At 45.8% G+C, this 72,089-nt stretch overlaps 1 long non-coding RNA gene across 1 annotated transcript; it reads right to left on the bottom strand.

Moving 5' to 3' along the window:
- Positions 1–31,471: 31,471 nt before the first annotated feature.
- Positions 31,472–64,716, bottom strand: LOC146056002 (uncharacterized). The gene is made up of 4 exons (XR_014469046.1): positions 64,621–64,716; positions 63,128–63,261; positions 54,185–54,212; positions 31,472–32,327 (listed from the first exon to the last, which is right to left on the bottom strand). It is a non-coding gene; the product is annotated as an uncharacterized LOC146056002 (long non-coding RNA).
- Between the last annotated feature and the right edge of the window lie 7,373 nt (positions 64,717–72,089).

Raw genomic sequence — 72,089 nt, 5'->3', positions numbered from 1 at the left:
AATGGCTTTAAGATCCTGATCTTCCAGGACTTTTCGGCCGCAGTAACGCAAAAAAGGCGGGATTTTGCGGAGGTCTGCCGTTGGCTACACAACCACAATGTAAAATTTGCACTATTATATCCTGCAAAATTAAGGGTTGAGGATGGGGGACAGGCACGCTACTTTATTGACCCCCAACAAGCCAAAACCCACTTTGCCATACAAGCTGACGAAGCCCACCCTCCAAATAGATGACGCAAGAATGTTACCGTCTTACAAATTGGAGAGAATCTGCCCTACAATAGTTGGTGAGAGCCACACACAAATGATAAACACAAAAAAAAAGAATATACATGACAAGGGAGATTTTATGGAAATAAGCAGATATATGATCTCACATGGGAGTAGAATCCCATTGTACATCTTAGTTAAGTTAATTTAATTACATGTTACATTTCTGAATATATTAGGCACGCACCTCAAAGAAGAGGATGCCTGTCATTGGTTGGTTTCCAGTAGGAAAAGTTAGAAATTGGTGGTTACAGCACTGTTTGTTTATCAAAATGTTTAGTTTGAATTATGTTATGTTTTGCTCTCTCTCTCGGACTCTCCCTCCTCGCCCAGGCGGAACACCCCTCTTACTCTTCGCACCCACCCCGCTTGCTGGGACGGGGACTGGTGCACAGATACAGGATCAACTTCCAACACATAACCACGCCCGGACGGGCATAGGCTAACACAATGACAAATCCCAACAACACCAACACCACAACAAATACGCCCAATACATTAAAATTCTTATCATGGAACGTGGGGGGGCTGAATTCAGTGGTTAAGCGCAAGCGTGTCACCACACACCTAAAAAGATTTAAACCCGATGTCGTCCTCCTGCAGGAGACGCATTGGAAAGAGGGGGAAACCGCCACATTACGAGCCCCGTGGATAGACCAATGCATCACGGCTAACTTTAATAGGAAGGTCAGAGGAGTGGCTATAATATTCCGCAAAAACGTAAACTACACTGTTCTGTCGACCACGACTGATCCAAACGGTAGGTATATCATTATGGACGTGGAAATCTGGGGCAACAAATACACACTAGTGAATATCTACGCTCCAAACACGAACCAACAAGACTTTATAGGAAAGATAATTGGCCTACTATCACAGCGTTCAAACCACTCCATAATATTAGCTGGGGATTTTAACTCAGTAGAAGACCCGACCAGAGATAGACAGCCTGCCCAGCGAATCAACCAGACACTATGGACCCAATACCAGTCTCTTAAAACAACACTACAGCTCACAGACATATGGCGTCTACTTAACCCCACAGACAACACATATACTTTTTATTCAGCGGCCCATAGCACATGGTCACGCATAGATACATTCTATTTAGCAGATCATTTAACTCCTAAAGTGGTTAAAGCGGATATTCATCCCATACTAATATCGGACCATGCCCCTATCACACTCCAAATAACGCCATCATTCAACTACGGAGGCAGTAGACAATGGCGCTTCCCGGCGTACTTATACAACTCAGACAAATTTAGGGAGTTTCTGTTGGCCTCCTGGATGAACTACCAGGATGACAACATTGACTCCTGGGACACTCCTACTATCTTCTGGGGCGCTTCCAAAGCAGTTTTAAGAGGTCAAATCATAGACTATGTATCAAGACAACGCAAAATAGCTACAGCCTCTTACAAACACCTATCAAGTTCAATGAACTCCGCCCTGCAAAACTATAAAAACAACCCCACACCAACCTTACTACTTAAATATCAGGAAGCGAAACAACTCCTAGATACCCATCTGCTAGAACAGGCCAAGAAGGACGTACTTTACACAAAACAAAAATTCTTTAGATGGGGTAATAAGGCTGGCAAACTGTTGGCCAACATGTCCAAACCCAAACACAAACGTACATACGTGACTGCAATTCGCAACCCACAATCCGGGCAACTATCCACTAATACTCCCGACATACTCACAGAATTCGAAAAATATTTCACAACATTGTATAGAGACCACACGACAAACCCTGCAAATCAAACAGACCTATTTCATAATCTGCACCTTCCAAAACTAACCCCATCACAAAGCGACCTACTGACAGAACCCATAAATTTAGAAGAGGTTTTAAAGGCAATCACCTCTTCCCATCTGGGGAAATCCCCTGGCCCGGATGGCCTATCCAATGAATATTTTAAACTTCTCCAACACCAACTAGCCCCGGCACTCACAGACCTATTTAATGACCTCCTCACACATCATACTCCTTTCCCACATCTAACAAACACGACCACCATACTATTACCCAAACCACAAAAAGACCCTCAACTAGTGGAATCCTACAGACCTATTAGCCTAATAAACACAGACATCAAATTATTAGCCAAAATCATAGCAGACAGGATGCAAACAGTACTCCCTGACCTCCTCACACCAACCCAACTAGGATTTATCCGCGGAAGGCACTCGGTGAAAGGTATCAGAACAGCCATAGCGGCGGTGGCATCGTCCACCCTAACCAACACTAATATTCTACTAAGCCTTGACACCATAAAAGCCTTCGACACGGTCCTGCGGCCCCACCTCTTTCAAACACTAGAACAAAGAGGTTTCAACACAGCGCTGATCGATTTTATTAAATACCTATATAACTCCCCCACAACCAGGATCATGGTAAATGGTTCCCTTGGTGACCCGATAGAGATGCACAGGGGCACCCGCCAGGGTTGCCCTTTATCACCCCTATTATTCAATCTGGCATTAGACCCATTCTTACGCCTTCTGGAAGCCGACCCCATCTTCAAGGGCATATCAATCGGATCCAAGGTTGTAAAGCTCACCGCTTTTGCGGATGATATCTTACTATATATTTCTAACCCGACGGAGTCCCTCCATCATATTATACAACTTTTTAAACACTTCAAAGAAATATCGGGCTTCGCAATAAACATGCAAAAATCCAAAGCACTTTCCCTGACATCGCGCCCTTTACCCACTGATTTCATCAAAAGTGTACCATTTGTTTGGGCAACCAACTCATTTACTTATCTAGGTACGCAAATCCCCCGACATCTAGGAAAGCTTTATAAATTAAATTACGCCCCCACATTCCAACAGGCCTATGAGGAACTAAAAAATTGGAAAAACCTACCCATCTCCTATATTGGAAGAATTAACTTAATCAAGATGGTAACCTTTCCACGAATAATGTACCTTTTGCAAGGACTGCCCTTATACATCTCCCCAAAGGACATCAAAACTTTTAATAAAAATATCAGAGAGTTCATATGGAACAATGGCAGACCTAAAATAGGCCTAATAAAACTACAACAGCCCAAATGGAACGGTGGCTTGGGCCTACCAGACATTAGGCAATACAATAAAGCCACAATGTTCCGCTACCTTTCAGACTGGTTAGCTGGGACTGAACATTACACATGCACCTCCCTGGAAAGGGAGATGGTTCCGGGGAGATGCCTGCTGTCATTCCTACACCTTCATGACCAAGAGGTCCCTAAACAGTTACAGGAAAACCCTTTAATATGGAACACAAAAAAAACATGGCACTGGGTGAGAGGCCAAGCAGGTCTAAATTCACACAAATCAATACATCTTCCATTCATAAACAACGCAGATTTCCAGGAAGGGTCCGCTGCATACCCGTTCAATATATGGAGAGTGGGGGGCGTCACAGGCATTGGATCATTGGTCGACAGAGCAGCACGTAGAACCCTAACCTTTTCAGAGGCGAGAGAAAAATTTCCCTGCTTAACGGGACACCCTCTGGCCTTCTTACAAGCCCAGCATTATACCTCCACGGTAGTTCGCCATTTTTCAAATAAAGATTGGAACAACACCATTGATACCCTCCTACTACAACCACCCCTTGAGAAAAAAGCTATATCCTGCTACTATCAACACTTCCGAACCATATTAGACTATGCATCTAGTAAGCAAGGCATAGCTCAATGGACATTGAAATTCCCACAATACGACACGAATGACCTAATAAAATTCTTATTAAAATCCTGCAAAACACTACCCTCCTCCTCATATGTTGAGATGTTCCTTAACATATACCACAGGGCCTACCTATCACCCCATCGGAGCCACTTAATGGGCAGAACAAATTCGAGCGCTTGCTATAGATGTGGGGAACTGGAGGCGGATCTATACCACTGCTTCTGGGCATGCCCAATGGTCAGAAGCTTTTGGCTCCAAATAAAGAGGTATGCAGAAACTCACCTAGTAAACTATGTCCCTTTTGTAGATGACTGGGCAGTGTTAGGCGTAATCCCCTCAGACCTAAGAGTAACAAAAGGATGTAGAGACCTGTTACTCGCCATTAGCGCAGCCGCAAGGAAAACCATATTACAGGAATGGACATCAACATCTCCCCCAACTTTTCCCTTATTTAAACACAAACTTTTTCATCTTTTTAGAATGGATTGGGTCGAGACCACTTTAAGTAAGGAATCCAAGGTAAAAAATTTTTTCTCAATGTGGGAAAGCTATATAGCCACATTGTCTTTAGAAGTGAGGCAACAAATACACAAAAGCCTAAAAGACACATCCTGGTATCTATTACGAGTGATAGCCGAAGACCATCCTGCGGCTGTGACATAGTCTTCTCAACTCAGCAATTTATAATTACTTGCTTTGTTTCCCTTTATCTTTTGGGGATTGTCGGGGGTGGGGTGGGGGGGGCGAGAGAGAGGAGCACACCTTTTTGATATTATGGGTCCATTTCTGGACTTAGTTTGATTTTTGTTTTTCTTTTTTTCTAAGACAACACTCTGTACACATAATTAACTTGCAATGTTGCTAACATCGGCAAATTACTAGAACATCGCTCTGTGAAGAAATATTGATTGTCATAATATACTCACCTGTAAGATCTGAACAAAACAACTATAAGTATGTCATGACTATAACGGATACAGAAAACCAAATATTGTAAAATCAACAGTCAATGTCATAATGTGATGTAAAACCTTCTTTTATTGAAATGATGTTCAACCATTATAACAAAACATTTCATATTGTACATGAAAGTGCTTAATAAAAATACTTTTCAAAAAAAAAAAGATTGGGAACCCCTGAAGTAGGCTGATATAGTTACACACAATGCTTCAGTAAGCTAGTGCTATACAAAGTAGGATACTATAGTTACACATAATGCGTCAGTAAGCCAGTGCTATACAAGGTGAGCTGCTATAGATACACACTGTGTCAGTAAGCCAGGGCTATACAGGGTGAGCTGCTATAGATACACACACTGTGTCAGTAAGCCAGGGCTATACAGGGTGAGCTGCTATAGATACACACACTGGGCGGGATGTACTAAAGGGAAAATGCGGTAAAACCCCTGTTTTACCGCATTTTCCTATGTACCATTACCCGGCCGCACGGATTTCGCTGGGCAGGGTAGCTACATATAGAAGCCTATGGGCTTCTTTTCGCCACCCGCCGCAACCCCACCACCTCACCGACCCCCCCTTTCCCCCTCCCTTGGGCCTACCCTTCTTGCAGGTCCTCCTGGACCACGGAAGGTAAGCCCTTCCTCCCCCTATCAACGCAGCCGGACGTCCTTCCAGCTGCAGGGGGGAGGAGGAGGCGTCGGGGACAGCCTGCTTAGCTGTCCCCAGCGTGTAGGCATCAGGAGGCGGCAGGCAGGGTCTCCGTCACTGCATCGCGATGCCAGCCGCATATGTTAGTACATATGCGCTGGCATCGCGGCGGACAGCGGCGAAGGGCGGCGATGTATATTAATACAACCCGCCCACTGTGTCAGTAAGCCAGTTGTTATACAGGGTGAGCTGCTATAGTTACACACAATGCGTCAGTAAGCCAATGCTATACAGGGTAGGCTACTATAATTAAATGCAATGTGTCAGTAAGTCAGTGCTATTACAGGGTGAGCTGCTAAATTTACATTAAATGTGTCAGTAAACCAGTGCTATACAGAGTAGGCTACTATAGTTACACACAATGCGTCAGCAAGCCAGTGCTATACAGGGTGAACTGCCATAGCAGTGGCAAACGCAGGATTTTCAGAAGGGGGTTTCCAGAGGGGCGGAGCAAAGCACGGAGATGGACACTTAGGTGACCCAGTATATGCCGGGTCAGTTAAAGTATTATAGATAGACCAAATGTATATAAATAATAATAATTATATATATGTATATATATATAAATATATATATATATATATATATATATATATATATACACACACACAAACACACACACACACACACATATATATATATATATATATATATATATATATATATATATATATATACAGGGGCGTCAACAGCAGTGTAGACCCCTGGGCATAGCAATGTATTGGGGCACCTACCGATCCTCCAGCGGTAAGGGTGGGGGAAGCTTTGATGTCCCCCAGGTGGTAGGGGGTATTATATCAACCGCTCAGCATGTAGGGCCTGGATCAGTAATTTCCACTAATTACACCTTTACTGCACAGATGGTGGGAGATTGGGTGGGAGAAGGGGGCATTGGGCTGAATGAAGGGGCCCTGATACATAACTTCCAGGGTGGTAGAGGATGTTTAATATGCAGAGGAGGGGTGTATAGTGGACTGGGCTTATTATTCATAATTTTCTGGTGGGAGGACAGCTTGCTTGACTGCAGATATCTCCAGTTTCCAGGAATTGAAAACTAGAGAATCCCACCTACCAAACGATATTGGTGACTAGGGGATCAGAGTTCAGTAGGCAGAGCAATCTGCCAACGAGTATATAAAACTACATACCAGGTGTGTGGAGCTGGAGCAGTAACCAGCTGCTGGAAGGCTGATATCTCTGGTTTTGGGAACAGTAGAGACAAGCTACTAGTGTCCATCAAAGGGGGAGAATCCCAGCTTTTGAAATATACCCTCATAAAAACTCTTAATCAGACAGAACCTGAAATATCTGACTGGGAAGAGCAATTAACAGGCTTGGATGGGGACCACTGCTTTGAAGTCAGATATCTCCGGTTCCCAAGGGCCGATTTTTTTAATTCTTGAACCCATGGAAAGAGGGGACCCTCAGCTTTCAGTCTATGGCCCTTAGACTCCTGGGGGGAGGGGTTTCTGGGTACTCAGAAACAGGGCAGCCGAGAGGAATGCCGGGCCCCGGTAAAATGTTGGGGGCGTGGCTTAAGTGTGTGTGTTGTGGGATCCTCCCACACTTAGGCCACGCCCCCAAAATGTTTAGAGGAGGGTGAAAGAAAACTCTAAAAACTGTAATCTCAGAAGCATCACACACCTACAGCATGTGCTGTGCTGACTGCAGGCTCAGCATGACCTCTCACGCTGTCAGTGAGACACTCATGCTGAGCCTGCTGTCAGCACAACACATGCTGTAGAAGTGTGTGCTACTGTTGCTACCCGGGAGGGATGGAGGGGAAAGGGAGGGGTCAGACCTGGGCCCCTGCGGGGCCCCTTCAGCAAGCCTGGGCCCGGGTAATTAGTACCCACTCCCCCCCTCTCTCGGCTCCCCTGCTCAGAAACCCCCCCCCCCCCCCCTGCGTGCGCTACTGCATAGTTACTCACAAAGAGTCAGTAAGCCAGTGCCATACAGATAGGCTGCCATAGATACACACAATGGGCCTTATTCTGCTTGGAGCGTCCGGGCCGTACGCGTACGTCCCGGGGTTTTTTACGATCTGCGCATGTGCAGATACGCTAATGCGCCGGCGCGAACACTCCACAACGCTTACGGCCGGGGTCTCAACGTGCGAAAAAACCTGTACGCGAGCGTACGGGTAATGGGGCGGCATAGGGGCGTGTTGATGGGAGCGGCCGAAATAATGAGGGAAAATGGGCGTAAATATGGGCGTACACGGGGGTGTGCACCAAAAATGAGCGGTGCTACTACCGCACGATCGACTAAGGCACCGTTCGTTTCGGACACCAAACAGACGGCCGCCAACCGCCAGCTCAAACCACCCCTACAGATACCGCATGCCAGCGTGCGCCTGAGTTGGCTAATTAACGCTGATTACTACTCAAACACATACACCTGAATGTAATAAGCAATGCTGCAGTCTATTAACTACAAACCATGATTTCACTGCCTGCAAGCCACACATGCAGCACGCAAACACATTGGAAGCTTATGTTTCTATACTTCTCCACATTTAAAGGTTTGTTTAATTTAAGGTAAGAATCTTTTTATACGCTAAGGTAGGTATTTGCTAAACAGACACATTCACTACCTGCTTTCATAGACTTTACGCAGTAGCACACTCAATCTACACAAGTCGACATGTGTCAACGTGTTCACTCTAATACTAACATAGGTTTTGTATTTAGGATACAATAACATAAACCACATCTAACACCTACAAAGGATGTTTCAGCAATGTTTGAAGCCCATGACCACTATTTTCCACACAATCTTTGTATAGTACCCAAAATTATGACCTGTACCACTATCTCATCTGCTATCATTTGGATTTCACTACACTCTGGATGTAAGATGCCACCAATCACATTATTGCACTCTCATCTCTCTAACAAAGGATTCCTACATCTGATTATGACACTGTCAAATCATATATATTTTAAAAGTTATGCATGTTTGTTCACAAGCTAATTTATCATGTTTGGCCCATTCACACATCTTTTTTTAGGGAGGACACATATGCATTCCTACACAAATGTACCTTTTCACCCTTGTTTGTCTGCCTCACCCACTCCATGAGGAAAGCATTGTTCTGGACCTGCTTTTACCTACTACTGTAGGAGCTACCTCACCTGCACACAAACTGCTTTCTCACCTATTAAGTTGCTCTGCACATGTGCTGACACAAACTAATTAGCAGGGAAAAGTTGGATAGGAACATGGGAATGGCCATGGAGAGGGTTACACATGGGAAACTTCCACCACACTTCAACAAATGTTCAAAAATACCCTGGTCAGTAAGTACACATAAATCTAGTATTTGTTTCACACAAGAAATTACACATACCACAATTTTGATTTAATTTGTAAAATAAATTTATTTGCTGTTCAGCATCACAGCTTGACACTTTAATGTGAGAAATCAAAAAAACAAATAAAATAGACACACAAATAATAAAACAGCCAGAACAAGAGGTTGCATATCTCCAAACATGTGTTACCCTGCAAATGCAATGGTGAAAGAAATGGGGACACCAGAATACGTACTGCAACAACCAGGGTGAATACTAAGCAAGATACACACCACCAAAAAAAAATATCCTGCATTTGTAGAGGTCAAAATACGAACTTTCATGCCCATGGCACGCAAATGGATCGATGGGCAACTCAGGAAGCGGATGTCCAGTGCAATTTAAACCTTTGGCCTCCAACCACAGAGGAAGTGAACCAGGTCTCATTTGGGCCCTTTTTTGCCCCTTTTAGATGGGGCCTTGGGGACAGGGGCCTTTGGGTCAGCTGGCTTTCGGCGTCTTCCCCTAGTCGCCACAGGAGGGTCAGCCGAGGTGGAAGGTTGGGGAGCAGCTTGGGGTGGGGCAGCAGATGGGGGATTGTCCCTTAGGGACCTGGCGGTGGACAGCTGCTCCGCAATAAGTTCATTCTGGCGGCTGAGGTGTTGGCCAATGCTTAGCATGCCAGCCGCCAGAGTTTCATTAATGCGGTTCAACGCCTCAACCTGCAGCTGGTTTGTGGCCTTCCACTCCGCCAGAAAATCCGCCACCTGCTGCTGACGGATCGCAGCATCCACCCCTTGCTGCTCGATCCTGTCCAGCGTCACCAACAGGCTCTCACTCAATGTCTCCTGTGGCTGGGGCTGGGGGCGACGTCTTGCTGGAGGCTGGACCACCTGCTCCACCTGTGGCTCTGCAGAGGAAGATGCTGCCGGTACATCCTGACTTTCTGCTTCTGCTAGGATAAGAATTGAAAACAATGTCACCATCACATACACAATAAAAAATATCTTTCTAAATACAATGCATTACTGTGACTTACCATCAAAAGCAGCAGCAAAGACCTCCACCGGGAGCTCACTGTCCATATTGGAGATCCCCCTGATCTCCCCCACATCGATGACGTCACAGGAGTCCAGCTCCAGGGGGGTATACTCCAAATGGTCAGGCATAGGACCGCTCCCGGTGGACATGCTGTGGTTGTACCGGTCAGTCATCTTCCTCTTCAGGGCACTTTTGAAGTCAGTCCACCTACAAGTTTAAAAATACAAATATCACCATGAGATATGTGCACCACTGTGCTACGTGTAGGGTTACCACCTAGTCCCTTTAATTCCGGACACATGTTACTTACACAGGTTCTGTGGCAGTTTAAAATTAGGTGAAGTGGAGTCTTGAAGTCAGCCAGCCACAGAACCTGTGTAATTAATATGTGTCCGGAATTAAAGGGACTAGGTGGTACCCCTAGCTACGTGACATTTCCTAGTGTGGGTGATCTTTTGTGCCATGTGTGGCCAAATATTTCTTTGATGGACAAAACCATGTGCACTGCAGGTGAGGCAGGTGTAAAACCCCACCCAAATCTGATTATCTCTGCACAAGTAACACCTGCCTCACCTGCAGTGCACATGGTTTTGTCCATCTAAGAAATATTTGGCCAGAAAGAGTGAACTAGAATAAGGGCCTCAGTTCCTGCTGGAGACTGCTGAAAAATTGACCTGACAAACACACTAACCTTTTCTTCACCGCGTCCCAAGTTCTGACCACTGGTGACACCTGGTTCACTTCCTCTGTTATCTTGTCCCAAAGGTTTCTCCTTTCTCACACCTGTTTGGAGAGATGCAACCTCTTGTTCTGGCTGGTTGCTTGGCCCTTGTGGAGCTGGTGGAGGTTCACCAGGGCCTGTTACTGAGGGGCCCGCTTGATCTTGCAGGCGACTCCTCTCTTGGGCCCTCCTTCTCCGCTCCTCTTCCCTCTTCTGTAATGCTTCAAGCAGGGATTCTGCTTGTGCTCTCTGCAGAGCGTCCTCTGCTGCTGAATCGTCAGAGTCAGACATGTTTGCAGCAATTGTGGGCTGCATCGGACTGAATATTTATATGTTAATCTCCCGCCACGAACAAGGGGGCGTATATATTTCCCCGCAAGGTAGATGCAAATTTACGCCGATATTTCCCGCCGATAATTGCCGCTTAAATTACGCAGGTCTCAATGCACCTGATCAATCACCCGTATATGTATATACACAGGTTGTGGAGCATTGTGGGCTACATCGTGAAATGTGTGCACCTGTCATTCCAATGATGAGTGTTGTCAGCTGGTATCTGTTGGAGTTCGTGTATGCTTTGTGAGTCACATTTCAAAACATCACGTTATCATGCTTGCCTTGCATATGTAATGTGTATGAAATTGTCATACAGCAACATGTTGCATTGTGGCCCTTTAGGCAGCGTAGTTATAAGTAGAGGGTTGCGTGTATTATTTTCCGCCTACTGTATATACAGTACTCCTCTCCATGCATATCGGTGTATCGTGCCCCCTTTAAGCAGCGTAGTTATAAGTAGAGGGTTGTGTGTATTATTTTCCGCACACTGTAAATACAGTACTTCTCTCTTCATTGAATGCATGCTGTTGGTTGTGGTGTGTGTATATCGGAACGGTCCGCGTAAGTTTCTATTCGCATCCAGTATGTTAATGTAAGAAGGATTAATAAAGTTAATACCAAACAAACAATTTTTTACACCAATCAGCAAGCACCAAAAGTGATATATGTACCTGCAATTAATAACTGCGCCATTGCCACCATGACTTCAACCAGGGCTAGGGCGTTTTCTACCCAGGAGCTATTGGCCTTGGTTGAGGTCATGGAACGCCGCCTGGGGCCCAGGGGCCCTTATGTATCTAATCGCGAAAAGCGGCGGGCATACAATGCTGCCCGCCGGCTAATTTTCGCCAGGACCGGCGTGGATAGGAGCCTGGCTCAACTGGAGCGGCGCTGGTCGGACCTGCGCCGGCGGCAGCCAGTGTTGCTCAGCACACTTCGCCGCCATATTGCCCGATGTAAGTTTTTATTTACTAGTATGCCTGCGTTATTTTGCAAATGTTTTCTGTACTTTTTATAAATGTGTCCCTGAGTATGTGGGTGTATATGGGTGTATATGGGGGTGTATATGGGTGTATATGGGGGTGTATATGGGTGTATAGGGGGTGTATATGGGTGTATATGGGGGTGTATATGGGTGTATATGGGGGTGTATAGGGGGTGTATATGGGTGTATAGGGGGTGTATATGGGTGTATATGGGGGGTATATGGGTGTATATGGGGGTGTATATTGGTGTATATGGGGGTATATGGGGGTGTATATGGGTGTATATGGGGGTGTATATGGGTGTATATGGGGGTGTATATGGGTGTATATGGGGGTGTATATGGGTGTATAGGGGGTGTATAGGGGGGGGTTTAAGTAGTTGATCAGTTTTTGGGTGTAGGATATCAAATAGTTTGCATGATAAATGTCTGAAATTTCACAGCAATGATCATTTTTAAGGTTATGAGCATGACTAATGTGAATTTTTCTTTCCCCCTTTTTTATGAAACCCAATCTTCGATTTCTATGCCATCAACATGAACATTTCAGCACGGGCAAGGGCACGCATTGAAGCCCGGGAGCAGGCAGCCCGGGACCAGGCAGCCGAGGAGGAGGAGGAAGAGGAGGAGGAAGAGGAGGAGGAGGAGGAGGAGGAGGAGAAGAAAGAGGAGGAGGAAGAGGAGGAGGAGGAAGAGGAGGAGGAGGAAGAAGAGGAGGAGGAAGAAGAGGAGGAGGAAGAAGAGGAGACCCAGGGTGCAGTTTGCACCCACACAATTTCCCCATCCCCCACCCCCTCCACAACCCCCACCCCCTCCACAACCCCCCCCCTCCCCAACCCCCACCCCCTCCACAACCCCCCCCCCTCCACAACCCCCACCCCCCCCCCTCCCCACCCCATTTCCAACCCCCCTACACCTCTCCACCACCCACCCCCAAACCTCTCCACTCCCCAGTCACACCCACTACCTCGGTCCAAACACCAGGACCATCCTCCTTGCTCCTGCCCCCCCCAACCACTCCACAGCCAACCAGCGGCGCCCAGGATGGCTCAAGTAGCCGTAAGTAAATAATGTGTCTAATGTTGACCTACACATTTCTACACATAAACAATCACAACAACCACATATGTGTATCCAACATCAACATTAGTTGCAACATATCACTGTAGGCCGACCATGAGGTGTGTCCTGTCCTTCTCCAGGAACAAGGCTCCCCTTGGTGGTTTTTTTGAGTGTGGCCATGCCTCACCCCTTGAATAATTGACATAACAGTACATCCAATGAGATATCCGACATTAGTGGTGTGGTAGTTATGTGGCTCCAGGTGTTGGGTAACTCCAGTTCCCAGCATGATGTGCAACACAGGGCCAGATTATAATGGAGGCGCAAGGGGTCAGTGCCCCTGGGACCCCCTCTAGCTAGGGGCCCCCTGTGGTTGTCATTTTTTTTTTTTAAAAGAAAATGTTTAAGTTATGTTTTTTTTTTTTAGCTAAATGTTTTGTGCATGGGTGGGGTAGTGCTGCAGCTTCACCTATCTGCCAATGTGACAATGATTTATGGTGCTGAGCATCGGGAGGCAAGGCACACTGATTGCACAAGTGTGCAGTGCATTTCTGGGAGTTGACTAAGTCCCATGACACTTTGCACCAGAGGACAGAGGCTGAGAAGTTTGTGCTGAGCTCTGATTGGTGGAGCTCATTACATGCTTCTCAGGTCCATGGAGAACAGCAGCAGCAGCTTAGTCATAGGAGGGTTTTTAATCAGAGGCAGCACTAGGACTGTGAGGTCTCCTCCAGAGTAAGGGGCAGAGGGACAAACACAGGCTTTTCATGTGGTGTGTGTATATATATATATATATATATATATGGTGTCTATTATTATTCCGAGTGCCGCCAACCCCCTGTCTATATATATATATATATATATATATATATATATATATCTATATCCCCTGCAGGTAACCATTGACCAAGTTTATTCTGCCTTTACTCTATGTTTTGACAGTATAATATTCGCCCATGCAGTGTGCGGCCAGTAATGACAAGTGCAAGGGGGCCCCCCGCTCTAAAGTACCCCGGGCCCCCCAAAGGCTTAATCTGCCACTGGTGCAACTTAAATGTAGAGATTGTTTTGGTAATAGTGTGTGAGGCCATGCGGATGCATGCTTTACAAACATAGCTGTAGGCCTATAATTTGTACAGCAATGTCCTAAATTTAAAATAGTAAGGAGTGCTTAAGCCACAACAATGTCATAACCCTTAAATAGCACAGGCTAATTGTGAGGTTAGAGGAGAGTCCCCCAAAACCAAAGTACCAATTGGGATACAGCATACATTCATTGATGAAGGAGTAATTGAATTAATGTTATTTACTATGTACAGTATGTGTGTGTTAACATATTATTTTTTAGTACTGTGTTTACAGCAGACCCATCTTCAATGTAGTTTCTAAATGTATGTGGCCTTCACACATAACTCTGAACTTTTTATTATGTACAAATACAACAAACATTTGTGTATATTAATTTTTTGTTTTATCCCTTCATTACAGACACTGAACAGCAGCAGGAGGAGGTGGCCGCAATAATGCGGGAAATAATGGTCACCCTGGTGTACCTGCAGCTACTTTTTGGGCTTCTGGAGGCCCGCCTTTAATTTTTTATTTATCCCCCCCCCTTTTTATTTTTGTATCCAATAAAAGTTTTATTACAGTTCGAAATTGCCTGTGTTTTTAATAATAAATATGTTAGAGGGCGTGTAAGGGTAGGTACATACAGATGTGTACTGTAAGTTATACTTGTAATTTGAGGTGAGGGGTAATGATTGATGTGTGAATGTGTGTGTTTTTGAGTAAAATAACACATAGTGAAAATGCATGAATGTTTAATGTTGTTCGATTAAAACATCACACATAACATCAGGGTAGGTATACATGTTACACATTTTGGACAAAGTAATTACGTACATAATTTAGTACATATACAGAAACACCAACATAACTTGATTTAAAAGTAACAGCAATATGGGGACACATAGATAGTGATTAAAATGCCACATTAGAACATAACAAATATACATGTAATGTGGGTTAAAATGTAGTTTTATTAGGTCTTTATTAAGGTAGACAATTGAGTTAATAGAAAACAATAAGTGAATAACAAATAGATTAATTAATCAATTGTCAGATTAGTAGTTGAGAGGCAAGATTTGCAGGTCCATATATGTGAAGGGTATGCCAGCGTGCACGGACGTACGCTCACTCTCACGAGCGGTGACATAAGCTGAGTTTTCCATTGAAAACAATAGGGACCCGTCCGTGCAAACTGGCGTACGCTCAGATCTCCGCAAGAAGGCGGTGGGGAGACGGAGGAAAGACGGCCGTAGACGGCGCCGTACGCTCAGTTGTACGCCTGTTGTCGGAGTGCAAGGGCTGGCCCGTCCGCGTACGTTGCCGTACGCTCATTTGTACGGCACTCCCCTTCTACGGTATTTCTGGCCGTACGTAAGCGGCTGATTTGTGGGTGGAATTAACCCTAACGGCCGTGTACGGCTAGCGTGCGGTAATTGTGAACGTACGCACGTTTGGCCGCTCTGATCAGAATAAGGCCCAATGTGTCAGTAAGCCAGTTCTATACAGGGTAGGCTGCTATAGATACATGTAATGTGTCAGCAAGTCAGTGCTATACAGGGTAGTAGTGTTCCCGCTAGGCTTATTTCACAGGGCGCTGCGCCCTGCCCCTTTTATAGCTGCCGATTTCCGCCCTGCCTGTTTCTGCCCGCCCTGCATAGTTAATAGCCGCTGCCGCACTAGAAGTCTCCTCCCACTGACAGTGTAAGCTGCTAGCGCGGCAGCGTGTGGACACTCCCCCCTCAGCCCTGACATGCCGCAGAAGCGGGGGGGACAGTGAGCACCAGGAGATCACGGGGCAGAGGCTGCTCTGTGCGTGACAGTGCGTCCCCTTGAAGGCACCGGCCCAGAAGCCTGCTGGTGGTGACACCTGCTGGCTGGAGTCAGTGCTTGGCCCCCGGGGCCGGTGATGGACAGCTGGGCACCCTGGGATATGCAGCCCTCCCGCTCCCCGCCGCCGCGCACTTGTTAATGCGCCCGAGTGCAGCGTGTAGGGGGGTCCCGGCTCATCTGCCCCCTCTCCGCAGGCCACACGGACTCCTCAGCGCTGCCTCTGGGGGACTTTATGGGGGATATAACCCGCTCCGGAGAGTTACCCCTGCCAGAGGGCTGGGAGCAGGCCAGGGACATGGATGGCAAAGTTGATTATATTGATCACAGATAAGTGTCAAAGGTCTGTTTCATATGTGCAAGTTTATTTACATGTGCAATGCTAATAACCACCATTGTTGGCCATATAATATTGTCCAGTATACATAGGGAAGTTGCAGGAACCCAACTTTAACGTTTCAATTCCGGGCGCATTGTTTGCATTATATTGATCCACTCACATTTTCTGTAATCACAGTATGCATATTGCCAATCAAAACATTGTCCATAATAAATACAGGATGTGGCCAGGGGGTCTCAGGTGGTCAGAAGTAATGTACTCAAAGCTCAAAGCAGTATTCATAAATTTATCAGGTTTACATGGCTAAACTCAAGGAATTTGTGCTTGAAATAGGCAATACTTAATGGGTGCCAACAACACTATTGCCCATTCTCCATCACTGACATTATGATGTCAAAGTATGACCGATGTCACAGACCCATACTATTCATTCGCAGTACGAGTGCAGTGCACATGCAAATTGATGGTGTGACGCTCAGGTGTCACAAGATGGTTATATAGCATAAATGTGCCGATGGTGTGATGCTCAGGTGTCACAAGATGGATTATATACAGTAGCATAAATGTGCTGTTGGTGTGACGCTCACATACCTCCCAACTTTTGACGTTAACAAATAGGGACACGAAAAGGGGGCGGGCGTATGCAAATGAGGGTGCGGCTTATGCTAATTAGCCGCAACCTCATTTTCATAAGAGAACAGACGCTGCACAGCGTCTATTCTACTAGATTGGGGGGTCTCCCAACTGCCACCCCCCGCAGCGGGACAATGCCTGCCGCGGGTGGGACAGCGGGACAGGACCCGAAAATCGTGACTGTCCCTCTAAAATCGTGACAGTTGGGAGGTATGCGCTCAGGTGTCACAAGATGGTTATATAGCATAAATGTGCTGATGGTGTGACACTCAGGTGTCACAGGATGGGTTATATAGCATAAATGTGCTGATGGTGTGACGCTCCGGTGTCACAAGATGGGTTATATAGCATAAATGTGCCGATGGTGTGACACTCAGGTGTCACAAGATGGTTATATAGCTATAGCATAAATGTGCCGATGGTGTGACGCTCCGATGTCACAAGACGGTTATATAGCATAAATGTGCCGATGGTGTGACGCTCCGATGTCACAAGACGGTTATATAGCATAAATGTGCCGATGGTGTGACGCTCCGATGTCACAAGACGGTTATATAGCATAAATGTGCCGATGGTATGACGCTCGGGTGTCACAAGGTGGATTATATACTGTAGCAATAACGTGCTGATGGTTTGAAGATCAGGTGTCACCATTTTGACCTTTTAAATTAAAATATGCCCTCGCGAATGAAAAATGTGCCCTCGCGAATGAAAAATGTGCCCTTCCCGTGATCAGCACCCTGCCCTAAAAAACTTCTAGAGTGAACACTAGGTAGGCTACTATAGTTGGAAGCGGTACATCTGTCAGAACAGATTTAGGTCTACAGTCATTAGGTCGACCCCGGAAGGTCGACTGTCCCCAAGGTCGACAGGGTTAAAGGTCGACATGGCTCAAGGTCGACATGACTTAAGGTCGACATGGGCCAAGGTCGACATAGTTTTAGGTCGATAGTCATTAGGTCGACATGAGTTTTTCACTTTTTTTTTACCCGAATGTCGACACAGTTGGAGTCGAACCGCAGCCCCTCGCATCGCTCGCTGCGCTCGGCACACTATTTTATTCTCCCACCACGCCCAAGTGGATGGTAGGGCATGAAATAACGCCTGTCGGCACATGTCGGCTCAAAGAACAGTGAAAAACTCATGTCGACCTAATGACTGTCGACCTAAAAACATGTCGACATTGGTCGATGTCGACCTTAAGTCATGTCGACCTTGAGCCATGTCGACCTTTAACCCTGAAACCCGACCTAATGACTGTCGACCTAAAAACATGTCGACATTGGCCCATGTCGACCTTAAGTCATGTCGACCTTGAGCCATGTCGACCTTTAACCCTGTCGACCTTGGGGACAGTCGACCTTCCGGGGTGGACCTAATGACTGTCGACCTAAGTCTGGTCTGACAGATGACCGTTTCCCCTATAGTTACACACAATTTGTCAGTAAAACGTTATATACTGTACAGTTACACAATGTGTCAGTAAGCCAGTGATATACAGGGTAGGTAGATGTTACACTGACGGTCAGAGAGCAGTGATTCACTCCTAACATTCCGCTTATAAATCGTTAATGGTATCATTCAGTGTTTAAGACCTAGATCGTTTGCCCACCAGGTGAAGCGATATCTTTATCAATATCTCGTTTGCTAACAATATTGCATAGAGGTGATTCAGTATATCCAATCAGCCTTCCGCAGCTATCTATCCTATGGCTTACAGGTAACTCCACTATTGAGCCCTTCTGTCTAGGCCACACACAGTAACCTATCACTGTTACCATAACAACACAGGTGTTCCGCCAATGCGCATTTCACTTTAATGGCTTTATCTGGGTCGCACATGACCAGTAGCGGTGCCCGAACAGACCCCCACAGAGGCTGAAGCAGCACTGACAGACCCCTACCCAAACTTTAGTATGGTACTTGGCAAGGCCTGATACACTTGACAGCATTAAGACATGTTATATTGGTATAAAAAACCCTGCCCCAATCTGCAAAGCGCCTCCCACTTTGGTAATATATTTGCCCCTTTCAGGGTTGTAAATTGAGGCAGGTAGGAGATATGCTATTCTGCCCTTGCTTATACATACACATAGTCTAAATGTGGCCATACACACGCAGATTTATCTTCAGATCTGGCTGCTTGAAACAAAAAAATGGTTATGGATGAGAGCAAATGACAGTTGATCCTTTGCTTGGAAATGTTGGAAAACAGACAAACTGTCACTCATCCATAACCATGTTTTTGTTCCAACCAGCCAGATCTGAAGATAACTCTTACTAGTGTATGGGCACCACTTTATTTGTATACATATATTTGCCTGTATGGCTGCTGCTAATACCTGTGTGATGACATCACAATGGCCCTGTGATGACATAACAGTGATTCTATGATGTCACAATGCCTGGTGAGCCAGGACGGAACACTAGGAGTCATTCTGTTGCCTGGTCCCGACTTGTGCAGTCAGAGCTTTTGAACGTGTCTGATTATTCAGCATTTTCAGTTCATATATTGTGTTTGGAGAGGAGCAAGGAGAGAGAGGAGAGAGAGGAGGAAGGAGGAGATAAACGGGAGCAGCCCCGCGCTGCGTCCCGTTCTATAGTGGCAAGGTAAGTGCGCTCTTATTTCTATTCATACTTTTTTGTTTGAGCAATTGGGGTTCTTCATGGATTTCTTAAGGGGCGAGGCTCACCTGAAAGTGGGCGTGTCATAGCATAGAAGGCGGTTATGTCCCAATTTAGTGGGTGTTTCAGGGGGTCTTTGCCCAAACCTGTGGGGTTATTTATTATTTATATCAGTGCCGGTTGCCAATGACCCCCAACATTTTTGGCGTTCAATATGAGCTAAAATGGTTATTCGATTCCAGTGGGTTCGTGTCCCCCACACACACACAAACACTTTTTTATTTTGGTTTAAACCCTTTTTTTTTTGTTGGTGGTTAAATAATCACAATTTGCATGTGACAATGGGCACCGATATTATGCCCACATTTCACTGCAAATGAGGTTGCTGATAAATGGACTTTAAATAATAAAGCCCTTTATTTCCCCCATTACTCCATTATGGTATTGCATTCGCTGATACCGGCATATCTGTGGTCAGCTGTGTAACACATATTTATACTGATCCTACTAGCGGAGCATTGTGATTCCGGATTATAATCGTATGAATATAAAATGAATTGTGACAGGAGATCGGGGACCATATTCACTTTTTGCTTTTCATGGCGCCCAGAGAGGTCGCGTATAGTAGCGTAAAGGGCTTGCTTGGCTGCCTATTTCCGCTGCCTATCAAGCAGGTAAACTCCATCCCGCCAAAGGCACGCCCACCCCGCCACACAAATACCCGCACTATGTTGCAACGCGTACGCTTACACATTCACGCGTAAGCACCCGCATCGAATGATTTTTCCTCTGTTCGTTGTGTTTCCGTCCATTATGACTAGAAGGGATATTTATGTATAGCTTATTTATTATTTAATATTTCTATTTTATCTTTAATTAAGGTGACGCAGTGAGTCAAACTTGCTACAAGAGGGGAAATGGCCCAATTGCCGACAGAGAGCCAAGCCAAACAAGAACCCCGGGAGAGGCAGATGCCCCCGGCACCGCGGGTAAGACAGGCCCCACCGCCTCCCCGCGAGAAAAAGGCACCACCACCTCCCCGCGAGAGAAAGGCACCACCGCCTCCCCGCGAGAGAAAGGCCCCACCACCTCCCTGCGAGAGAAAGGCCCCACCGCCTCCCCGCGAGAAACAGGCCCCACCGGCACCGAGGGAGAGACAGGCCCCACCGGCACCGAGGGAGAGACAGGCCCCACCGGCACCAAGGGAGAGACAGGCCCCATCGGCACCAAGGGAGAGACAGGCCCCACCGGCACCAAGGGAGAGACAGGCCCCACCGGCACCAAGGGAGAGACAGGCTTCCTCACCACTGAGGAATTCGCCCCCGTCAATATCCACGGTGTGGCAAGAGCCAGCGCCACGATCAACGGAATGGTATACGCCCCCATCACCATCCATGGAGAGGCAAGAGACCCCGTTTCAATTCACAGAGTGGCATGAGAACCCATTCTCAATGGACTGGTATTCAGAGATCCCGGAAACATCCACGGAGTGGCAAGAGTCTCAGGAAGCATCCACGGAGTGGCAAGAGTCCCAGGAAGCATCCACGGTGTGGCAAGAGTCCCAGGAAGCATCCATGGTGTGGCAAGAGTCCCAGGAAACCTACACGGAGCGGCAAGAGACCCAGGAAACATCTATGGAGTGGCCCCCCGTCACCACCCACAGAGTGGTATACGCCCCCGTCACCATTCACGGAGTGGTATGCACCCCCGCCGCCATCCATGGAGTGGCATGCGCCCCCGTCACCATTTACGGAGTGGCAAGCGTCCCTGTCACTGGAGTGGCATGCACCCCCTACACCATCCAAGGAGTGGTATGCACCCCTGTCACCATCACGGAGTGGCATGCACTCCCAATGTAGAGGCGTCCCACTACATTTAAACTACTGTTAAATAGGGAATATTGCACATAACAGCCAATCAGACTGTATCTATTATCTCCTATACGATACTAAATAAATGAGTAGTCTAGATAATAGACAAATTATTTATTTAGTATTGTCTAGGATATACTAGATAGAATCTGATTGGTTGTTATGGGCAACATCCCATCTTCAACAGAATTCCCATCTTATACCCCATCATGTGTTATTTCCAACAACAATTTGGGTAATAAAATGAGTGGTGAATAATACTGTATCTCTGTGGTTATTTCCTCATTTGGAGCGTCTCCATGCTGAGTGAATGCTTTTTTAAATATGTCTACACACATCTTAGAGGGTTCCTTGGTCTATGAGAAGACCTAGCCATTACCCGATAATTCTGTCTGCACACATCTCAGAGGGCTCCTTGGTCTATGAGAAGGACCTAGCCATTACCCTTCATTCTCCTGTCTACACACATCTCAGAGAGTTCCTTGGTCTATGAGGAGACATAGCCATTACCCATGATTCTTCTATCTACATACATCTCAGAGGGTTCCTTGGTTCCTTTCTCCTATCTACAGACATCTCAAAGGGTTTCTTGATCTATGAGGAGACATAGCCATTACCCCATCATTCTCCTGTCTACACACAACTCAGATGGGTTCCTTGGTCTATGAGGAGATGCAGCCATTACCTCATCATTATTGTGTCTATATACAGGACATCTCAGAGGGTTCCTTGGTCTAGGAGGAGACCCCTTGGTCTAGGAGGAGACCCCATCATTCTCCTCAACAAGTTTAGTGTATAGATACACAGATTGAGGAGATCCCTTCACCGGCGCACACCAATAGATAAAGGAATGTTACGTCCCTAGTGAGTGGACAACGTTCCTCTTCTCCGCCTCCGAATCGGGGATAGGGTCACTGTTCCCGGATTACCCCTTAGCTAAATTTCGGACACCTTTTTTCCTCTTTTCCTGTGTAGACAAATCTGCTTCCTCTGTATTAACCGTGGGTTTGCAGACCAGGATAAAAGGCACAAAGATATCCAATAGTGAAGTAAGTTCTTTTTAATAAGTAATCCAATATCATATAATATAAAACATGCAAACACAAATAACACACCAAAACAATAATGGGCCAAGTACTGGTGGGATGCAGGTGGATAATTACCCTCTAAGTAGAGAACTGAGTTTAGGCAGCTCTCATCGATCGCATAAGGTATCCAAGGACTCTAAGCAGGTACCGGTACACCTCCGTTGAGATCCAGGGACACGGGTAAAGATATCCACGATGCTCACCAAACAGAAACTTTCTGGGCCCCTCCGACGCGTTTCCACCTCTACTGAGGTCTTTATCATTCTCCTGTTTACACACATCTCAGAGGGTTCCTTGCTTTGGTCCTTGCAGTATTTAAAACAGCCATTAAAATCCTGTAATTTCAGTAATGTTACAAATGCCTGGGGAGTTCATACAGTAGGTTGCGGCACATTCAAAATGTTACCTCAGGAAACAAAATGGCCACTTCACAAAAGCGCTGCAGTGAGGCCCCTTGTTCACAGTGACTGATATTTTGCATCTTCCTAACAAGTTTGTGCTAAAATAATACACACAATGCAATATTAGCATTTCTGTCTGTCAAAAAGTGTATTAGTAGGTCGACGATAACTAGGTCAATGGTCATTAGGTCAACCACTATTGGTCGACAGTAAAAAGGTCTACATGCACTATGGTTGACATGGACTAAAGTTTGAGACAAGCAAAAGGTCGACATGACTTTTTAAGATTTTTAGTGCCTAGGTCAACAACAGTCGACATAGACCCTCAATTAGTGTACCAAGTACCCTCGTATGGTGCCTCCCTCGCCATACTTTACCATTACCAATTGTAGGCCACGTGGATAATAAATTATAACAAGTTATCCAAGTGAAAAAGGTTGGAAAGAGATAAAAACAGCCAACCCGCTTCTAACTGCCATGTTACGGCCTGTGTTTCAAAAATGTCAGCTAAGAGCTGATTGGTTGGTAACTTAGCTCTCTCCAATCTTTGATAAATATCCTCCTTACAGACACAGCAGGCTTCTTCCGAACACTTCAAGTCCAGAGATTATTTGGTGCAGACAAGGAAATGGGTAATTATGTCCTGACAATACAGTGTACAGCATACAAAAAGACCGACAAGCCTTGATGAACAGCACACGTGGCACACTTATCTCTCTCCTTATGTACACACCACTGGAGAGTGGTATAGTCAGATGATTATCGATTTTGGCCACACTTTATTTCATACAAACGGAGAAGAGGAGACGCCCAATCCACATGTGGTAGGGAATATGGATTGTACGCTCCACTGGGGCAGGGACTGATGTGAATGTTCAAATATTCTCTGTAAAGTGCAGTGGAATCTGTGTGCGCTATATAAGAAACTGCTAATAAATAAATTAATAATATAGGGATGTATGGTATTTTCTCCCCACTCAGGCAGGCATCTTCGGTGATGGGTATCCATATATAACAAGAATCCCTTTCAATACTGCGGTCATCTCTACTGTATGGACCAGTTTGAGGCGGAGAAGAGGAGACTAATATACCTTCATAGGGATGTATTATCTATTGATAGCGCTGATGAACGAGACACGATTTCATATGGTCTTGCATATGATCTTTTTCTTTCATGTGTTTATATGGTGTGGGGACACCATCCCTGTGTCTTTATCCACCAAGATGCATTCTAAGCACGATTTGAACACCTTTATATTACTTTCATACTATAGAGTAGGCTACTATAGTTACACACAATGTGTCAGTAAGCCAGTGCAATTACAGGGTGAGCTGCTAAACTTACACACAATATGTCAGTAAGTCAGTGCTATACAGGGTAGGCTGCTATAGCTATACACAATATGTCAGTAAGACGTGCTATACAGGGTAGGCTGCTATAGATACATGTAATGCGTCAGTAAGCCAGTGCTATTACAGAGTAGGCTACTATAGTTACACACAATGTGTCAGTAAGCCAGTGCTATTACAGGGTAGGCTACTGTAGTTACACACAATGTGTCAGTAAGCCAGTGCTATTACAGGGTAGGCTACTATAGTTACACACAATGTGTCAGTAAGCCAGTGCTATACAGAGTAGGCTACTATAGTTACACACAATGCGTCAGTAAGCCAGTGCTATTACAGGGTGACCTGCTAAACTTACACACAATATGTCAGTAAGTCAGTGCTATACAGGGTAGGCTGCTATAGATACATGTAATGCGTCAGTAAGCCAGTGCTATTACAGGGTAGGCTACTATAGTTACACACAATGTGTCAGTAAGCCAGTGCTATACAGGGTAGGCTACTATAGTTACACACAATGCGTCAGTAAGCCAGTGCTATACAGGGTGAACTGCTATAGACACCCACAATGTGTCAGTAAGCCAGTGCTCTACAGGGTAGGGTACTATAGTTACACACACAATGTGTCAGTAAGCCAGTGCTATACAAAGTAGGCTATTATAGTTACACACAATGGGCGAAATGTAATAGGCTGCGATTTTTGGACGAGTTCCAAACTCGCCAGAAATCGCACCTTTAAAAATCGCATTTTTTTATGCTAATTCGCATATGTAATGAGATGCGAATTAGCGGCAAAAAATGCGATTTGCCGCGATTTAGGTCGATTTTTAGTCCTGAAAATGTGCGCATTTTCAGTCCTGAAAATGTGCGCATTTTCATATATGCGATTTTGGTTGTAAAAAAAAAAAAAAAAAACGGCGTGCGGTCCCCCCCCTAAGCATAACCAGCCCCGGGCTCAAAAAGCCGGTGCTGGTATCATAAAATCAAAGGAACAATCAAGTTGGGGTTCCCTGGATTTTATAAAACCAGCACCAGGCTCAAGGTCCGGCGCTGGTTCCCAAAATACGGGGGACAAAATGACTAGGGGTCCCCCGTATTTTAAGAACCAGCACCGGACACAACCAGCCAGCAGGGTAATGCCACAGCCGGGGGAAACTTATTATATAAGCTCCCGCGGCCAAAGCATTAACCCCCTGGCTGGTCAGCATGGGCAGGGGTCCTGGGGAAGTGGGGACCCCCCCAATGAAGGGGTCCCCCCCCTCCAGGACTTACCAGCCCATGCTGATAGTCCGGGGCTGTCCCCGATGCCCCTGGGCGGTGGGCATCGGGCTGATGACTTGTGTAAAAAAAAAAGGATAAAAACTATTGTTCTTTACTGGTGAACTATGAGTCCCAGCAAGCCTACCCCACATGCTGGAACTTGGAGAACCACAAGTCCCAGCATGCGGGGCATTAAAGGGCCCGCTGGCACTTGTAGTTCTGCAGTGAAAAAAATAGTGCACAAAATCACACTGACACCCTGTAAAATAAAACTTTAATACACACAAAACACACACACACTGATACTTACCTACCTTGAGCCCGTAGGTCGGTCCCTGGATCCTGGGTCCGGGCTCCAGGGCAGAAGAGTCCGGTTCCGGGGCCTTGGTCCTGGTTCCGGGGCTGGTCCTGGGGTTCCGGGGCTCCTGGCGTGAAGAATCCGGGGTCCGGGATCCGTGGTAGTCCCCAGGGGTACCTAAGGAGGCAAATCCTACTCACCTGCTCCCCGGCGGCGACCTCCGGTGACAGCGCTGCTCCAGACTGGTACCCGGCTTGAAGGACTTTGCCCGGCGCTGAGATGTTTCCTCTTCGCCGTCTCTGCACAGAATGATTTCTCGGCCAATCAGGAGCCGAGAAAGTCGGCTCCTGATTGGCCAGAAATCATTCTAACTAGAGACGCCGACGAAGTAACATCTCAGCGCATCCAGAGCAGAGATGTTACTTCGTCGGCGTCTCTAGTTAGAATGATTTCTGGCCAATCAGGAGCCTCTTTCTCGGCTCCTGATTGGCCGAGAAATCATTCTGTGCAGAGACGGCGAAGAGGAAACATCTCAGCGCCGGGCAAAGTCCTTCAAGCCGGGTACCAGTCTGGAGCAGAGCTGTCACCGGAGGTCGCCGCCGGGGAGCAGGTGAGTAGGATTTGCCTCCTTAGGTACCCCTGGGGACTACCACGGATCCCGTACCCCGGATTCTTCACGCCAGGAGCCCCGGAACCCCAGGACCAGCCCCGGAACCAGGACCAAGGCCCCGGAACCGGACTCTTCTGCCCTGGAGCCCCGGAGCCCGGACCCAGGATCCAGGGACCGACCTACGGGCTCAAGGTAGGTAAGTATCAGTGTGTGTGTGTTTTGTGTGTATTAAAGTTTTATTTTACAGGGTGTCAGTGTGATTTTTGTGCACTATTTTTTTCACTGCAGAACTACAAGTGCCAGCGGGCCCTTTAATGCCCCTCATGCTGGGACTTGTGGTTCTCCAAGTTCCAGCATGCGGGGTAGGCTTGCTGGGACTCATAGTTCGCCAGTAAAGAACAATAGTTTTTATCCTTTTTTTTACACAAGTCATCAGCCCGATGCCCACCGCCCAGGGGCATCGGGGACAGCCCCGGACTATCAGCATGGGCTGGTAAGTCCGGGAGGGGGGGACCCCTTCATTGGGGGGGTCCCCACTTCCCCAGGACCCCTGCCCATGCTGACCAGCCAGGGGGTTAATGCTTTGGCCGCGGGAGCTTATATAATAAGTTTCCCCCGGCTGTGGCATTACCCTGCTGGCTGGTTGTGTACGGTGCTGGTTCTTAAAATACGGGGGACCCCTAGTCATTTTGTCCCCCGTATTTTGGGAACCAGCGCCGGACCTTGAGCCTGGTGCTGGTTTTATAAAATCCAGGGAACCCCAACTTGATTGTTCCTTTGATTTTATGATACCAGCACCGGCTTTTTGAGCCCGGGGCTGGTTATGCTTAGGGGGGGGACCGCACGCCGCTTTTTTTCTTTTTTTTTGTTTTAACTATTTTTTTACAACAGAACCATGCACAGATCTCAATGATCTGTGCATGTTTCTGATAAAAGCGCCAGGCAGAACCTGGTCTATTTTTTTTGCGATTTTTAGTAAGCTTTACTAAAATCGCAACCCATTAAATATGCGACTTCTATCCTTTTTAATGGGAAAACATCTGGATGCGATTTTTAGTCTAACTAAAAATCGCACCTTTAAAAAATGCGATTTTTCCCGCAAATCGCACCCTATAAAATATGCGATTTTCGGGAAATGGGCGAAAACGGCATATTTTGCGGGAAAAATCGCAAAAAAAAATCGCACCCTATTACATTTCGCCCAATGTGTCAGTAAGCCAGTGCTATACAGGGTAGGCTACTATAGTTACACACAATGCTTCAGTAAGCCAGTGCTATACAGGGTGAACTGCTATAGATACATACAATGTGTCAGTAAGCCAGTGCTATACAGTAGCGCACGCAGGGGGGGTTTCTGAGTACCCAGAACAGTAGCGCACGCAGGGGGGGTTTCTGAGTACCCAGAACCCCCCCCAGGAGTCTAAGGGCCTCTCCTAAAAGCTGAGGGTCCCCTCTTTCCATCGATACAAGAATTGTAAAAATCGGCCCTTGGGAACCGGAGATATCTGACTTCAAAGCAATGGTCCCCATCCAAGCCTGTTAATTGTTATTCCCAGTCAGATATTTCAGGTTCTGTATAACTTAGAGTTTTTCTGAGGGTATATTCCAAAAGCTGGGATTCTCCCCCTTTGATGGACACTAGAAGCTTGTCTCTACTTTTCCCAGAACCAGAGCTATCAGCCTTCCAACAGCTGGTTACTGCTCCAGCTCCACACACCTGGTATGTCATTTTATATATTCGTTGGCAGATTGCTCTTCCTCCTGAACTCTGATCCCCTAGTCCCCAATACCATTTGGTAGGTGGGATTCTATAGTTTTTAATTCCATTAAAATCTAAGAAATCTATTTCCGGGAACTGGAGATATCTGCAGTCAAGCAAGCTGTCCTCCCACCAGAAAATTATGAATAATGAGCCCACTCCACTATATACTCCTCCTCTGCATATTAAACATCCTCTACCACCCTGGAAGTTATGTATTAGGGCCCCTTCATTCAGCCCAATGCCCCCTTCTCCCGCTCCATCTCCCACCATCTGTGCAGTAAAGGGGTAATTAGTGGAAATTACTGATCCAGGCCCTACATGCTGAGCGGTTGATATAATACCCCCTAGCACCCGCAGGACATCAAAGCTTCCCCCACCCCTACTGCTGAAGGATCGGTAGGGGCCCCAATACATTGCTATGCCCAGGGGTCTACACTGCTGTTGATGCCCCTATATGTATGTATATTTATAATATATATATATATATATATATATATTTATATTATTATTTATAAACATTTGGTCTATCTATAATACTTTAGCTGACCCGGCATATACTGGGTCACCTAAGTGTCCATCTCCGTGCTTTGCTCCACCCTTCTGGAAACCCCCTTCTGAAAATCCTGCATTTGCCACTGAGCTGATTACCACTGCCGGGCTCCCCCTGGCAGTTTCTTTTTCATCAGCGACCATCTCTGGTCGCTGATGAACAGGAGAAACTGAGCAATATATCTCCCCGTGTGTACACAGCATTAGATATATAACTGGTAATACACACTACTGTTTCTAGGTTGAAGAATGGGATATATAACTGACAGTGACATCTTGTGGTAAAAGTGGAGAATGCATGGAATAAATAGTGGGCCTTATTCGGAGTGATCATATTTATTGCTTCCATAGGACACAAGGCATGGGAGGGAGGGAGCCCAATACCGCACAGAGACAATGAGGCACAGAAAAGCATTTTATGTAATACAGAGGCCACGGAGATACTGGTGGGATATTGAGTAGAGCAGAGGCGGATTGGCCCACGGGAAACCGGGCCGTTTCCCGGTGGGCCGGACCAGATTTCACTCAGGCTGGGCCGCTTACCTTTGTTAGAAGTGGCCGCAGCCCAGCCTGGTCACCAACGGCAGCAATGCCCAAAACAAATATGGCCGCCGCATATATGCATATATTAAATGCACAGATGCGGCGGCCATATTTGTTTTGGGCAATGCTGCACTGTCTGCGGCCGCTGGATGCCGACGGAAGCGCGGCGGCGGTGACTCGGTGAGTAATGTCCGCCGCCCTTCTCACTGACCTGACTGTCAGTTAGTCCGCCCGGCGCCCACCCTCCCTGCCGCTTGCTGCTCCGCCTACTCCTGCCCGTCCAAACTCACCAGCCAGCTCACCTGCCCGCAGCAGCAGGGAACACACACACACACATGCCTTGTGTCCTATGGAATACTTTGTATTCCGCGTGCGCTCGCCACGCTTCGGGCTCGGTGGCTCGCTACGCTCGCCACACTATCTAAAATCTCTGCGCTGACGTGGATAATGGGGGTATGAAAAGGTCGGAGGACGCGTACAGCCGCCTCTCGCGGGGTCTCTACGCTCGCCACGCTTCGGGTTGGCGTTGATAGTGGGGGTGGCGTTAACAATGGTGGTGCATTTAACATTGTAAGCACCTATCAGGGTGATTGTACAATTACAAATCGAATCGCTTCACATGAATCGCATGGCATTCATCACTACGATGGAAATCGGGGGTGTGCAAGGTGTGCAATGATGGAACAGCATGCAAATTGGCCGGAAAAAGTGAAAAATCAGTCGAGAATCGGCCAAAAATCGGACGCAAAATCGCATCCGATTTTTCCATGCGATTTGCGGCCGATTTTGTGGGCGCCGTGATAATACACAAGTACCGACAATTCCCCAGTGGAGGGGGCAGAGGATGTGTGTTATGTAGCTTGGATGGGGCCAGATGGGGTCATATAATGGCAGCTGCATTTTGTACCAGCTGTAAGCAGTGAATTTATTTTGCTGTGAGAACAGGGTAGATGGCATTGCAGTAGTCTGGGCATGATGATACAAATACATGTTTAAATGTTGTGCTGCCATTGGACAATGCCAAGACTACAGACCTGCACAAGGGAGACAGTCCAAATCAAGACCGCATGTCCCCCACATTGAGTCCACTAGAGGCACCGGACAGTTTTCAAAGGGTAAAGGTCATCTTAAGATTCATGCTTGCTGTCATTATTTTGCATGATTACTTGTCTATGGACATCTTAGGGAATATCAAAGAAAAAAACAGTGGGCGCTGTGTGTACACAAAAGACAATTTATTTTAATAAATAACAATAAAATTAATTAATTGCATGCATGCAAAAAAAGGGTACATTTAAAATGACCACAGGAAAAAACACATACAATTGAACATCCGTATTAGTTACCCGTATTTGCTATGTCCTGACTAGTACACGTCAAAATGCACAGATTTGTACAGTTTTCTATCAGTCCCAAAACGAAGAGTAAGTGTCCCAACAATTTTAAGGTTTTATGTGTTACCAATATATAATGGGTAAGTTAGTTGGTATGTACTCACACCTGGGTCTCCAATAATAGTAGTTTGGGGATGACAGCGGTATTCTGAAATCCACTGTTGGTAGACAGATCTCAGTAGATGTGGGAGCAGCCGTCACCGACTGCCAGACCTTCGTGCTGGGCTGCCGCTAATAGAAATGACCAGTTAATTGGTCACTGGAAACACGCACCACCGCTCACACCTTGCGGCGTCTGACGAGCTCCAAGCTGATGCACCGGCCAGTGGGCCGAATGGAAAGCAGGAACTGACTGTTCTCAGCGGGTACGTTCTGCGTTGGGGGGTGAGAGCACACTCCTGTTGTGACGGTGCCCGAATTGCTGGGCTGTGCGTTCACTCCTCCAGGTTAGCAGTAATTAGAAGAATGCTGTCTAAAAGCACAATCCAACAGTCTTCAATCCTTGAATCCTCACTTAAACAGCTTGCACAACCTGAAAGTTCATTTTGATAAGTGCGTACAGAGTGTGACACCTTCCTGCACCTAGCAAGGATCATCATCACTTCAGCCATCAGGAGCGAAGTTTCAGAAGTGGAAGAACTGAACAAGATCTTCCTCCAGTGTGGACTAACCCACTGGGGATTACAAAAATTTGCAGGATACCAGAAATAATCGTGAATAAGAACATCCTCAAGCAAAATTTCTTTATCCGGTACGGCATTCCAAGTGACATACCCCCAAGTGATTCAAGGAGTCACCACCTCCCTGGGAACAATACAAATCAAGCAGTGTTCCAGACATAATAAGTATTAACCTTTATTGTCCATTTTCGCGATTGATACACATTTCAATTTATTATTGTCATTGCTACTAATGTATTTTTATCTTCTTTTAATAAATTAACATTGTAATATTCAATTGATCCGAACTAGCGCTCCACATTTTTCTGGTTTCTATATACATATTTTTAGAGGGGTGACACCCCTTAGTTGGAGCAGCTTGGCACAACACCCCACTAGGCGCCTGTTTCTACTCTGAGTACCCCATCTCGAGTATACTCACCCTTCCTTGTAATTAGAAGAAACACTCTCTGTGCCGTCTCCACCAACTTTGCCGGGACCGTAGTTGGATGGGACATGCAAGTTGACAATTGCAAATATGTGCTTGTCCCTCCAGTCCTCGGTCTGTGGTGCTCAGGAACTCCTCAAAAACGCGTTTCGCCGCGCTCAGTGTGGCTTTTTCAATTCGGAATGCGAATCTTAGGGAATATGTAATCTGTGGTGAAAGATGAGGAGGGTCAGAGGAACCCGGTGTGGCAGGTTTCCCTCTCTTTGTGAAGCACCAACCCTTAACTCAGATGTTGTATTTGGGAGGGGTGCAGTGATGATGCTGAAGTGAAGATCCGGAACATGTCTCCCAGCGCCCTGTGCCAGTGTCAAGGATCTCTCTTATAACTAAGCCCATTGGTGGATGATTACACAAAGTCCTATAAGAAATGCCCATCTACCCCTCTCTCTAAAGCTCATCTGTTATAATACAGCAGTTGGTGACAGGTCACTCTCAGCAGCAGAGCTTTTGCCTCTACCCCTGGATAGGGAAACCTGTAGAATAAAGGAAATAATTATCACAACAGGAGGAATAATACACAGAGGGAATCGATAGCAGATCAGATGGAGACAAAGCAATAGCAGATGATCAAAGTTATTATTTTTGCATATTCACTACAGAAGGAGTGAAATTGGGTAACTACAAGAACATTTACAGAGGAGAAGGTCCTACCAGAACTCTCAAAATGGAAAGTGGATAAATCAAATGATCCTAAAAGAGATTAAAGGTGTGCTGGTAGCTACATTAAACTATATAGTCAACCAGTTTCCATCTACAGGTACAATTCCAGAGGACTGGAATAGAGGGAATGTAATACCACTGCACAAAAGTGGAAGCAGGGAAGAAGCAAATACTGTAACTATCAAACAGTGTACCTTATACCAGTAGTAGAATGGTTGATGGAGCCACAAGTATTTATAGAATATCACAAACCCAGCAATAAGATCCCAAAGACCATGGATCTACTTGGGGTAGATCATGTAAAAAAATCATGCTGCCTGGCTCACTGAATTAATAGATCAATATTTCAGGTTTACAGGTAAGCAATATACAAAAAGCAATAAGGAAGGCAGATGCTTGGTGCCTTAGGAGAGGAATCAGAGGAAGAAAGAAAGAAAGAAAGAATAAAGCCATTGTATAGGTCATTGAAACGTCCTCATCTAGATACTGTGTACAGTTCTGTATACTGTAGGTCATTGGCACAACCTCATCTAGATACTGTGTACAGTTCTGTATACTGTAGGTCATTGGCACAACCTCATCTAGATACTGTGTCAAGTTCTGTATACTGTAGGTCACTGGTGCGGCCTCATCTAGATACTGTGTCCAGTTCTGTATAGGGGTGTGGTATAGGGTTCCGACAGTCGGGATCCCGACAGTCATTAGCCCGACATCGGGATCCCGACTGGCCAGACTCAGACAGCATGGCGAGCACGCTGCGGGCACGGTGGCTCGCTATGCTCGCCGCCTATTCTATTCTCACTCTATGGGGGTCGTGGACCCCCACGAGGGAGAATAGCCGGTGGCCGTCGGGAACCCGTCTGTCTTTGTTTTAACAGTCGGATCCCGACTGCGAGTAAATGACTGTCGGGATCCCGACTATAGGGACCCCATCCGGCACCCATGTATAGATCACTGGTGTGGCCTCCTCTAGTTATGTATCCAGTTCTGTATAGGTCACTGGTACGGCCTCGTCTAAAGTACTGTGCCCGATTGGAGGCGTGGCTACGGAGGGTAGGGATTGAGACATAGGTCGTTGCTCTCTCCCGCTCCATAATAATGGCAATGATCCTGTGCAGAGCTCCCCAGTGAGGAAGGATCAATCCCGGCAAAGAGAGGAGTTCTGTCCCCTTCACTATCTGCTCCTATTACCTGTGACGTTGTGCAGTGCGGCGTGGAGAGGAGAGAATAGGTGCCCAGGGCGCCGGCGGCTTGTACCACGTGAGAGGAAGGTGGACGCTGTGAGCGGAGGTGACGCAAGCGGCTGACGAGTGCACGGGGCTGGAAGCCGGAGTCAGATAGCAGCATTGCCGTATCACCTGTGGCGCGGTGCTGAGAGAGGAGGAGAAGTGCCCAGGGCGCCGGCGGCTTGAAACAAGTGAGAGGACGGAGGACGCCGGGAGCGGAGGGGACGTCAGAGGCTGACGAGTGTGAGGGGCTGGAAGCCGGAGACGTACAGCAGTACCGCCGAGTGAGCGAGGCGGCTGCTGACAGAGCAGGGGAACCCAGTGCAGTGGTGACCCCGGAAAGAATCTGAAACTGCGCCTGGGAGCAAGGGAGTGAAGCAGGAGGTGCGGGTTTGGCTGGTAGAGGACTGAGCCGGACAACACTCACAGCAGCCAGAGCGGTGCTAATACCTTCCAAAGCAGAAGGGGAGAAGAGGGACGGGTGAGAGACGTCCAGAGGAACAGGATTTGGCCTGGTACTAGCAGGAAAGATTGGAGCTGAGTGGTGTTCCCCGGTCAAACATAGGGGCCAGTGTTGTATGTGAGTAACCTTGCATCATTTTTTTTTTCTTTTTCCTTTATAAAGCACTTAAAAAACTCTAAAAATAGAGGTTTGAACTACATCTCTGCAAATCAGAAAATAAAAGCTCGGACTGAGACCTATACTATTATATATCTAAAAGGCCATAAAGAGACACTCTACACCTGCCCTCTCCCTCTGTCTCCTTCCTCCGAGTATAGGAGGATTCTCCCCAAAAAACGCATAATAGTTTTTTCCCCAAAATAGTAAATGGGGAAAACTCAGAACACAGCTGCAGCTAATAAGCTGGCAAAATTCTCAAGGCAGCCCGTCACCCCAACACCTACTACCAGAGAAGGGATTTCCCCTCCGATTACCCCTCCAGAGTCAGAACAAAGCGAATCCTCTATACAAAAAGTGCTGGATGCCCTCGCGGCAAGCGAGGGGCGCCTGGCTAATAAAATTGAGAAGGTGCAAGAGGACCTCGACGTGATTAAACAGTCAGTCCAGAGGGTTAAAGAGCGAGTCAAAGAAGTGGAAAACCGCACTTCAGTATTAGAGGACACAGTGACCCCTCTGGCAGCACAAATTGAGGATATGGCCACTCAACTTAAATCACTCAATACAAAGATGACGGATATGGAAGGACGTTTCAGGAGAAATAATTTGAGATTTGTAGGGATGCCGGAAAAGATAGAAGGAGCAAATCCAGAACTGTTCCTGGAGAACTGGTTAATAAAAGTATATGGGCAAGAGGCCTTTTCTAAATATCTTTCAGTGGAGAGAGCCCATCGTGTCCCTATGAGACCACCTCCCCCGGAGGCACCAGCCCGAACTTATATTGCAAAAATACTCCATTACTCAGACCGAGACACAATTCTCAGATTAACTAGACTCAAAGGTCCATTACTATGGGACACTACAAAGATCTCAGTGTTCCCGGACTATGCTATCGGGGTTCAGCGGGAAAGAGCACAATACTATGAGATCAAGAAATGCATGAGAGAGTTGGAGATTCAATATGCAGTGCTCTTCCCGGCTAAGCTCCGGGTGGTCCATGAGGGAAATACCAAATTTTTTCTAACACCAAAAGAAGCTGCAGCCTGGCTGGACTCTAAATTCCCAGGCAAACGTGCAATGAATTCTAGCTAACTTGTCATATAAGGAGTAGAGTAGAGGCCAGATTGGTCTCAATTATAGGCTGAAACCCGGGGCAGGGAAATGATTAAGTATGTGAGGTGTAAAATATGTAAAAAAGTAAAAACGTGTTCTCTGTCTCCCCTTTTCTATTCCCCCCCCCCTTTTTCCTCCCCCCCCTTTTTTTTTTTCCCCGCTCTTTTGTGTGGGATTGATTTGTATATCTAGGTAACACACTGAACATCTACTCTGTACTGCAGAGCATTACATCTATTGTGTGGGATTGATTTGTATATCTAGGTAACACACTGAACATCTCCTCTGTACTGCAGAGCATTACATCTATTGTGTGGGATTGATTTGTATATCTAGGTAACACACTGAACATCTCCTCTGTACTGCAGAGCATTACATCTATTGTGTGGGATTGATTTGTATATCTAGGTAACACACTGAACATCTCCTCTGTACTGCAGAGCATTACATCTATTGTGTGGGATTGATTTGTATATCTAGGTAACACACTGAACATCTCCTCTGTACTGCAGAGCATTACATCTTTTGTGTGGGATTGATTTGTATATCTAGGTAACACACTGAACATCTCCTCTGTACTGCAGAGCATTACATCTATTGTGTGGGATTGATTTGTATATCTAGGTAACACACTGAACATCTCCTCTGTACTGCAGAGCATTACATCTATTGTGTGGGATTGATTTGTATATCTAGGTAACACACTGAACATCTCCTCTGTACTGCAGAGCATTACATCTTTTGTGTGGGATTGATTTGTATATCTAGGTAACACACTGAACATCTCCTCTGTGTACTTTACAACAGTACCTAGCCTGTGTGTAGGGGGGAATTTATTTTTATTCTAGATGATATATAGTATCCTGGAATGCTAGTTTGTTTTTCTAAGCCACTTTTATTGCTATGTGTTGTAGGGGGTGGGGACTGAGCGAGTGGATTCCAATTATTGGGAATTGGGAACTCATGCATTGTTAGAGTACTTAAGTAGTCATTGCATACGGCTGTGGGCCAAGTTTATCTGTGGGCCTAGATTGAAGTGGGCCGTTATTAAAGTGGGAAAACTGATTCATAACTACAGCGTTATACCAGCGTTAAACCGAAGTGAAACTGAAGGACAAACCACAACGGAGAAAACCAAAGTCTGCTTTGAGTGTGTTAAATTCATTCACACAACATACTACTCCTGGCTGCTTAATCTGGCAATTCAACCATAACATCAGCATTTTACATCTGCAAACAACTTTTACTATCACTGTTAAAGCTTGTACTTGCACTGTCAGTTTTGAAAATGACCAGCTGTACCTCTAATGACCTCACCTCTCCTGCTCTTCCATTGATAGTAGGTGTCCTCTTTCTCTATATATCCTCTCTGGGTAAGCTTATGTGCTCACTCGACTTCCGCTATCACATCTATGCTGATAACACTGAAATTTACCTCTCCTCTCCTGATCTCTCTCCCTCTATCCTCACTCATATCTCCAACTGTCTCTCTGCTGTCTACTCTTGGATGACTCAGTGCTTCTTTAGACTTAAAATATCAAAGACTAAGCTGTCATCTTCCCACCCTCCTGCATAAAACCTGACCATCTCTCATCCTAACCTACTGTTTATGCCCACTTCTTTCCCTTCTGTGTCACCCCTGTCTGTCTAACCCTCCCCTTTTAGAATGTAAGCTCTCACGAGCAGGGCCCTCTCTCCTCATGTGCCTTTCTTAGAATATATAACTACTGCCACCCTGATGATTGCTTCAGTGTCCTGTCCCCTGATGCAACTATCCATATTAACCATGTACTTGTCCTAAACTGTCTTGTAATGTAATTTGTTATGTGTTTTTGATTATAACTATGCTCTGTAAAGCGCTGCGGAATCTGTGTGCGCTATATAAGAAACTGTTAATAAATAATAAATAAATAAATTAGATTGGCCCTGGGGGGTCCACTGGGGAAATTAAATCTTTTCCTAAAACATCAAAAGAAGTAGTAGTTAAGTTGGTATTTAAATCTCCAGGCAAATGTATAATGAATGTTATTTAACGTGTCAGGACAAGGAGTAAAGGGTGATGTAAGATAGGCCAGATGGGCCTCACTAATTGCTGAAACTAAGAGGGTTTTTTTTGCTATGATAGTAAATGATATTCTTAGTATAAAGGGTGACAGGAATATTCCGATGGAGAAATTGGAGAATGACTCCTCCATGATAGAAAAAGATTAATTGCCTCACTGGGGATCCTGTGAGCATAATGGTTCTGGGAGCGGGGGAGAGCCCCCAACCTGTAGCCATTATATTGATTGCCTCAATTCAACACAGTGTAAATAGGAAAGGGAATGGGTTGATGTGGGCGGGATTGGATATGAAGCATGTCATGGGAAAAAGAGAGGGAGGGCATGCAGGGAGGGGGGTGGGAGGAGGGGGAGGAGGTGGGAGGGAAAGGGTTAGGTTGATGAAAAATGGGAGTAAGGAAGCCTTATGTTGTGATGGAATGGTTATTGAGATAAAATTAATTACCCCTGGTCATATGTTCAAGCGAAAAGTTGAATGTCGGTAAATTATAGCTTCCTCACGTGGAACGTGAGAGGAATGAACAACAAAATAAAACGATCCCTTGTCATGAGGAATATCCGCCAGCAGGCAGCAGATATAATATGCTTACAGGAGACCCACCTGGAAGGTGGTAAGGTGTTATCATTAAAAAAAACCTTGGATAGGGTGGGCTTACCACTCGACCCACACCTCCACCTCCAGGGGGGTCTCAGTGTTGATACGTAGGGGGGTCCCATTCACTATGGATAAGATCACAGTTGATCAATGGGGAAGATACATTTTTATAAAATGTCGGATTGGGCCTAGGACTCTGCTGCTGATGTCGGTATACATACCACCACCATTCAGCTATGACGTATTGAGAGCAGCAGCGGACTTCATGGCACTATATCCAAATGTTCCCATTGTTATGTTGGGGGATATTAACAATGTAATAGATCCAATCCGGGATAGAAAGAGGGCAAGGAGTATGGGAGGCGTAATACGGAAAACAGGGTTCTCAGAAACAGTTAAGGAAATGGGGTTACGGGACGTATGGAGGGAAAAATACCCGGATGTACAGCAATACTCTTGCTTTTCGAGATCCTACGATACATTCTCAAGAATAGACTTAGTAGTGGTGTCTGAAGAGTTGATCCCGAACACCCAGGAAATCACTTATTTAACAAGGGGTATTTCAGATCACTCCCCAATAATGTACAAAGTAGATCTAGGTGATAAAAGGGGATTCACATTCTGGAAATTAAATACATTCTGGCTGACACAACTGGAGTCTGGGGAGAAATTTGAAGCTATGTGGCATGAGTTTTTTGCGACCAATAATGGTTCAGCACCCATCGAAGTTATATGGGATGCCTTCAAAGCCAGTGTTAGGGGAACCTTGATAAGGGAGATAGCAGGCCGAAAGGCATCATTTCGGGCTAAAGAAAGGGAGCTGGAAAAAAACTGCTGTACCATGGAATCAGTATATCTCCTTAGTAGCACCGAGGAACATAAAATAAGATGGAGGGATGCCCAAGAGGCCTGGCGACAATGCCTAGCGGAAAAGGAAAAAATGCGTGAATTATACGCAGGGCATTTAAGATATATTGAAGGGGATAGGCCTGGGAGTTTCTTAGCGGGCATTGTAAGACAGGATAGACTTGCAAATACAGTAACGGAAATAAAAGTAAAAGAAGGAAGCTCAGTCTATCAGACACCTGAGATAGCCGAGGAATTTAGACAATTCTACTCCCAACTATATCAATCCAGCCAGACACATACCCCAGAGGAGATCCGAAGCTATCTAGCTAATATCCGACTCTGTCCCTAGCTTCTAGGGAAATTTTAGACGCCCCCATAACCTTGGAGGAGATTGATGCGGCAATAGTCTCTATTCCAGGGGGAAAAGCGCCAGGAATGGATGGGATACCCCAAGAACTGTATAAGAAGTATAGTAGATTCTTCTCCCCTAGGTTCCTGACTTTGTTCAATGAAGTTTATCTACATAGAAAACTTCCTGGCTCAATGTCAGAAGCTTTAATAACAGTAATTTTAAAAAAAGATAAAGATCCCAAGAGGTGGAATCCTACAGGCCAATATCCCTGTTAACTAATGATGTTAAAATTCTGGCTAAGGTCCTTTCAAATAGGTTGAGTCAGGTTCTAAGAGAAGTTATACATAGTGATCAAGCCGGATTTATGCCGGGAAGGTCCACAACTTCCAACCTGAGAAGACTGTTTCTCCATCTGCAAGTTCAGCAGGAGGAGAGGCAGGATGCGGCCGTCATTTCACTCTACGCGGCTAAAGCCTTCGATACTATCGAATGGACCTATCTATGGGAAACCATGGAGTGGATAGGGATTGGCCCAGTGTTCATTAATTGGACCAAACTATTATATTACCGTCCAGCTGCAAGAGTCTCAGTAAACAATTATATATCCCCTAGATTCGAGATTAAAAGGGGCACAAGGCAGGGATGCCCGATGTCCCCGGGTCTCTTCGCTGTGCCCATCGAGCCCCTGGCATGCCTCATAAGAAAAAGTGGATTAATAAAGGGAATTAATATTGGGAAAAAGGAAGACCGAATAGCTTTATATGCAGATGATATTCTGCTGTTTGTACATAATCATCTGGAGGCAGTGCCGGGGGTGGTGGGGATAGTGGAGAGATTCGGAGGATACTCGGGCCTCAACATCAATTGGAGTAAATCATGCATATTACCCCTGGAGGGCCCATGTCTTCCATTGGTTACGTCCCCGGCTCCACTTAAATGGGTTGAGGAGTTCCAGTATTTAGGGATAAGGGTCACTAGGGACACCTCAAGGTTCGAAATATTAAACATAACCCCGCAAATTGAGTACATTAAATCTAAAATAGAACCCTGGGGGCGTCTCCCTTTGACGATAACGGGGGAAATCAATTTGGTTAAGATGATAGTGCAGCCGAAGATCCTATATGTGCTACAGCACTCCCCAGTATACCTCCCAAGACGGATTTTTCGCCAAATAGAAGGATTAATATCATCCTTAATTTGGTCTAATAAAAGACCAAGATTAAAACTAGAAACCTTAACTCGGCCAAAAGGGGAGGGAGGACTGGCACTGCCGAACCTCTGGCTGTACTACCTAGCCACACAATTGGCACACCTAAGAATACTGATCCAAAGCGGGACAGAAGAGGATGGTTTTAGAGAGATAGTAAGGATTTTAACCTCTGGGCATACACCTTTAGAGATGCTACTGAGTGGCAATACGAGACGGAAATGGCCACCAATTATTAGACAGATGAGTCTAGTGTGGAAACAGGTGGAGGGACTACTGGGAAGCCAGGGAATAGACCCTGAAACGCCCCTGGAAGGAGCTAGAGCTTTAACAGAACTAGGGAAATTACAAGTAGGAAAGATATGGGGACCAAAAGGAGTCAAAGTCTTGGGACAATTATATGAGAACGATGAGTTAAGGTCATTCCAGTCCCTTAAGCTCGAATTTTCCCTCCCCATTAAATACCTGTTTAGCTATATGCAGCTGCGCCATGCCTGCAATACTCAATTTGGAAGGGCTAGCCCGAAATTAGAACATGCGGCGACTAAAAAACTGCTGAAGAGATGCCCGGGGAGACACGAGGTATCCTATATGTATCGGGCTCTTGGTCAAGAAATCCATAGGTATGATCTGGTGGAATTAAAGTCTAAATGGGAGATAGACCTAGGTCCAATTTCCGAACAGGAATGGCAGGAGACTCTTGCAAATGTACGGTTGGCAACCAACCAAGTGAGTCAGCAACAGATTCAGCTGTTTATAGTTCACAGAACGTATATGACATCAGAATTATTATATAGAATTGGTGGGAGAGATAGTGCTAATTGTCCCAAATGTACAAACAACATAGGCACATTTTGGCATTTGCTTTGGTCCTGCCCAGAGGTAACTGAATTTTGGGAAAATGTGATTAAAGCACTGGTCGATAGAGGAGTCCCTAGGGAAAGTTGTACACCTTCCGCTTGCGTACTGTCTAATATAAAGAAGGGAGCGATGGAAAAACATCTAAGACTATTTGTTATTATAGCATTTACTCTGGCCAAGACCTGTATAGCCCGAAAGTGGATGGCCAAAGAGGGCCCTGATGTAGATACTTGGAAAGCCCTTATAAATACTACTATGGCACATGAAAAATTCACGTACATGGCAAGGGGGAAGATAACCACTTTTTATAAGGTTTGGAACAACTGGAAGATGTAGAAGGGGGAGTCTCAATAGTTAAGGAAGACCAAAGCAACCAGGACTATAATATGAGGCAGGAAGGTGAAGGCAAGAAAAGTAAAAATCAACCTAAGAGGGGAGGGAGGGGGGAGGAGGGATAGAAGTTAGTTATAAATGTTATGGTAAGATGTAATGTAAAGAATACCGGAATGCATGCCAAAAACCTTGGAATGAAATAAAATTGACTGGAACTAGTCAAAGTAAAATTTCCCTATGGGAGGATACAGGTGGAATAAGTGTAAATCGAGGGGCGAACCCCACGGCTCCCGAAGAGGGGGGAAGAAAATAGAGGGAAAAATGAAATTTAAAGAAATAGACACGTGAACCTCACACACACTAGAAGAAGATAAAATAAAAGGATAGAGCACATAGAAATTATATATAAAAAGGTCCAAGAATAGAATAAATAGGACGCAATAGAGTGAATAATGAAATTTAAAGAAATAGGCACTTGAATCTCACATATATTAGAATAAGATAAAATAAAAGTTGAAGCACATAGAAACTATTTCAAGAATAGAATAAATAAGATTTGAGAAGATCACATATATGAAGTAGATGAAAGGAGGTGATAGTACACAGGGAGTAGGTATGTAGAAATAGTTAAATCCCAAATAGAGAGAGTGAAGGGGTGAACACTGAAGAAACAAAACACTAATTATGGAAAGTATATAGTAAGGTTGACATAAGTAAGGACCAAATAAGGTACGAATAAATAATAAACAAAATTAAATAAACTATAAAGACGCGGGAGAGGTGGAGTTCGCCCCCCTGATGTAAAGATCAGTTGTAAAACAACAGTATAAAATGGATGGTTCTGGTATGGGGAAACTGAAGGGTATTGTATGTAAGGTATTCCTGTTATTTTAAACATACGTTTTTTATGTGTAAAGAAAAGAAAAATGAAAATAAAGTTGAAATTTAAAAATAAAAAAAAGTACTGTGCCCAGTTCTGTATTGGTCACTGGTGCGGCCTCATTTAGATAACTATGCCTAGTTCTGTATACAGTAGGTCACTTGTGCGGCTTCATCTAGATATTGTGCCCAATTCTGTATTGGTCACTGGAGCCACCTCATCTAGATACTGTGCCCGGTTCTGTATAGGTCACTGGTGCGGCCTCATCTAGATACTGTGCTCAGTTCTGTATAGGTCACTGGTGCAGCCTCATCTAGATAATGTGCTCAGTTCTGTATAGGTCACTGGTGCGGCCTCATCTAGATACTGTACCCAGTTCTGTATAGGTCACTGGTGCGGCCTCCTCTAGATATTTGCCCAGTTCTGTATAGGTCATTGGTACGGCCTCCTCTAGATACTGTGCCCAGTTCTGTATAGGTCACTGATGCAGCCTCATCTAGATACTGTGCCGAGTTCTGTATAGGTCACTGGTGCGGCCTCATCTAGATACTGTGCCCAGTTCTGTATAGGTCACTGGTGCTACCTCCCAGTAGCGCACGCAGGGGGGGTTTCTGGGTACCCAGAACCCCCCCAGGATTCTAAGGGACCTAGGCTGAAAGCTGAGGGTCCCCTCTTTCCATGGGTACAAGAATTTTAAAAATCGGCCCTTGGGAACCGGAGATATCTGACTTCAAAGCAGTGGTCCCCATCCAAGCCTGTTAATTGCTCTTCCCAGTCAGATATTTCAGGTTCTCTCTGACTTAGAGTTTCTCTGAGGGTATAATCCGAAAGCTGGGACTCTCCCTCATTGGAGGACACTAGTAGCTTGTCTCTACTGTTCCCAGAACCAGAGATATCTGCCTTCCAGCAGCTGGTTACTGCTCCAGCTCCACACACCTGGTATGTAGTTTTATATTCTCGTTGGCAGATTGCTCTGTCTCCTGAACTCTGATTCCCTAGTCCCCAATACCATTTGGTAGGTGGGATTCTCTAGTTTTTAAATCCATTAAAATCTAATAAATGTATTTCTGGGAACTGGAGATATCTACAGTCAAGCAAGCTGTCCTCCCACCAGAAAAGTATGAATAATAAGCCCACTCCACTATACGCCCCTCCTCTGCATATTAAACATCCTCTACCACCCTGGAAGTTATGTGTCAGGGCCCCTTCATTCAGCCCAGTGCCCCCTTCTCCCACCCCATCTCCCACCATCTGTGCAGTAAAGGGGTAATTAGTGGAAATTACTGATACAGGCCCTACATGCTGAGCAGTTGATATAATACCCCCTACCACCTGTGGGACATCAAAGCTTCCCCCACCCCTACCGCTGGAGGATCAGTAGTGGCCCCAATACATTGCTATGCCCAGGGGTCTACACTGCTGTTGATGCCCCTGTATGTGTATATATATATATATATATATATATGTATATATATATATATATATATATATATATATTGTAAGACAGTGGCAGGGAAAGTCATAGACGGCAGGTACTTTTCCCCTAGAATCCTGTCTTATGGCATATAGACTGCAGGCTATTTCAATCTGTGTGGTAAGCTCCGGCTTACAAAGGGTGTTCTGTCCTGGGCTGGTAATCAGGAGAACACCTGATTCTTTAAAAAGGAGTCAGCCCTCTCCTTAGAGCTCTCTCTCTCTCTCTCCCTGGGTGTTGGAGGCAGTAAGCTGCTGCTAGAGAGAGACAAGGCTGTAAGTACTGCATTACTTGATCTATATCTGCTGTGTGTGTCCAGTGTCACATAGTGTGGCCCTGGTATAGAGAGGGACGTTTATTCTGTTTAGTTAGAGCTCAGACGAGCAGGTTTTGTTTTCTGTTTTGCCTGAAGTGTAAAGGCTGTTGTTAGTTTCTTGCTCTGAGTGCTGCAATAAAACTCAGGCAAGCCCTGTTTTGGACCCAAGCCGTGATGTCACTGTCTAAGTCTGTGCCAAATCCTCACCTGTGCCTACCCGTTTGATGCTAAAACCCCACATATGGTGGAGAATGCAAGCAAGCATCTCACTTAAAGAGACATACATCGAACTATAGGACTTTTGCTACAGCAAGCTGGAAGTTGTTGCTAAAGGCAACCAGCCACAAGTGAGTGTCTGGAGTGCACTGATACTTGCATGTCCTGGCTAAAGGCTGCTGTAACACTGCAACAGGAGACTGTTAAAATGGAGGACCTTTTAAAACACTTGGTGCAGGCAAATGAGCTGCAGCGGCAGGCAAACGCATGTCAGCAAAAGGTGCATGAGGAGGCCATGCGTGCCCAGGCTGAAACCAATGTTTTGCTGCTTGAATCCAACAGACTAGCCTTAAAGGAACAGCAGCAAATTAATCTGCAATTACAAGAGCAAATACAGAATGTGGCTAAGAGTGTGGCGCAGAGTGTGCAAACACCCCAACCCTTGCTTCCAACCACACGGGCTGCAGTACAGAAATCTCTGCAAAAGATGACTCTCACGGATGATGTAGAGGCCTATCTTGCAGTGTTTGAACGTGTAGCAGAGCGTGAACAGTTACCCGTGGATCAATGGGCAGGTGTGGTAGCGCCTTTTCTAACTGGAGAACCACAAAAGGCGTATTTTGATCTGAGTGAGCAGGATGCTAAGGTCTACGCGAAACTCAAGGGAGAGATCCTTGCTCGCTTAGGCGTAAACATGAGTGTGCGTGCCCGGAAGGTGCATAACTGGACTTTTTCTGAACAGTTACCTGCGCGGTCCCAAATGTATGACCTGGTCCACCTGGTAAGGAAGTGGCTACAGTCAGAGGAGTCTACACCAGTGCAGATCGTGGAGAGAGTCGTGCTGGACAAGTATCTTTGTTCCTTACCGCTGGGTCGGTCAGGGCGACCCTAATGATGCCGAGGGGCTTGTCAACTTGGTTGAGAGGTACAGAGCTACTGAAAATCTAATCCAAGAAGTGCCTCCTGGACATTCCACCCTCAAGAACAGCAAAGCGGCCGGGTCATCTGGTAAGACTGTTCCGTTTACTAGAGGGGTGAATAATGTTGTAAAGGGAGGTGGCCTAGATGGGGAACAAACAGTGGAGAGGCGTTCCCAAGGGACAGTAGGGTCCAAACCTGGGTCGCAAAAAGACTGGGGCCGCATACAGTGTTGGCGTTGTCATGGACCTGGGCATATTGCTGCCAATTGCCCCCTTACTTCTGAGCCAATGGAGTGTGATACAACCTGGCGAAGCTCTTTATATGCACGTTCTGTTTTCTCTGCTGAGACTGTGTCAGAAACTGGACAGCAAATATGTCATGTAAAGGTGGATGGTTATCCCGGGAGGGCTCTACTGGACTCTGGGAGTTTAGTTACACTCATCCATGCCAGCTTGGTAGACCCTCGGACACTCACAGGACGTTACATAGGGGTCTTGTGCATACATGGGGACACCAAGGAGTATCCCACAGCTTTAGTCCAGCTAAAGAGTACTTGTGGAACTGTGTCCCATGAAGTGGGCGTGGTAGAGACCCTGATGCATAGTGTGATCCTGGGAAGAGACTTCCCATTGTTCTGGGACTTGTGGAAACAGAATGTACACTGCACTAGAAATGCTGTTAATAATGAGAATGTGTGCCCTGTGATTAGTCCTGAGCCTTTTGATCAGGATACTGAGGTTCAAACGGTAGGGGTGACCACTATTGAATCTGACCGTTTTCCCCTAGCTGTCTTGCAGGTGAAGCTGAGGAGCAGGAAGAAGCGTGTGACATGCCTGAGCTAGAGATGTCACGTGATAATTTTGGGACTGCTCCACTTAGAGATCCCACCTTATTAAGAGCTAGGGAAAATCCTAAAGTCATAAATGGTGAGCCCCAATACCCCAATGCTGACAAAGAGTTCCCAAATATGGCCATTAACCAGGATCTACTGTATCGGGTAGATAAAAAAGTGGGAAGTGTAAATTATAAAGTGTATCAACCAGGTAAACGGAAGCCAGAACAGTTGTACCATGTGAACTTAATTAAACCCTGGAAAGACAGAGAGACTCTGACAGCTGTAAGTGCCCCCTCTAGTGATAGCCCAGAGGTGCGGGTGTCAGAGACCCTGTCCAAATCCCAGAAGCAGGAAACTAAAGAGTTAGTACAAAGGAATTATGATGTGTTCTCAGAACTTCCAGGGCGCACCACAGCCATAAAACATGACATTGTCACCGAACCTGGAGTTCGGGTACGCTTAAAACCCTATAGAGTACCAGAAGCGCGTAGACAGGCCATATCTGGGGAGGTCCAGAAAATGTTAGACCTGGGGTATGTTATCGGGAGAGGTATAATAAAGCCACAAATAAATAAAGTGGAGGCTATCCAAGACTGGCCTCGTCCTTCAACAAAAAAACAAGTCAGGTTTTTTTTGGGAATTCTGGGGTATTACCGTAGGTTCATTCCCCAGTTTGCAACCATGGCAGCGCCCCTAACCGATCTTACCAAAGGAGGTAGGGCAGTTATGGTCAGCTGGAACCCAGAGGCTGAAAGGGCATTCCAAGAATTAAAAGTGGCCCTTTGTAATCAACCAGTCCTGATCACTCCAGATTTTAAAAAAGAGTTTGTCGTACAGACTGATGCTTCTGATGTGGGACTAGGTGCTGTCCTCTCCCAAGAAGTTGGTGGAGAGGAACACCCGGTAACATATTTGAGCAGGAAGCTCACACCTACGGAGAGAAACTACAGTATAGTCGAGCGGGAGTGCTTAGCAATCAAGTGGGCCCTTGAATCCCTAAAGTACTATCTCTTAGGACGCTCCTTTAGATTAATCACTGACCACTCCCCACTTACATGGATGTACCAAGCCAAAGAGAGAAATGCAAGGGTCATGAGATGGTTTCTCAATTTGCAAAATTTCAAATTTACAGTGGAACACAGAGCAGGAAGGCTTCAGGGTAATGCCGATGTCCTATCCCGAACATACTGCCAGTTGGCAGACAGTGTCCGACCCCACAGGTTCGAACAGAGGGGGAGGGTATGTAAGACAGTGGCAGGGAAAGTCATAGACGGCAGGTACTTTTCCCCTAGAATCCTGTCTTATGGCATATAGACTGCAGGCTATTTCAATCTGTGTGGTAAGCTCCGGCTTACAAAGGGTGTTCTGTCCTGGGCTGGTAATCAGGAGAACACCTGATTCTCTAAAAAGGAGTCAGCCCTCTCCTTAGAGCTCTCTCTCTCTCCCTGGGTGTTGGAGGCAGTAAGCTGCTGCTAGAGAGAGACAAGGCTGTAAGTACTGCATTACTTGATCTATATCTGCTGTGTGTGTCCAGTGTCACATAGTGTGGCCCTGGTATAGAGAGGGACGTTTATTCTGTTTAGTTAGAGCTCAGACGAGCAGGTTTTGTTTTCTGTTTTGCCTGAAGTGTAAAGGCTGTTGTTAGTTTCTTGCTCTGAGTGCTGCAATAAAACTCAGGCAAGCCCTGTTTTGGACCCAAGCCGTGATGTCACTGTCTAAGTCTGTGCCAAATCCTCACCTGTGCCTACCCGTTTGATGCTAAAACCCCACAATATATATATATATATACTTCCAGTGTTGCCCGGCACTCCGCAGTCATAAATGGTGTAACACCTGGTGCCTTCCTCATGGGATCGTGGTGTCCCTATACAGCGTGGATAGATCAGGCGGCACTCGAGGATTTTCAATGCAAAAACGTGTTTATTCCTCCGACATGTTTCGGGCTATTGCCCGTCCTCAGGGATCCCTGAGGACGGGCAATACCCCGAAACATGTCGGAGGAATAAACACGTTTTTGCATTGAAAATCCTTGAGTGCCGCCTGATCTATCCACGCTATATATATATATATATATATATATATATATATATATATATATGTCTATCTATAATACTTTAACTGACCCGGCATATACTGGGTCACCTAAGTGTCCATCTCTGTGCTTTGCTCCGCCCCTCTGGAAACCCCCTTCTGAAAATCCTGCGTTTGCCACTGCTCCTGGTACCCCGTCCAAGGCTGACCAGCCACGGTGCTCATGATTCGGCCGGCGGACCTTATATAAAAAGTGTCCCCCCGCTGTGGCATTACACCGCGGGCTGTTGGAGCCCGGTGCTTGTTTCAAAATACGGGGGACCCCCAGATTTTTTGTCCCCCAGATTTTTGGATCCAGGACCGGTCCAAGAGTCCAGGGCTGGTTTCAGAAATACGGGGGACCCCTATGCTTTTTGTCCCCCGTATTTTTGGAACCAGGTCCGGCTCAATGAGTCCTATTATTTTGATGTAGTATGCATTTTAAAATGAATACGCCTGTGAAAAGAATATGAACAGCGTATATCGGCCATAGTAAATCCCGGAAATTTCAGACATATTTGTCTTAGTAAATTTCCCCCATTGTGTCTCCCTCTACATGTTTCATTAGTATAAAGATAATATGAGTGTTTAGTTGTGAAGAACTACATTTGCCAGCATTTGCAGCATTTTTTTCCTACACCATGGCTCACTCCCCAAACATTTCTGTGTCTCAGTGTACTTTGACCACTTTACCTTTTGTTTTATTTTTATCAGGGATGTAGTGTAGGGTATATTGGGGCCTGGGATGTAGTGTAGGATAAACAGAGGGGTCAGGTAAGTAGTATAGGCTATAGAGGGGCCAGGGATATATATATATATGTCTCAGATGTATGTCCTTTTAGGCCACGCCCACTTTCCCAGGAGCGGGCGCACATTATTAACAGGGGGGAGAGTATCTACAGGAATCCCCAATGACTGAGGTGGCAACCCTAATTGTAGGATACAGAGGGTCCAGGGATGTATTGTAGGCTAAACAGAGGGGTCAGGGATATTGTGTAGGATATAGAGGGATCAGGGATGTAGTGTAGGGTATAGAGAGACCAGGGATGTAGTGTAGGATATAGAGGGGCGATGGATGTAGTGTAGGCTAAACATAGGGGTCAGGGATATTGTGTAGGGCAGGGTTCGCCAACCCGTCGCTCGCCAGCGACGGGTAGCTCGCCGGGACTTTTCCAGTAGCTCGGGGCTGTTTCAGTGACCTCCTGCCGCGTAGCGGTACCTTGCTTGACGGCAGGAGGTCAGAAAGTGTTTTAATGCTGCTTTTGTGGTCCTGACGTGGCGGAAGTGACCTCCTGCCGCGTAGCGTTTCCATCCTCACTTGGCGGCAGGAGGTCTGAAAGTGACTTCATGCCGCGTCCTCCTGACGTCCCCAGCGCACTTTCTCATCGACGCCACAGCCTCTGCTCAGGTCCTGCGCCACAGCCTCTGCTCAGACTACATTAGGTAAAAAAAAAATGAAAACTGTGTGCGCACAGTGTGTGGGGCATATGTATTATGGAGCATCACAGTGGGGCATATGTATAATGGAGTATCACGGTGTGTGGCATATGTATTATGGAGCATCACAGTGGGGCATATGTATTATGGAGCATCACAGTGGGGCATATGTATTATGGAGCATCACAGTGGGGCATATGTATAATGGGCATCACAGTGTGTGGGGCATATGTATAATGGAGCATCACAGTGGGGCATATGTATAATGGAGCATCACAGTGGGGCATAGGTATAATGGAGCATCACAGTGGGGCATATGTATTATGGTGCATCACAGTGGGGCATAGGTATAATGGAGCATCACAGTGGGGCATAGGTATAATGGAGCATCACAGTGGGGCATATGTATAATGGAGCATCACAGTGTGGTATATGTATTATGGTGCATCACAGTGGGGCATATGTATTATGGAGCATCACAGTGGGGCATATGTATTATGGAGCATCACAGTGGGGCATATGTATAATGGGCATCACAGTGTGTGGGGCATATGTATAATGGAGCATCACAGTGTGTGGGGCATATGTATAATGGAGCATCACAGTGGGGCATATGTATAATGGAGCATCACAGTGGGATATGTATTATGGAGCATCACAGTGGGGCATATGTATTATGGTGCATCACAGTGGGGCATAGGTATAATGGAGCATCACAGTGGGGCATATGTATTATGGTGCATCACAGTGGGTCATATGTATTATGGAGCATCACAGTGGGGCATATGTATTATGGAGCATCACAGTGGGGCATATGTATAATGGAGCATCACGGTGGGGCATATGTATAATGGAGTATCACGGTGTGTGGCATATGTATTATGGAGCATCACAGTGGGGCATATGTATTATGGAGCATCACAGTGGGGCATATGTATTATGGAGCATCACAGTGGGGCATATGTATTATGGAGCATCACGGTGGGGCATATGTATAATGGAGCATCACAGTGGGGCATATGTATAATGGAGCATCACAGTGGGGCATATGTATTATGGAGCATCACAGTGGGGCATATGTATTATGGAGCATCACAGTGGGGCATATGTATAATGGGCATCACAGTGTGTGGGGCATATGTATAATGGAGCATCACAGTGTGTGGGGCATATGTATAATGGAGCATCACAGTGGGGCATATGTATTATGGTGCATCACAGTGGGGCATAGGTATAATGGAGCATCACAGTGGGGCATATGTATTATGGAGCATCACAGTGGGGCATATGTATAATGGAGCATCACGGTGGGGCATATGTATAATGGAGCATCACAGTGTGTGGGGCATATGTATAATGGAGCATCACAGTGTGGCATATGTATAATGGAGCATCACAGTGTGGTATATGTATAATGGAGCATCACAGTGTGTGGGGCATATGTATTATGGAGCATCACAGTGGGGCATATGTATAATGGAGCATCACAGTGGGGCATATGTATAATGGAGCATCACAGTGGGGCATAGGTTTAATGGAGCATCACAGTGTGTGGGGCATATGTATTATGGAGCATCACAGTGGGGCATATGTATAATGGAGCATCACAGTGGGGCATATGTATTATGGAGCATCACAGTGGGGCATATGTATTATGGAGCATCACAGTGGGGCATATGTATAATGGAGCATCACAGTGGGGCATATGTATAATGGAGCATCACGGTGGGGCATATGTATAATGGGCATCACGCAGTGGGGCATTTGTATAATGGAGCATCACATTGTGTTGCATATGTATAATGGTGCATCTCTGTGTGTGGCATATGTATAATGGAGCCTCACGGTGTGTGGGGCATATGTATTATGGAGCTTAATGTGGGGCATATGTATAATGGAGCATCACGATGTGGGGCATATGTATAATGGGCATCACGGTGTGCGGCATATGTATAATGGACATCATGTGTGTGGCATATGTTTAATTCAGCGTCACGCTGCGGGACGTTTGCATAATGGAGCGTCAAGTTGTGGGGCATATGTACTGTATAATGGGCATATGTATAATGGGCATCATGTGTGTGGCATATGTATAATGGAGCATCACGGTGCGGGGCATATGTATAATGGGCATCACAGTATGCGGCATAGGTATAATGGGCATCACAGACTGCACTATTGGGGTCATGTGTATCTGGCACTGTACTATTGGGGACATACTGTATGTGTATCACATCTCCATTTTCCATGGCCGCACCACATGTGGCTACAGCTCTTAGAGAGCTGACCATGCCCTCATATTGGAAAAAATGGGGGATGTAGCCTCGCAGGAGTTCCACGATAGTAGGTGAACCCTCTAATTTTGGGATGTCTCCTCTGCCTCGTGTTGGGAGGTATGTTTGTGACATATTGGACATTGCAGTGTGTGGCATAAGGTGTCAGGGGCATTACGGTGTGTGGCATTATGTGTAAAGGGCATTTTTTGGGGTATTATGCAGATTTTAATTTTTTTTTTACATTTAGTAGCTCTTCGGGCGGTTTATTTTGTCGCGAGTAGCTCCCGTCCCGAAAAAGGTTGGAGACCACTGGTGTAGGGTATAAAGAGGTCAGGGATGCAGTGTAGGCTGTAGAGGGACCAGGGATGTAGTGTAGGTTATAGAGGGGCCAAGGATGTAGTTTGCAGGCTATACAAAGGGTCAGGGATGTAGTATAGGATATAGAGGGGTCAGGGATGTAGTGTAGGGTATAGAGAGGCCAGGGATGTAGTGTAGGATATAGAGGGGCCAGGGATGTAGTGTAGGATATAAAGTGGCCAGGGATGTAGTGTAGGCTAAAAAGAGTGGTCAGGGATATTGTTTAGGGTAAAAAGAGGTCAGGGATGTTTTGTAGGATATAGAGGGGCCAGGGATGTAGGGTGAGATTTAATAGAATGAGAGATTCAGAAAGTGAGAGATTTGGTAAGAAATCTCCAGTTTTTTTAAAGTGGCAATCATTTACACTGCAAAATCAAAACTGGTCATTTTTTTTTTTTTAGCTAAAGGTTTTGTGCATGGGAATGGGGTAGTGCTGCAGCTTCACCTATCTGCCAATGTGACAATGATTAATGGTGCTGAGCATCAGGAGCCAAGGCATACTGATTGCACAAGTGTGCAGTGCATTACTGGGAGTTGACTAAGTCCCATGACACTTTGGAACAGAGGGCAGAGGCTTAGACGTTTGTGCTGAGCTCTGATTGGTAGAGCTCATTACATGCGTCTCAGGCCCATGGAGAACAGCAGCAGCAGCCTAGTCATGGGAGGGTTTTTAATCAGAGGCAACACTGGGTCAAACACAGGCTTTTCATGTGGTATGTATGTATGTATGTATGCATGCAAGTATGTATGTGTGTGTTTGTATATAGATATATATAGATATAGATATATAAATAGATACGTGATTACCGGCACTCCAAGATACACATGACAACTGCCCGGGTGCTGCACTCAAAGAAATGGTTCTATCCTTGAAAACTGAGTAAAATCTGAAATGTTGGAGCTGATTGCGTCTGCATAGTCATTTTTGTGAAGTCCAAAGGAGTGCCACTTACCACACATCTCTCTCTCTCTCTATCTCTCTAACTATATATATATATATAATATATATATATATATATATATATATATATATATGCGAAATCTTTGGCACTCTGGATGATAAAGCAGCGTCCGGGGTGCCGTACCTAAGTAGATACACAGCAGTTTTTTGTCCAGAAGGGCAAAATGAGTCGGCACTCCACGTTTTTTTTCCAAAATTCAATTGTATTAAAAAGAGAAATACTGTCCTGGCACTGGTACACCTTACCCCGCAGCCCACATCCTGACGAAATGGCCGTAGGGGCCATGAAACGTTGATGACACTGCTGGAGCACGTTGTAATGTATTTCTCTTTTTAATACAATTGAATTTTGGGGAAAAAACGTGGAGTGCCGACTCATTTTGCCCTTCTGGACAAAAAACTGCTATATATATATATATATATATAATATATATATATATATATTCTACTGTATATATCCCCTGCAGTTACCCATTGACCAAGTTTATACTGCCTTTACTCTGTGTTTTGACAGTGTAATATTCTCCTATGCAGTTTGCGGCCAGTAATGACAAGTGCAAGGTGGCCCCCCTGTCTAAAGTGCCCCGGGCCCCCCCGAAGGCTTAATCTGGCACTGCCCTAATCCCAGTATGGACTACTATAAATGGGCCACTGGTGGAGGATGGGGTGGCACAGGTGGACATATAAAGCCCTGGAGAGTGCTGAATCTCACCTGAGGATGCATTATTGTTTTCTTGTGTCTGTAACATAGAAACAAAACATTACTGCAATAAATTTTAAATGACAAGCCAATATGGGGGTTGTAAATTTGTCAAAGGGTATTACTCTTTAGACAGTCCTACCATGTTCTACTCTTTTAAAGACTTCAGCATGGACATGTCCTGTGGGTTTCACCTCAATGATTGAGAGATGAATCCTCCTGGGTCAGACTTTGCGGAGGTCCAGGATATCGCAGAGATTGCCCTCAATTTTAACGCAGCCATCAAGGAAAAAAACAGGTTTATTTTGCCTTGTAAATGGCTGCTGCTTTAAAAATATGGTCAATCTCAGACAAAATCCCAAACCTCTGCAAACTTGGACCCTATTACATTTCCCCGCATATGTACATTGAGTAGCAGGCCCTGGGATACTGACATGGGTGCAATGCTACTTAGAGCATTTTACCTGTGCATGTGGTTATATAGAAGTAGTGTTCCCGCTAGGCAAATCCTTTTGCCTAAAACAGCGGGCCCGGGTCTGGACGTCCCCTCCGCCACGTTAGGTGTCAATCGATGCGAGGGAGAGCTTGGGGGAAGGAAGCCCAACATCTACATAGGTGCCGGTCCTGCCCCCAATAGTGACGGTGGTGGCTGGGCCCACCCCTGACATCAGTGGGCCCATTCTTTTTGTGTCCTAGGTGAGCACGCCACCCGCCGATACAGGGACTGCGGTGACCGGGGTTCCGATCTGTGGGCCGCAGTCCGTTGCTGCCCTGTGCGCATGGCTGCAGTTCCCCCCCGAGATTGAAGCTGCCTCTCCTCCCCATCCCACTCTGGCTGGCAGCAGCTCTGGGACACTCCCAGCTGGAAGCAGAAGCTGCCTCTTACCTGCTCCAACCCTGTCCCTCTAGCGACGGATGCCCCTCCGCTGGCAGCAGTGTGGAGCTTGTAGATTGCCTCTCCCCCACCCTACCGAGCACATCTCTCACTGCTGCTCTGCTCTCCTCCTCTCACCACAGCAGCAGTGAAGGCAGAGGATGCCGGCCTGACTGGACTGGGAACAAAATTTAAGTGGGACTTTTGGGGGCATTGTTTAAGGTGCACTACTGGTGGCATTAAGTTTATAAACAGTACTGGGGGCATTACATGTAAGAATAATATGTAATGGGCATCACAGTATGCAGCATATTGTGTAATGGGCATTACAGTGTGCCATGTAGTGTGTTTAATGGGCATTACGGTTTGCTGTGTAGAATGTAAGGGGCATTATGGTGTGATGTGTAATGACCATTATGGTGTGCGGCTTAATGTGTTATGGGCATTACGGTGTGCGGCATAATGTGTAATGGGCATTATAATGTGCAGCAAAGTGTGTAATGAACATTACAGTGCTATTGGTATTATGTGGCCACGCCCCTTCCCTATAAATCCATGCCCCTAATTTTTTACGTGTGCCTTCGTGTACACTGTGCCTTTATTTGCTATAGGAGCAGCAAATTTCTTCCTGACACAGGGCACCAAAATGTCTAGATACCGCACGGACTGTGTGGTGGTAATGTCTTACCATATGTATGTAGCCTGTAGCGTCCATTATACATAACTAGCCTTCATAGGCGTGTGCAGCACATTTTATTAGGGGGTGCACCGTCAAAGGAGTGTGCATAGCTCCACCTATTGGGCGTATCTAACACCGCCAACCAGGCGTGTCTTCCATCATCTATTGGCACTCGCTACCATATAAAAAGTCTCTCAGCCACACCAAAATCTTCTGCCTATTTCAGTTTTAATCTTCTAATTACTCTGTGTAACAGTACATGCAAATAAAGTCATAAACATATATGGATGCCGTAGGTATTTAGTGATATGACAATGGTCTAGTTCAATTAACAATGCAAACACACATATAATTGATTGATAGGCGCTTCTTTGAATGAATACAGTGCTAGAAAGCAAAAGTCTTTGGCTAAGGGTATTGCTGGTATTGGTAGCGGCAGAGGTGTTCATAAGGGTGGGGCACAGCATTAGGGGGTTCCTGTGCACCCCTAACACACAATGTGCACACACCTATGCTAGCCTTCTGTATAAGCTGGTGGTGGTGATACCACTGTTACAAGAATCACACTATAGAACTGTGGTCACAGAAATAAAGTTATATTAAAGGTAAGGTAACGTCTGATGTAGGGGTGGTTGGGCACCTGGCCAAAGTAACGAAAAAGGGGGCATGTCATGAGGCTGCACCGCTTTCTGTGGACATGTGCCCTCTTCAGTGGTACCACCCTGTCCTAAAAAAATCCTAGAGTGAACACTATGATTCAGAGGGTGCTCCTTGGTTTAAGGATTCACAGCAAAATGCAAAATATGGTCTGACTCTACCACTACACCAAGTGCCAGGCAGCATCCAGTCTATTCTCATGTAAAGGTGCCCATACACGGAGCTAATTTGGTCCGATTTCAGCCGATTCCAACGGATCGGGCCTTGAAATTGGACCAAATCGGCTGTCCCTGACATGCGTATTCCCGTGCGCATCGGACCCGGACCCTGTGGTTGCACCGGCGTGCAGCCAGCAGTGAGGTCCATGTGGCGGAGGCAGGCAGCGGGGCACTTGGGGTGTGCAGCTCCTAGTGGCAGTCAACAGGGTCCTTGTGGTGTGGTCTGTGGTGCGATCAGCCGGTAGTGCTGCCAGTGGGGTCCATGTGGCGTGGGGCAGCGGTATGGTCCGTGTGGCAGGCGGCTGGTTCTGTGACTCTCCGATAAGCGGCGGCAGGGAGCTACAGTAGCGGCACAGGCAGCTCCTCATAAATATCAGGGTCCTGAAAAAATTGTCCCTGGTCCAACTTTCCAGGATTTCAACCCGGGTCTTGACCAGGATTAGACCCGGGACATCTCCCAGCGCTGCCCTGGGCCCACCTCCCAATTATGCCACACGCCTGGCTTTATGCCATGGCAGGTGGCTAGTGTGAAAGAGTTTGCAAGTCAGGGCAACTGGGATTTTGTACCAGGCTCGCAAACACTTTCTGCCTCTGCTGCTACAGAAGCTGCAGATTAGCCACCTGTGTGAGTTCTGTACAAGTCTCATGCTCTTCCTGAACAGGGATTGTAGGGGTTCATTATGATTTCTGACATTCAAAATACAGACAGTCAAAATACCGACAAGCATCAGCAGAGAGTCAAAATACTAACATGTTCAAAATGCTGACATGGACAAAATACAGATATTTACAATGTCGACATGCCAAAAAGTTGACATTTTGAACTTGTCTGTATATGTACCAATGGTTGCCGGTATTTTGGTCGTCCGTATTTTGACAGACAATAAATGAACTGCATCCCAAATGATGGTTATCGTTAAAGATATTTTGTGCATATAGTGTGTATGTGTGGTACCCCACTCCTGTGGTACCCTTCTTGTGTGCTTAAACTGTGGACCTCATGGACTAGGGCTGCAGGGGTTAATTGCCCTTCCTGGTTGAGGGTGCCGGACGGCTCCCCGACAGTCAGGATTCGACAGTCATTACTCTGACATCAGAATCCCGACTGCTCCCTCGTGGGGGTCCACGACCCCCATAGAGGGAGAATAAAATAGTTGGCGAGCACAGCTCGCCACCGTGCCCACAGCGTGGCGAGGTCAGCGAGCCTGCAAGGGGCTTCATTGTGCTCCCCCCGCTGTGCAGTCGGGATTCCGACGTCGGAGTAATGACTGTCAGAATCCCGACTGTCGGTGTGTTATACCACACCCCTGGTTGACTGGACAGAGCCAGCAGCTGCAGACATCCTGAAGAGCCCTTATCAGGAACCTTACTGCCAGCAGCACAGAGAGACAGGAGGTTTTGTTAGTCACAACATCCTCCATCGGAAGCCTATGCTGTACCTAGCACCACCTGTTGGAAGCTTATTCTTTACACAACAAGTGCCTGTTCAATAAAACCAATTTGGATTACAAATACTGTGCACAGGTTTGCTTCATTTCACGCTTTCATCTGGAAGACATTCCCCAGCACATGATTGGTGCAGTGCCATCCCGTAGACAGTTTATATATTATGACAGTTCATGACATATTATTTATCTGTGACCATTATAATTGAAGGTGCCATTACCTGTAATATATGTGAATAACTAAGGATATTTTCTATGTCCCTTTCAATGTGTCATTTGCGGTTGTGATTGAGCCCACCATCTTACCAGTGTATTATGCAAATTATTGTTACATGCATTTTGACATTAACCAAGTTTGATTCTGCAGTGGTGACCAATATATTCCTGCATAATAAACTATTGTCACTGTTATTTTGTGTAGCATTCTATTTGTGGAGTTCTCCTTGGGGTTTCAATCCTTCTGCCACAGACTCCTGCATGAAGAAATTGGAAGAGGTCCTAATTCAGCCATTTCCTCAGGGATTACAGGTATGATATCACACCATCACAGGGGTGCTATCACAACTATGCATAGGATTACAGATACCTGTAGAATGATAGATAGATGTGAATGGCAAGATGTACGCAGACTCAACAACAAGCCTAAGATGTTTGCCTAAAGCACCCACAGTGATACCACCTGCACTCATGCCCTACTATGTGGAGCCCCATGGCTACTGACCTATGCAGAAGATTCTTGCACGCAAAGAGCAAGCTCCTTCAAAGAGTTTAAGGAGCCGGAGAAAACTCAAGGAACCACCATTCAACAAGCTCAAGCCAGTCAGGCCCCCTTCGTGGCCATAGCCTGATCGGTTTTGGAAGCGATTGAAATAATTTGTGAAATACGTCCGTTACAGATGGAAAATGAACATGGAAGATGGCACCTCAAATCCAGTAGAAGAATCTGACAACAGTGGGATGCTCTACAGGGGTCAAGACGACTCCCCGCCAATCAAATCAATACTCAAAGAAGGCCTTATGCCAACAGACCTCAAGAAGTCCCATACGAGGAGGTACACCTGAAGTGATTCAGAGCACAATGCTCTGGTGTATGAAATGCTGTTTATAACAAATCAATGGCAGGTCATGTCCTGTGGTTCAGTGTACCACAGGGGTATAGATTCATCAAATGTGCGGATACCAGTCAAAGTGTATATGAATGACAATCCTGAAAACAGTTTCAGGAGTCTCAGAAGAGGTGAAGTTGTGGAGTTTGAGCTGACAAATGGAAAGAAATGCATAAAGGCTGTGAAAGTGACCAGTACAAGGTAACAGACCTGCCACAGAGCAAAGCCAACATAGGCGCTGTCTGCATTATAAAGAGCCTCCACCCTACTACCAGCAAGATTACCGGCAAAGTGCAAGCAGAGAGGAACCCAAAGATTTTAACAGTGAGATTGATAGGCCTAACATCGATCCTCCTTGAACTGACCAAATGCCCTGACCACCAGAACCTGACGTCCAAAAGCAATGTAAACTGCTGGAAGAAAGGAAGAAACCAGTTGTGCAGAGTGAGGCAGTACAGCAAAGCCTGGAAGAGATAGCTAGGCCTCAGATTTCCCCTGAACCAAATCGGGAGTACATCCCAAGAACAGAAAACAATTACTAGGCTTCAAAACTTCAGGCAGACTGATGCCAGTGCGACCGACCAGAAAAGGAGCAGTGGCCATGACAGAAAAAGTGGAGCCATTGGAACCCAGAAGCCCAGAGCTTCAGGATTATACAACGCTTACTGGAGAAGAGTTTGAATTTCATATACAGCAGACTATAAAGAGGTCCATCAGACATAATAAAGGCACACCACAGGCTCAGTGATATAGCAGATTGCACACCGTGATATAGGGTACCATCCATGTGCATCATGGAAGAACCTGTACCACAGAGGGATGGGAGTCCTGTGGTGGAGGGATAGGGGCCACTTGGGACATACCCTTGCTTGACCCTTAGCCATTTATGTGATGGAGTAAAAAGAAGAAATGTATACCTGTTTATGTTTAACTTGATTGCATTTAAATGTTTAAGTTTGTTGTGATATTCCGAAGACTTTTGCTCAAGACTGGAAATAATTTTAGTATGCCTGAGGACACGCATAATTCCAGCAGGGAAATTTGTGGTAGCCCACTCTTGTGGTACCCCTTTTTGTGTGCTTAAACTTTGACTGCGGCCAATTGCTGTTTATAGAGCCTTTATGGACTGGGGCTGCATGGAGTTAATTGCCCTTCCTGGTTGACTGGTAACAGCAGCAGAGCACTAGGACCCAAGGGAGTTGTCAGAATCCCTGGGAGCGAAACAGCTGTGCTGCAATTGGGCAGTGAGGACTTGCGAATTTGCAACGGTGAGCGATATTTGATGACTGCGCATGCACATAATCATTTATGCGCATGTGCAGCCGCTTAGTGGCTAAATGGTGAATTGATTCAATGGTGAATTGATTATTCAACGTCTGCTCACACACAGCACTGCGGGTGGGGGGTGTGGGGCGGCAGGCCGTTGTCGCGCCCATGGGAATGTCCATCGTTTCAATGGGTGTTCCCATTGTAATTCGCTGGTGACGTGGGTGCGGGGGGGTGGGCAGCTGATGTTAGCGTAAGTCAGCTGCCCGCCCTCTTCCCATACAGCGGCCATCGAATGATTTTTTACCCGCACGCAACCTGCGAATGGATGTTTATGCAAAACATCAATTTACATGTGTGCGGGGTGGCATTATAGAACATGCAAAGCTGCAAATTTTGCAGGTTTGTGTATCAACCCGAATGAGGGCACAGGTGTATTATTAACCTTAATTACATTGATTTACAGTCAATTTTGCCCACCAGTTGTCTCAGCCAATCAGCGGCCCCCAGTTGATTTCAATGGCAATTTTTGAAAGTGCCAAACAAGGTAAAACTTTGAGATATGACAGCGGGATTGCTTCAGATGCCATAATGGTGGGCAGGTTCAGATTTTTAAAAACGCTCAGTTCTAGTAGTCTTGCTTAAATATACAGTATTTGCAAAGATATCATTAAGTCGCCACCACTTCAGTGTCTTTGATACGTTGATCCTAACACTACATGATAATACTATCCACTTTGGGTCATACCTTTGTGTATTGCTACTGTATATAATAATGTCACATACATTACTACATTTCTAAATTGAAAGCTACCTCACCTGGAGGCGGAATGCCTCCCAACTACTGATCCCATACATCTCTCTTAGAACAATGATACAACATTGCATACCTCCAACAACTAGGTCGACAAGCATTGGGTCGACACCACTAGGTCAACATGCAGCAAGGTCAACGTGGGTTAAGGTCGACATGGGTCAAGGTCGACGTGGATCTAGGTCAACAGTCAAAAGGTCAATATGGGGTTTTTCTCAGTTTTTTGACCCGAATCACAGTCGACATGGACACCGTTTCAAGTGCACCGCATACCCCTGCATCTCTCAATTCGCTTACAATACTTCAGGCTCGTTGCCTCACTACGCTCGGCATACTATTTTATTCTCCCACCGCGCCCTAGTGGATGGTAGGGCATGAAATACCGCCTGACGGCACATGTCGGCTCAAAAATCTGTGAAAAACCCCATGTCGACCTTTTGACTGTCGACCTTGCCCATGTCGACCTAGACCCATGTCGACCTAAATCCATGTTGACCTTGACCCATGTCAACCTAATGGCATCGACCCAATGCTTGTCGACCTAGTTGTTGTAGACCTAATGAGCGTTTCCCGGCCTGAAGCATGGAGCCAGAGCCTGCTCTGTGTGTGTGGTGGTTGGGGCCAGCTTGAGTGAAACAGAGCCCCGGCTGCCTGCTCTAGTCTCCAGCTCCTCCTGATGCAGAGACTTCCTGTAAGTGCACACACACAGCTGTGCCCTCCCGTGGGCACACCCGACACTTGCCATTTCCGGATGTGCGCACACACGCAGTCTGGATTTCAAAGGAGGGGTCACAAAAACTGGGAGGTATGAGGGGGATGGCGGGGCAGCGGGAGGCTCATGTAAAAGTCGGGAGCATCCCGGTGAATGTGGGAGGGTAGGCAAGTCTGCATACCTCTGCTCTGCAAAGCAGCTGGTGATCACCGAATAGATGCACTCATGGTATCTAACAGTGCAAGGAGGGGAGACCGGCTGCTCAGGGAGCGCTGAGCACTCCCCCAAAATGACAACAACAGGGGTCACGGCACTATGCCACACCCGCCATTCCAGATTCCCTGATGGCCAAAGTTGTAAGGTATGAATTGTATTTAAAAATGATATTTTATTTAAAATGTTCTAATGTGACAAAATAAAACCTAACAAGTCTATGGGCCAGATGTATCAAGCTCTAAAGTGGTCCTTATTCAAACTCAGCCTGTGACATGACAGAGATTATTGGCCGGTTGTTTATTACTCTCCATTTTATCACTTTGTGAAGCTTGATACATTTGGCCCATTGTCTCGTATATTGGAGCATGTGTTTACAATACCGCAGATGGGCCAGAAGGTGGCAGGATCACCATAGAGTACAAATTCCATTTTTCTCTATAGTGTACAATGTATGGATGATCTGTACAGTTGTGCTTAGGGGCAATTTATTAAATTGATCATCGAGCAGAAGAATGAGATACTGTAACAGTAAAAATACATTTACACAAAATAAATTCTCCAAAAACTTGGTGACAGCAAATTCTTCTACTGTACATGATATGGAAATGACCATATATGTCCTTGGAACAAAACAATACAGCCTAGAATTTGCTGAACAATGTAAAGAATAAAGCTATAATAGGGAAATAAGAAACAGGTTATTATTGTGATTTATCCCGATGGTCGTTGTCGGACTCAGTGGCGTAACTATAAATTTTGCTCCCCCCTGCCAAAAAACTTTCTGGCGCCCCCCCCCCCCCCCCCCCCAAATAGTGCACCTACACTATATGCGACTTACCTTAGGACCCCCTTTCACAATATGACACAATATGTAAAGACACATCTCACGTATGTGTGTGTGTGTGTGTGTATATATATATATCACACACACACACACACAACATGTGTGTTATGTAAATTGTGCTTACCTGCCATAATTCTTGTTTCTGTTGGTCACTTTGAATGGCAGCCACCAGCCATGGATGGAGGAGGCGCAGGCCCACATGAGGATGAGGAGATAGCAGATGTACAGATGAGGAAGGACGAGTGGGGAGAGGGGTGCCTAGAGGGACAAATGTAGATTGTGGCAGAGGTAAAGAAAGGAAAGAGGCATGGATATACAGATGGAGCCCCTGCCATCCTTGGCCGGGGCTCGCCAGACCCTCCCCGCTGGCGAGCACTGGCGGCAGGGGCTACACTGAACTGGGACACGCGAGCATTTCACACGCGCGCACGTCCCAGTCTCTCGGCGGGGGCGCTGCATGTCCCTGCCCCTCTCCGCTTCAGGGAGATGGGCAGGGTTAGGGGGACGCTCAGGGTGGGGGGTTTGAGGGCGACGGGGGCGGGGACCGGAGGCAGGCTCCGTTGCCCATCTGTAGAAAGTACCAAAGACCTTACAAAATATATTGAAAGTCTTGCATGCTCATCAACTTCTCATCCATGCACACACCCTGCCTATTCAATTTTCCTTCACGGCCCACTACTACATTTTTCATTTAATTTCCCTATTCCCACATTTTTCTTCACATGTCTCCCCTGCCCATCACAATTATCCTCAATTGCCCCCACCATTCTAATTTTTCTTCACATGCCCCCTTCTCATGATATTTGTGTTACCTGTCCATATTTTTTATAACATGCCCCCACCTCCCACCATTCACATTTTTCATCATAATGTTAGCACATTTCCTCCTTGCCAATTATTTGTCATCAGAATTTTATGACATTCCATTTCCCACCCCTCTTAGCCATTATACCTACAAAATCTTATTCACTCCTTACATGATGCACACCCTGCACACAAGTCCCCCCCCCTTTATTCCCACTACAGTTTCTGCTGTGTCTACTCTTTACTAACTGTAGCTGCTGTGTAAATATATGTATGACTGCAGCTTCAGCTTCCATTACTGCTAGTAGTGCAAATGGTCTGAGGGGAGAGCAGGGGCATTCACACACATAGCACACACACAGCACACATTCACACACACACATAGCACACATTCACACACACACACATAGCACACATTCACACACATAGCACACATTCACACACATAGCATACATTCACACACATAGCATACATTCACACACACACATACATAGCATACTCACACCATGTACAGACACCAACATAACATAGATACACACACACACATCAGACACACACACACACACAAGCACAGCATAACTTCAAACACATAGCATACACACAAAAAAGATACACAGCATGTACAGAAGACACACATAGCAAACATACACACAGAATACATAAACACAGCATGTACACAGTCACACACACACATAGAATACATACACACATGCATACAAGCACACACACAGCATATACACACAAACATACCACCTCCGAGTCCTCCCCCACTCCCTCAAACTTCAGCAAAGTGTACCACTACCTAGTACCTACTCAGCTGCTGGCCACAAGATTCCAGGGCAGGCCTTCTCTCGTACAGGACAGGACACGCTGGAGGCTGGAGCTTAGAGGATCTGCACACTAGCTCCCTCTATCTGCAGCCAGCGGCAGCCTGTCTCTATGACACTTGGAGCTTAGCTGCCGTCAGAGGGGAGAGAGAGAGAGTTCCTGCTGCCGGCGCCGCTGACTGAGAGCGCGTCCCGACCCAGTCCCTGCACTGCACCGTGGGGTATGAGGGTGCAGGCGCCCCCGCTCCCCCAAGCGGCCGCGGGGGTTGCCTCACGCTAGCTACGCCCCTGGTCGGACTATACAGTTATATGGTCATCCTACCCTGCAATGGTTTATGGCAGGTTGCATATTGGCAATTTGAGGGACATTTGTAGGTGCAAAGCCACATTTGCCTTCCGGGGTAGCCATTAAATGCATTTGCAGAATTTTCCTACAATGGATCTTATTCGACAATTGACTCAGAAGTGCAAAAATTGTAATCAGGTGGTTTTTGCATTTCGATTGGATATCCCCCTTAATGTTGCTATGTAGCTGGTATTCACTTTCTAATAAGATGGACTAAAGTAAGGTCACTATTTATTTATCAAGTAATATTTCCAACATATCCCCTGGAAACGGATGATCACTTTTGTGATCATTTCACTTATTTATACTGTACTTAAAGAGGGACAGGCTCCTATTACATGCATGTGATTCTAAGGACATATGGATTAATCCTCATTTATTATTGGAGCACCATGGAAAGCCATCCACCCCATTGCACATCTGCTGGTAATACCAGCAGATGAGTGGCGATGATACGGGAGCGCGCATCACCGCTCATCACTGCCCCGTGCACACTGAGTGGCTTTTGAGCTGAAAGCAACTCAAACGAGTAAACTGAGTGGCTTTCAGCTCAAAATCATCCAGTGTGTATGGGCCTTTAGACAGACATATAGAGCATAGGCGAATCTAGGGGGTGATCCGGGGGTGCACTGGACCACCCATTAGCCCATTTTGTAGCTGAGGGATGGGGCTTTTCAACGAGCCCAGCCCCGTGTCTCTAGCCCCCTGGGAACCGGAGATACTGCCAGGCAAAGCTGGAACGTTTTCCCTATAGGATAACATGGGACCCGCTAATTCCGACCCCCACCCAGTTCAACGGCTGCCAGTTCCCCCTTCGGCATCACTGAAGCTCGAGGTTGATCTCAGTCGCAGCAGCAGGGAGAGATGGAGTGACACTTTTGGGGGCATTGCTTAAGGGACGCTACAAGTGGCGGTATGTGGGGGCATTACGCATAATGTGTGGCTTAATGTGTAAGGGGCATTACAGTGTGCAGCATCATGTGTAAGGGGCATTATGTGAGCAGCATCATGTGTAAGGGGCATTATGTGCGCAGCATCATGTGTAAGGGATACTATGGTGCGCGGCATCATGTGTAATGGGTACTATGGTGTGCGGCATCATGTGTAATGGGTACTATGGTGTACGGCATCATGTGTAATGGGTACTATGGTGTGCGGCATCATGTGTAATGGGTACTATAATAATAATAATAATAATAATGATATTTATATAGCACTTTTCTCCCAATAGGACTCAAAGTGCTTCACACATTGTCTTTACAGCTCGAAATACAAAACAAACTTAACAGTAGATGTCAGTGAAATGCTTGAGTAAATAAGTATGTCTTTAGTCTATTTTTAAAGGATTCTATAGTGGGCGCTTCTCGCACTGTGCGAGGAAGAGAGTTCCACAGAGTTGGAGCAGCATAGTTGAAAGCTCGACCCCCAGATGAATTCAGGGAGATTCTGGGTACTGTTAGTAGTCCTTCTTCAGTGGATCGTAGTAATCGAGTAGGACAGTAAGGGATCAGCAGCTGTTGCAGGTACCTTGGGCCCTGGTCATGTAGGGCCTTGAAAGTGAGTAAGCCAATCTTGAAAACGATTCGCCATTTTACAGGTAGCCAGTGAAGGGCGTAGAGAATGGGAGTTATGTGGCAGGAGCGGGGCTGGTTAGTTAATAGTCTGGCGGCTGCATTTTGTACCAGCTGCAAGCGGTGCAATTCTTTTGCTGGAAGACCCAGGTAGAGAGCATTGCAGTAGTCTAGTCGTGATGATATAAATGCATGTATGACTTTAGGAAGGTCTTCTGAGGGAATTAAATGCTTGATTCTGGCTATGTTTCTCAGATGAAAGAATGAGGATTTGATTGTGGCTGACACCTGATGTTTAAGTGTCAGGCCATTATCCAGGACAACACCAAGATTCCGCACATGATCAGAGTTTTTTAGTGCTGTGCCCCCCAGCTGAAGACCTGTCAGTTGGCTATGCTGCCGTCTTGTCCTGTGATTTATCATCAGGACTTCTGTTTTATCTGGGTTCAGTCTCAGCCAACTGGCACTCATCCACTCCTGGAGCTCAGCTAGGCAGCCATTTAAGGTTGTTATTGTGTTATCGGTGCCTGGAGCAAAGGACAGGTACAGTTGGGTATCATCTGCATAGCAGTGGTAGACCAGGCCGTGACGTCTGATTATGTCACCAAGTGGAAGCATGTATACTGCAAAAAGCATGGGAGATAGTATAGATGCCATCAAGCAAGAACCCCCTAGCAATGAGCACGTAGGTAAGCAGCACTTATGTGGCAAATATGTAATGGGCATTACGGTTTGTTATATAGTATGTAATGGGCATCATGATGTGTGGCACAATGTGTAATGGGCATTATGGTGTGTGACCTTATGTGTAATTGGCATTACGGCGTGTGGCTTTATGTGTAATAGGTATTATGGAGTTTGCTAAAATGTGTAATGGGCATTACTGTGTATGGTCTAAAGCAGTGGTAGCCAACTCCAGTTTCGAGAGCTACCAACAGTTCACATTTTCCAGACAACCTAGCTGCTGCACGGGTGCACTCATTACTAGCTGAAACATTTTAAACGATCCACAGGTGGAGCTAGTTACTTCATTTGTGATTCTGTAAGGTGATCTGGAAAACATGTACTGTTGGTAGCTCTCGAGGACTGGAGTTGGCTACCCCAGGTCTAAAGTGTAATACCACACCCCTTTTTGTGATGACATGCCTCCTTCCCATGAGGCCACGCCCCCTTTTTGACATGCGTCTATGCCGCGCAAAGGTCCCCCTGCTATTATGTCTAGATCTGGGACCACCCATTACCATGATTCTAGATTCGCCTATGATATGGAGATATATATATATACTGGCAGATTCTCAGTTAGTTTAGTAATACCACTCAGGTGCATGAAAGGGACGGGTGATACTGGATAAGAAAAAAATGGTTATAATGCCAATCATTGTGCTGAAGGGAATCAATGTATTTTTTTCTTACCCAGAATCTTTTTTCCTTCCCTTTCATGCCCCTGAGTGGCTTTACTAAAGTAATTGATTATCTGCCAGTATATACAGTATATGTCTGTTGTGAGAGGCAGAAAGGAACCTGCATTAGGAGGATGTGCAGGTCCTTAGGTGCCACATAGGGGGTTATTCTGATTCACTCAGAAAGGCACAATCACTCTCTAATGGACAGAACCATATGCACATGGGTAACATGTGCAGAGATAGTTAGATTTGGGTGGGGGGGGGGGGGGTACTTCAAACTGATATCTATATTCCAGTGTAAAAATAAAGCAGCCAGTATTTACTCTGCACAGAAACAATAAAACACCCAAAAACACCCACTTTCTCTGCACATGTTACATCAGCCCCACCTGCAGTCCATATGGTTTTGTCCATTAGAGAGTGATTGTGCCTTTCCGAGTGAAGCAGAATATCCCCCTTATGTAGGGTACACACCAGGACGACCCGCTCACGATGCACATCGTGAGCGGGTCGTGCCCCCCCGCGTCACCGTGAGCGGGTCGGACGAGACACTGACGACCCGCTCACGGGTCCGATCCGATGGCGACCCGCACCTGGCTGTATGGTCGTTATTGAGATCCTACCTGCAGCAGGTAGGATCTCAATAACGGCCGACCGACCCGCGGGACCGCGCATCGGATCGGTATCGGTCCACACCAGGTCAGAAAAGGGCCCAATCACCACACAATCTACATCCAATTGGTCGGAATTGGATCTAGATTGAGGGGATCGGGCCCTAGTCGTCCTGGTGTGTACCCAGCATTAGAGTATTATGGGGTTGCTGCAAGGTAGCACTGTAGCACTTTATTTTCTTCACTAACACTATTTATTTAAAATATTTAATATATTATTGACCTTTTAGTATTTTCATTTTCTGTATATAGCTTCTGCTTCCTAACACTAATATTTATTGCCTTTTTGGTTTCATGTGCCTTTTTGGTTTCTCCATTGAAAGATGTTCAATTTTATACATATATTTTTAATTTTCTGTCAGTTAGTGCAGAAGGGGTTGGAGAGATACTCTTGCATGGCTTAACCATAGGCCTCCCTAGTGGACTTTCTTCATCTCTTGGAGAAGGGTGACTTTAGGGCGGATGCCAGCATTTTAACATACTATTAAGTGGAGTTTGTCCTATGTTTTTGTTGATTACTTGTATGTTTATGTTACTTCCTTTGTAATTGTTGATAGAGTACTGTTGATAGAGTATTGTACATACAACTAAATTGCAGGCCTGGTTTAGACACCTGATTGCTAGGATGTGAATCTTTGGAGCTCAGGTAAACACTGCACCACCAGTTTCTATCACCGCGTCTCAATGCTTTCCGGCTGACAATCAACTTGCAAACAACAGCCATCGCTGACTTGTTCACAAGGGGACACCGTACATGCACACAGCGCACCGAACATGCCCAGTCAAGATAATCAGCATATATGGTCTGAATTGGGCCATGTGTAGCCAAGCACAATTTCATGTGATTTGTATGTATTATCCACTTTTTGCTTGCCACATGTATACGTGATTATATGGTTTGTATTCACAGTTTTTTTTTTTTTTATTGCTTTGTTCAGTCATTTTACATAGTAATCATAGTAATCAAGGTTGAAAAAAGACATCAGTCAATCTATGTGACATGTAGCTACTGACTTGAGTAAGTCATATTTATGTGATTCCCTTAGTGCCCATAAATGTATCCAGTTTTGATTTAAATTCATTAACAGTAGTTGCTGCAACCACCTCTTCCGGCAATCTGTTCCAGAATTTCACTACTTTAATGGTAAAGAATCCTCTTAATTCCTTTCCTGGAGCCTCATGCCTGTGTGTACTGAGTATAGTCCTGACACTGAACATTTCATTCCCAATCCTGTATTTGAACATACTAATTATATCTCCTCTGAACCTCCGTTTCTCCAGTGAAAACATATTCAGCTTGGTTAGCCTATCTTTGTATTCTAGTGATTCAAGACATTTCACTAGTTTAGTCACCCTTCTCTGTACCTGTTCCAATTCATTTATGTCATTTTGAATGTGCGGTGCCCAGAACTGGACATAGAATTCTAAGGGCCTTATTTTGGTTCATTCTTTCTGACAAAATCCTTCTTAGCTGGACAAAACCATGTGCACTGCTGGGGGGCAGATGTAACATGTGCAGAGAGAATTAGATTTGGGTGAGTAATTTTGTTTCTGTGCAGGGAAAATACTGACTGCTTTATTTTTACACTGCAATATAGATCTCACTTTGAAGTAAAACCCCACCCAAATCTAATTCTCTCTGCACATGTTACATCTGCCCCACCTGCAGTGCACATGGTTTTGCCCAAGGATTTTGTCAGAAAGAATGAACCAAAATAAGGCCCTAAGTGTGGTCTCACCAATGCCTTGAAAAGGGGCACTATCATATTGGCACCCCTTGAATTCATTCCCATTTTAATGCATGCCAGTGTCTTCTTTGCTTTTGCTGCTGTACTTGAGTAGTGTGCACTATTACCCAATTTATCATCTACAATGACCCCTAAGTCCTTCTCTACTACACCTATATTAACTCCATTTAGCCTGTAAGTAGCTTGTTCATTTTTGTTCCCATAATGAATTACCTTAAATTTCTTAACGTTAAACTGCATTTTCCACCTTTCCGCCCACTTTTCAAGTTTAATTAAGTCACAATGTAGAGTATCCACATCCTCTCCTGAGTTCATTTCCTTACACAATTTTGTATCGTCCGCAAAAAGTGCAATCTTACTTGCAATGTCACTACCTATATAATTAATGAATATATTAAACAAGTTGGGTCCTAATATTAAACCTTGTATGACTCCACTTTGGACCTTATCCCATCTGGAATGCATGCCATTTACCACCAATATCTGTTCTGTTACCAGTTTTTAATCTAATTATAAATTTTATCTCCTATCCCTAAATTACCTAGTGTTATTAATAACCTTTTATGAGGCAGCGTGTCAAAAGCTTTAGCGAAATCAAGAAGTACAGTATTACAGTAACAGATTTCCTCAAGTGCACCCCCTACTGACTTCCTCGTCTGGCATGATCTATTTTTGACGAACCCATGAAGAGCCTTATTTATCACCTTCTCCTGTTTTAAGAAATGTTGGATACTATCTCTTATTACTGCTTCCAATATTTTCCCCACAATGGATGTAAGGCTGACTGGTCTATTATTTTCAGGGTTAGTTTTGCTACCTTTCTTCCATATTGGCACTACGTTGGCTGTTTGCCAGTCCCTTGGTACTGTCCCTGATTTTAAGGATTCATTGAATATCAGATATAATGGTATTCCATCCGGGCCAGGAGATTTGTTACTAATATATTTTTGACTATTTCATCACTGAAACATACCGTTTGGGAACAATTAAGAGCTGATCATTGAATCTGTGGGAGAATCTCTGAAAATTCTTCCCTTGTAAATACCGAAGAAAAAAATTAATTGAATATTTCCGCTTTCTCTACTTCTTCTATTACCCGGGTACCTTGCTTATTTTTTAGTGGTCCAATATTTTCCTTCCATCCTTACTTATATTAAGCTAGCACTCCACCGGGATTGGGATAATTTCTAGAAAGTTCAGTCTCACCAAAGAGCTCACCACAGTTGGAGTGGATCAATGGATGCCCAGATGAGATGATTACCAAGGGTAAAACAGCCAGACCAAATATGTTGGGTCTTTGCAACCTGTTGTTTCGTCAGAGGTACTAACCGGCAATGTGAGGGCGCTGTACAATATTAATTCCCACCGTAGGTAAGTTGTATCCCAAAATTAGAGGATTTGTTGGAGGTCCGAGGCGTCAGGGCTAGGAGGAAGTGTGCAGGCGGCCACAGTCCAGGGAGCAAGCGGGCAGGATGGCACAGACACCCCCTGCACGGACCGTGGCAGCGCGCCCTTAACGGGAACACTTCCCGCTCTCACCGCTCACTGTAACAGGGAGCAGCCAGCGCCCGTAACCAGCCCGCTGCAGCACCCAGAAATAACGTGGAGATTAAGCAGAGAGAAACACAGGACGCCAAATAGAAAATCCAAGATGGTGCCTAGCCTCGGCCGCAGCAGGGATAGCAGGCCAGGGGTCTCTGCTCGTCCAAGTTATGA

Source organism: Crinia signifera, unplaced genomic scaffold, assembly GCF_055691185.1.
Source record: "Crinia signifera unplaced genomic scaffold, ASM5569118v1 HAP2_SCAFFOLD_69, whole genome shotgun sequence".
Classification (NCBI taxonomy): Eukaryota; Metazoa; Chordata; class Amphibia; order Anura; family Myobatrachidae; genus Crinia; species Crinia signifera.
Note: the sequence above shows the minus strand (reverse complement) of the source record. Positions and strands in the feature narration are given on the sequence as shown.